Here is a 62,244-nt window from a genome sequence, read left to right as displayed (position 1 = left end):
CGAACGTTGCTATTGCTTGTGACAGAAGCGCAGCGTGCCAATGAACGGAATGCTCTTCGGCGATAGTCTGCGGTGTTGCACTTGAGATTTTTTGCTGTTTTAATTGAACGTATTTAGCTGGTGTACCGCCTACTACGCAGTGCTGTTGCGCGACTGAACTAATTACTGATTTACTTGCTTATCCGGCTACCGAACAGCGCTTCTTCCATAGCTTGTGTCCCGCCTACTACGCAGTTCTGTTGTGCGACTGAACTAAATACGCATTTATTTCTTTCTTACCTGGCAACCGAATAGCATTCTGTGCACTGTGTGCACGAATACGCACGAAGGTTTTTTGGGTTTTTCTTATTCAGCTCTCCGTGATATGTAGGACAGTTGATAAGAAATTTAGTCAGAAAAGCTACGTGGCTGACAGCGCTTTAGCGCTATGAAGCTCTTTCACATGTAAGCGCTTGATTTTATTCCAGTAACGGTGTAGAAAGGGAAACAGTTCAGCACAGAGCTTTCTTCAATTCATTATCTGCATGACCGTGATGCAACAAAGGAGTGGTTAATTTACGGGTCAAAAGTGAGTTGTTTCTTTTTTTCTTAAGCCAATGATGCTCACTGCTTTCATCAATCTATAGCAAGGCCGCACAAAAGCTCAAGATAACGTAAAAACAACAGAGATAAGGTTTTGCGTGAAATTCTCTCCTTTCTTTAAATCTTCTCCCACCTTCCCCAGGTACGTTGCGCCATGCTCCCTTGTGAGTTTAAGAATTAGGCATTTTTTTCCCATTCAATCACTACCCGTCCATGCTAATCGCAACTACATAACTTAAATTTTCTTGCTTGATTTTAGCAATTGATAGGTTGCGTAATATTTGCCGTTCTTCTAGATTAGTGGGGCGAAGCACTTGTCGCGAGAAATTTCAGAGAATTTTCTCTGTTAGCGTTTTATGCATATTAAAAACGATAGTCTTTCATGGGATACCTGAACGCAGAAATTTTTTTCTGTCTGTCTATCTGTCTGTCACACGATTCAGCCACCCGGCCAAAGTTTAAGCACTTACTGAACGCCCAGCCATCCGGTAGCTGCGTTCATACTTGTGAACATTTCGATCAAAAAGTAAATATCACGCATATCTGAGGCGCACCATCAATACGGAACTATTAGGTGGCGTGTTCTTTTACTAGAAAATACATAGATACGTAATTCTAAGGCCCTAGTGTTTCGTAGGCTGCGCTGAAAATGCGACGCTATGCACGAAAAAGCCCTCTTCATAGCCAGCCAGATACAGCCGATTCAACATAGAGGAGGCGCTGTCTGAGGCAAGGGAAAACATAAATGGTCGCTTGATGAAATAATGGAGTAAAACAAAATCTGTTCGAACCAACCTGCATTGGATTTATTATGCCAGGACGGAAATGGTAGGAGAATAGCATCACGGGGGCCCGCCAGGACGGAAATGGTAGGAGAATAGCATCACGGGGGCCCGCGGATGAGACCAGGACTCATGTACTAGGCGGGCAGAAGACTATCGTCTTTCGAAGACATTTGTAGCGAAGTACGCAGATACGCGGCCATTTTTTTTCTGAACATCTCATTAAATTGTATTTTGCATACGTGTTGATTATCTCCATTTTTTTTTCACCGAGCCCTGAGAGACAGTACTACGTTTAAGTAAATAATAAAATTAACAAAATGCTCCGGGTCGCGTCATCTTTTACAGGTGCAATCGTGGATTCAGAAAAACCCAGAAATGGCGTCCTCCGTACGCGTGGTCCACCTGGTGCGAGACCCCCGCGCCATGTACGCTTCTAGAAGGCGTCTTGATTGGTGCAAGAATGACGCACACTGTGGAAGTGCAGCCGCCCTTTGCGGCGAAATGAGATCTGACTTGGATGCATTCGGAGAACTGGGCCGCCACCTGCTGAGCAACAGAACATACCAGATTCGTTTTGAAGACCTCGCAGCTGACCCACTGAATGAGACGAGGCGCTTGTTCATGAGACTAGGTCTAGAATTTGTGCCGTCAGTATCCGCATACGTAGGAAATCACACGGCGGCGACCGGCGCGAAAACAAAGGACTCGTATTCGACGTGGAGAAACACGAAAGCAGTGGCAGACAGGTGGAGATACAGGTTGCCACGAGGAACGATACGCGCGATTCAAACCACGTGCAGTGATGTTCTTCTGAGGCTGGGCTACAAGCTGGTGCGAAAAGTACAAAAGAAGCACAGAAAATCTGCTTGCAGTATGAGAAAGATTGCGTATTCCGCCACCTTACTCTTCCTCGACACGTAAAGCTCACAATAACACTGAGCCAAATTTCCTGCTCCAGTAGCTCACACTACTCATGTGCGAATCACCGTTTATCTATCTCTTACATACAATGAACCCATAATACTAGTGTACAAACATCACAGACTTCACCGCACGACACCGAGCAGCCTCTCGACTTCAGCTGTACTTTATTCGACATAAAGGTCACATATACAGTTAATTGCGCCCAAGCAGGTGTGCGCAATCAAATACCGCCGCCTATATTTGCCACCCCCTCCCACGTGGTCCTTGCTTGCATAGATAACCCTTTTTTTACAACTCAATGGATGCAGTGAAGTGGTGGCAAGAATGCACGGTGGTAAATTGTGAGACATTTGTCAGCGACTTAGCACGTGTGTGTGCGCAGTCAGTTGTATATGTCTGTCCTTTACGTCCATCAATGCTCAATTGATGTCTAGCGGTTGTCCTCTGATGTTCTGCGTAATATGCGGTGTATGAATTGATCAAGACTGTACCAACTAGCCCAGCTAAATGCATTAACAAATTACAGACAATCTCAATGAAAGCGATATAGGGTAAGCCCGAAATGCCTATTCGAATAACGAAATCAATCCAACCTAACGTTATCTCTCATGTTTGTTGAGGGTCTAACGCTTCGTGGTCAAAAATTAGAGGACGCTTAAGCTTCGCATTTTAGAGTCCAGTGAGATCGCATTCTCAGAGCCCAGGCGCATTGCCGTTTCTTTCAGCTGTGCGCGTGACGTGGTTGCCAAGTACCCGCTACGTTCTAAAAAGACAGGATGTGCAAACACGGACAAAAGAAAGAAGTCACGACACCACAAACGCCGACTAACAACTGAAGAGATGCACAACGGCCGAAAAGAAAGAAGGCTCGAGACCTTATCTGCGCATGCCCATGCCGTAGGCAAACATGTCGATCCGGCACGCGTGCGGGTCTACTGAAAGATAACTGTTAAGGCATTTAATCTACGGTTGGTTCACGCATGGGCTACCACTATTCTCGATATGACATGCCTCAATCACCAGGCGCGCTTCTTCATTCCTGTGCCGGCACAATACTTAGCATGCATCGAATTTTGGCCTGCACTTGCACTCTCGATAATGTAAAGATAGATTAGAAGGTGAGCCTCTGGTTAGCGATCTTTTATGTTCCAGTAATCACTCGTTAAAGCAGCGGCCAGTGTGACCTACGTAGAAGCGGCAGCAGCTGAAAGGGACCTTATAACCACACTTGAACGGCAATCAGTGAATTTGTTGGTGTGTTTTACGAAGCAAATATAGGTCCGCTTTTTGTCTTTTACTCGCATTCTTCCTCTGCACAGCGGCACAAATCTTACCTAGCTTATGGGCAGGCGTGAAGACATGGCTAACGCCGTATCTGTTTCCTACTCCCTTTAGCCTGTGTGATACGCAATAAATGTACACGTTTCTTCTTATCGCTTTCTGCAACCATGCTCGGACTTAATATAGTGGACTTCTTCAAACGTTCAGCGACAGTGGCCACTGCATCACGAGGATAACCTACACGTATAAGACGCGTAACTTGTGCGTTAAAGACGCGTAAGCTGTGGGATATGGAAACATACTAAAAGCTGGTTGCTGAATTTGAAATATTTTTTTTTCTCTTTCGCCTGGGTAGTGAGCAGTGCCTTCGTCTTCAGCATGTTTATTTGTAGCCCTACTTAATTATCTTTTATGTTTAAGTCTTCAATCAGTTTTTGTATTTCGTTGCCATTTCTGCTAAACAGTGCAGTATCATATCGAAACCATAGGTTCATAACGTATTTTCTGTCACCCTTTGCACCTATTTGATCCAAGACCAGTCTTTCCAATATTTGTAAGCACGTAGGGCATAACAATGGCGATATTGTACCTCCCTGTCTGACCCTTTACTGATGACAATCATATCTATTTATGGGGTGGAGGGGGGTCGGGGGTCGCAAGATAGCTGTCGACCCTTTGTTGATATCGAGTAAGCCATTTGCATACAGAGTGTTTCAGTTAACTTGAGCCATGTATGCTTCCCAGTTTCCCTTACTCTAAAGAAATTCTGGAAAGAAATTGAAGAGGCAGCTATTTTAGCCTATATTAAATATTATGACGTTGCTGAAAAAAACGATGCAACTGCTCTGTTGAATAATTTTTTCGTTAAAGTTACCATTTTAGGAATTATTAAGCGATCTTTTTTAACTGCACAGCTTGAAGGAAGCACGAGCTGCTTTCTTCAATTAGACAGACTCTTGGTTTGCGCTTTCCCGCTCCTCAGATCTTCATTGCTCAATGTGAAAAGCTTTTGAAGCAGGTAAAGTTTGCACCAGAACAGAAGGTTAAAAAAAAGAAACATTGCTGTCATTCCCTATGCCCACAAGCTTTCCCATAGTCTAAGAAAAGTTGGTGCCTGCTACGGCAAACAGGTGGTGTTCAGTGCGCCTAACAAACTTGGAAAGATTTCAGCGGCTGCTCATAAGAAACTTGATATGAGACTTAAGTTAGAGAAAACGGGCTTGAGCACGAAACACAGAAGTCAGTTTGTGCCATACGCTCCCGGTGTTCTTATCAAATCCCTGTGACCTGCAGGCTCGTATACATTGCTCAGACAGTACGCCGCCTAAATACCCGCCTTAGAGAACATCAGAATATAATTTGAATGCTAATTGGGGTTCGCACTTAGGTGCCCACTGCACGAACTGTAAGTACACGTCCACTCTTCGAAAGACGACAGTTATGCATAGGCACAGGGATGACACGACACGCAAAATTATGGCAGCCCTCTTCATTAAGAGTGCTGGTGAAAGTTGCGTCAGCTCTCCTTCAGTGGCGTAATCGCGAAGCGGTATCAGTTTTTTGTACGAGGGGCAGACAAAGTTTTGTGGTTGATTGGGATTTTGAAGGTTTTTGAAGATATGTTGTCATTCCTAGGATAAGTATGTTTAGACATTTCTTTTTTAGCTTTTCTTGCCTTTTTGCAAGTTGGCAAGTTTTCTGCGAGGCGTGTGACCGCGCAGTTCGCTTGAATTTACTTCTATTTATATTTCTTTTTATGTTTCTTCAAAGAAACCTTTCAGTTGCGACTAAGCGCTCGTTGTGTGTCCTCTTTCGTCCGAGTTGTTTGCACTGCTTTAACAATGTCGCAGCTGCTGTTCTATTGCGACAGTAATTATATAGACAGTGTCGGCTGGTTTTTGCCGCCGCCGTCATGCACCGTATATGTATAAATATGTATATATACATATAAGTCCCAAAGAAAAATAATTCAGAAAAATGCTTCCGAAGCGCGGAATCGAACCAGCGACCTATCCGTACGCAACGCGTGGCGCTAACCACTACGCCACAAAATGCAGATCCTACAGGTAGAGAACGGCGAGCGTTATATGCACACCCTTTACCACTGGCAGGACTCAGAGACGGCAAGCGCTTGTAAGCGTTTTTCCCTTACCAGCGAGATGGCGCGAGGAGCGCAACGGGTTCACTTAAAAGTCGTCGGCCAGCTCGCTCGCTTCTTCCGCTGTCTGCTCGCGCGGTAGTTGCTGCCGGAGGGTAGACGTCCGTCACGGGCCGCTTTTCTTGCTATCGCACTCATTGCTTCGCCCTTGCGGGGAAACTGTGACTTTTATTGAAAACACACGCAAACACACACACAAGCGCACACACACACACACACACACACGCACGCACACACACATACACACACAAGTAAAAAAAGTTTCCAAATTCTTCTGGGATGTTTCCATTCGCACAAGATGAAAACACGGAACGTCTTTAAACAGCAGAACAAAACTGCGCAGGGGCACATGCGACAAGCAGAAACAAATGTTGCCATTAAAAAGACAAGAAACCAACCAAATAACAATAGAATATGGCTTAGAGGTTAAACTTGAACGCTGCAGACCTCGAAGACGCGGTTCGAACCCCACCGCGCAGCTCGCATTTCGAGGGAAGGCGAAATGCTAGAGGCCCATGTAGTGTGCCATTTGATTGCACGTTCAGGGATGCCAGTCGTCGAAATTTCCCGAAGCCCTTTACTATCGTGTCTCTCATAGCCTGAGTCGCTTTGGGGCGTTAAAGCCCGCAAGTCAACCAACTACTAAACTCAATTTAGCAAAGTAACATTAGGTTAACTTGGCTTTTCAAGGCTCGTTTTTCTTTGTTACACACAATAATAATCAGAACGAACAGACAATAATGCCAGGAAAGCATAGGGAATGTTATTTGTTGTAATTAACCTACAAATGTGAAGAAAGCAAAGTGGGTGAAAAGAAACTTGCCGCAGGCAGGGACCAAACCTGCGATCTTTGAATAACGCTTCTGATGCTCTACCACTGAGCTACGGCGGCGGTGATCGTACCGTCGAGTTTATGAGGTATATATGTATATATTTAAACCTAGGAGTGCTAGTAAGCGGCGATCGCCGCCATGTTCAGTAGGCTTGAGAGCTGGGCTAGTTGGTGAGATATCATTTTAACGTATGGTGTAATAGCGCAAATTCGACGGGGACAAAGAGGACAAGAAGCAAAAAACACGACACTCGCTACACTCGCAACTAATTTTATTTCAGAAGCAGCACTTCATATATAACCCAAATCCCTAGCGACACAGAAATGAACTACGAACACTGAATCATTGCCAAAAAAAAAACCTTTTTGCGCACACTCAAGCGATAGTACACAGCAGTTATGCTTAGACGCTTTAGGATGACATAACAAATGACAGCGCTGGGTAACATCAATATAAAATACATTGGCGGGAATTCACACGTGCTTGAAACAGATTTGAAAACAACATGAAGCAAAGTATGACACATGCAAACACTAACTTCAATTAAAGTCCTTCGAGGAAGCTGGCTTCTCGGTTACTTAACGAAACTGATGATTGACTAATGCAGCCATCTTTCTTTTGTTAATGTGAAAGGCTTCGTCAATTTCTCTGGTTAGTTGGTTCCCATGACGGAAGACTACGGTTGTGTCACTGAACAGTGTGCCACTGTTCAGTGACAGTGTGCCAATAAATGGATAATAATGACAATAAATGACAATATTAATGACAATAAATGAATAAACTTGCTTAAGTTATGTGCACCCGCGTATACTTCATGTAGAGTAGATAGAGTTCTTCCCTGAAGAGGCAGGCTAATTTCGGAACATTGCAGCCAAACAAGTAAGAAGAACGTTAAATGTTGCAGACGTTTTATTTATTTATTTTTTTGCAAAGCCGCGGACCACAATTATCAGTAGAGATGCCATAATACCGGCACAGCTTCAAGTAGGGTGAAATCTGCTTGAAGATGGACAGTTCAGCTTCACTCTAGTGTGGCTCACTTTTTTTTGTCAAGTTTACATGATAACATGAGCTGAGCATTAGCATTCGAAACTGGTGCGTAGCGTCATCATAGATAACAAGCAGGGTGAAATACGTGCTAGCCACGTGGGCACTTGTGGGCGTTGCCACGTGCTAGCCCTATGCCTATAGCTCGTGGGCATTGCGAATTAGTTGCTTCCATTGGTTTTATCCTCAGGCAGATGGCTGAAGGTCCCAGGACGCTGTCCGCGCTCAACGCACACAGTACTGAGGGCTTCTCTCCGAAGCTGTCTTCTCAGAATAAACATGTTTGCTTTATCTCTATTTAGGGCCTCCTCATTATTTCCTTCCTCTCAGCACGCCACCATTGTACCACGCTCTCAATGCCACTACGGCTGCGATGAACACAATTGTGTTTATTGTTGCAATAGCTTTACGGTCACAATAAAGTGCATACATCCCGCTAATCAGAACGCTTTTCTTATCTAATACTTACGTCCATGCATTGCAACATTTGGAAGCTACAGTGCTCTTCTTTCATCCTTAATTTGTCATCCGTTGCAACGTTCACAAGACACGCCTGCATGCAAAAGTTTATATAGTTACATGATCTGGAATTTGGTTTAGGTGATTGTTGATGAATCTGGAAGAAAAAGCAGGATACTACAAACACTTTCACAGCAGATCAAAAAGATTGTTTAATTTAGCTCTGCTTGTTTATTTACGTGCAGGAAGCTTACGTATTCACACAAAGAAAAAATCAGTGCCTGTTACTATTTTTGAGCCCCGATTTGCCGCTTATATAGCTCTTTTTAAAGAAGCATGCAAACACTTTTTTGAGAGTCACGCCTTCCGCGACTTTACGAATAGAGCTTAATGATAGCCAAAAGAGTGTTAACTTGTATATTTAAATCAGTTTTGTGTGCACCATGTCAAGGCTCAACAAAAAGAGTAAAATTACTCACCTTTTTCTTAGGTTGTTGGCTTAGTGGCATCCGTGTGCTGAGGGCGTTCGAAGCTGAGTGATGCTGGAACAGGCGTCCAGTGAAGGTAAAGTCGAATCCCTATGAAAGCTGTCTAAATTTTCACTCGTCGTCGCGATGACATTTATTGTCTTAATTTATGTTATTCTGCCAGAAAGAAGACGTAAGCACATGAGCAGTTTCCCTGATACCCCTTTCGCTGGCGCCCAATTCATGCTCAATCGCCCGTAGTGGGTTGAGCCATAACTCCAGGACCAAATCAACCAACCGAACAAATGAAAGAATGACAATCAGTCATAAAGGTAGAAATATTGTAGAAACAAATCCACTTTTTAAAAGTTGCTATGGAGAAGTTAACAGGAATAAGATGGTGAAGTGGCAGGCCGGTGTTTCAGAGGTGTAGCTGTCTTTGTCAAAGGCACATAGTTACCGTTGTTGTGTTAGTTTTAAGCGCGTCATTAATGGACGTCACCCCACGTGGCGTCGCTGTCGGTGTCTGCTACCTGCAAAAGAAGGAAAGAGGAAAGCTGATGGACACGACTTATTAATCGTTATTAGGGCAAGAATGTTCTAAAGACATTACATCAGAAGAAATAACTACCAAAAGGTGCTCGTGTTGATAGTTTAGTGGTAGTGAACGCGAATATAGGAAAGCAAGAGAGCTTCCCCGGTTGCCCGCAACCAAAGTTGGACCGCCACCCCCCACCCTCTGCCCTGCCATTTCCCTAGTCTCCTTTCCTCCTTTTCATTAAGTGTCGTTTGTTTTCTCTCATTTCTCACCATTTTTCTTTCTCCTGCGGCGTTTCTTAACTCTGAAGCGATTCACCTTTTTGTGTCATTCTTATTTTCTTTAAATATTAGCAATCGTTGCAAAATGGCCCGTCGATTTGTTTTTCAGTTTGTTCTTTCGCGAATAACAGGCACCAACTGCGTCACCACGTAACGTGATGTCAGAGACCAAACCTTTTTTAGATGTGAAGCATCTCATGGCGGAGTACAATCCGGAGGTGGGGTGGTGTGCGGCCTGACCACCCTTACTGCGCATGCGCAAGCCCTCTCCACTTCCCTCTCCATTCCTCCTCTCCCATTCCCCTCTCCACATCACCTCTTCCCCTTCCCTCTCCTCCTCTCCACTACCATCCCCCTCCCCTCCCTTTCCCCATCTCCCCCCCTTTTCCCCTCTCCCCTCCCTATATCCACATCACCTCTCCCCTTCCCTTCACCCTCTCCCTACCCCTTCCCCTCCCCCTCTCCTTTCCCCCTTCTCCTCCCCCTCTCCTTTCCCCCTCACCAGTCCACCCTAGAACGCGGGCTCTACATGCCGAAACAGTGCTTCGCATCGCCTCATGGTCCCCTTTAGCGGGAGATGGTGTAATTTTTTAATGACAGGCCGAGGATGACAAGGCGCCTTTTACAAAAATAAATCCACGTATCCATAAATCGCTCAAGCTGACTGAGGCTACTTACACGACTCCTACGTAGCATTGTGTTTCCATCCGTGGGCTTCCACCTTTAGTTCGGACTTACTAAAATGTAGAAGTTGCGAAGGTAGATCATAAAGCGAGAAAAATAACCTTTCCTCATATGTTATACTCTTGCATGGTCACACATAGGCCTGAGTGAAGCTGGAGGATTTTCTAGAAAGAAAATATTTTATATTGTACCTCCAGAATGCGCGTTTTCCTTGTTTAATTGCGTGTTAAGCTTTTTTTTTTTCTTTGGATGCCCCTTACAAGAATGGCCTGATAAATTGATCATAGGGCAGCGCTTCGCCTGCGCGCGCTTGTGTCAACCGAGGTCAGAAGAAAAAGAAGCGCCAGCCGAGATCCTTATGTGTTGACGTTTCCATCAACGATCCTGAGGTTCACCCGAGAACTGCCTCCCGGAACTCGCCCTCGTCGCCCCTTTACCGCCTTTCTCCCTGGACGCCGCATTTTCGCCGATTGTGCCTTCTCCGTTTAGCGCCGTGACTTCACCCGGAAAGCAGTCACTCCAGATGGTCCACGTATCCTCTCAAAAAGTCATGAAAAGTACCCGCATCCGATCCACGTGCCATGACACCTACAGGAAACGAGGGCTTCGCTGGTTCATTGCTGCTGCTGCAGCCTCTACGTGCCTCGCAGTCGGCATGACGCTGTTTCACTCAACACCCATGAAGCGTTCCGGTAAGGCTGGAGGAGATCTTTGTCATACTGTAAGATTATACATGCCCTACGATCCTGGGTGCTATAACGAAGCCAGCCCCTTGTAGCAGCCTGTCAATTTAGGGAATTTGCCGCGGGGAAATTTAGGGAATTTGCCGAGAACTAACGTTGCTTTCAATGGCGGCAACTATTGCCATTGGTGTTTATTTAAACGCCAACCACGCGGATGGGAACGCTGACTAGTGGCCTATAGAGATAAGCATAATATGTGGGACCTAATGCATGAAAGTAATTATGCTGTACTAATAAAGGAGTATTGCACGTACTGTATAACACCGTGAGTATATAGCAAAGCCGACAGGGAAAATTAAAAAAAAACGCCTCAAAAGTGAGTCAATGAATGTCGTAGAAACCAATCGGAATGTTATACGAAGTAAGTCTAGCAGCTAATTCTTTTCGACTCCCATCTCGCGTAACTCTACAAAACGCTGGTGTAAGCGAATGGGACTGGTCAAGAGGGCGAAGTGGTTGAGACGACAGACTGGCTGTCTGTCGTCTCAACGCGGAGTAAGCGGTGAGGGCACAGCACGTGCACGGGTATATGAGCCTTCTACTGACGTCTGTCGAGATAGCAAGCGGGTGTGTCCCTGCTCTTATCACGTAACTTCGACAAGTGGGTGAAGCGAGGGTGGAGGGGATGGCGTCACTCGGATTGTTTCATCTCCGCGGCAGCCGAGTTCGTCTCCAGCGCCCCCTCTCTTTAGCTCGAGCGTAGAACATATGATGCGTGGAGCGATTTTACCGATTTGGACTTGATACAGGCCCGCTGAGAATGTCCATTAGTTTGCTATCGCAATAAAATTTAAAAAAAACGTGTGAACTTATCGAATCATCGTAGCATGCATGAGTATATCGCACTGTGAAGCAGTCTACGGGTTTAAAAGTTCGGTTATGCACTTCAGAGAGCAGTAGTGGCGGCTAGCCAGGACAATGAGATGGTAGATATTCCGATTAGCTTTACGGCATATAATTTGTACTAGGATTGTACCATGCGGCAATGACAGTTATTTTGCGCTTGAGTTGAAAGGTTTTAGTGTGTGTGCAGATACGACGATTTGCTTTATCGTAGTACACTTTACCAGAACGAATACCATAACTTCAGAAAATTTACGCCTATGATGTTAATAAATAAACAGAATTCCCTCACGGGAAATGTTTCGATTTTAGTGGTCATCTTGTTTTAGATCTGTACACGGAAGGGAACACTGTAGCAGCACAGAGAAAGACAAGGGCTGGAGGAGGCACAATTATTCCCTCCTCTTACTGTTTCACTCTGCCTCTTCTTCAGTCTTTGTCACCGCCAGCGTCAGTGCAGGCGGCATCCATTAACACTGTCTCAAAGTCCCATCAGACGCTCCACATTTTTAGGAGAAAATCCCCTTTATTTTTCGGAGAACGAATAGCATCACCTGCACTTCAACGATTTACTCTCTACCCGGCTGGCATGACTTGATAAGCGTGACAAAATGAAAGCGGTGTAGTTGGGCTGTGCTCTCAGAGGTAAAGCGAGGAATGAGGGTTTCGACTGCGTCTGCAATAGCTTCGCTTTCCAATTCTTATTGTGCGCTAACTGAGAATGATCATTTGCAGCAAGGCGTTAAAAAACGCATCTCGAGCAACATAATCAATCAATCAATCAATCAATCAATCATTTATTTAACGTGCCCAGGAACAACCGTAAGGTCTTTGTGCAGGCGCACGAAAAAAAAACAATAAAAATAAACTATACAATACAGACAGTCTTCAGAAATAAAAAGAGCAAATACACGTAGACAAAGAGAAATGAACACAAAAGGGGAGGAGTAAAATAAGACAACACGAGAAATATTGAAGGGGAATGAAAAATTAGATTGCATATATACAACTATGCGGAAAGACGGAGAAGGGAAGACTTTGTACATTGTGCCATACTATGTCAAAACAGTACAAAGCTCGGATAAAAACAATGATTGTGGACTATGAAAAAAGTCAAGATCAAGAAAATTAACATTATAGAGACTTTGTATTCTGTGAACGGTAGAGTGTTGGAAGAAGCAGGCGGGTACATGAAAGGGTCTGTTCTCTCTGGTTAACTTACGCGGAATTCGAAAATTAACACAATTGAGAAGTACAGGGCAGGATATGATACCGTGGACTAGCTTGTAAAGAAACAAGAGGTCAGAACGATTTCGTCGGCAGTGAAGTGATGGCAATGATAATAATTCAGCAGTATTTGAACGAGATTTTTTAGCAAAGCGATGGTTATATATGCTAAGGAATTTTTTCTGGACTCGTTCAATGGTGTTACCGCTGGATTGAGCAATGCCATTCCATATCACGGACGCATACTCCAGTTGAGGAAGACATAGCGCGGTGTACAATTTTCGGAAGGGCATAGGAGAACGGAATTCTCTAGACAGTCTGCAAACACAGCCTAGCGTGCGAAGACCCCGCAAAGCAACACGCTTAGCGTGAGCAGAAAAGTTTAACGTGCTATCAACAACAACACCAAGATCACTGATCTCATAAACCTTGCATAACGACACAGAATTGACAGAGTATTGAAATGACACGCTAGATGTTTTGCGAGTGATAGACATGAATTTTGTCTTCGAGGCATTCAGAGAAAGGTTATTAGCGTTGCACCATTCGGAAAAAGAGCGCAAATCTGACTGCAGCAAGCGACAGTCGTTAACTGAATGAATTTCCTTAAAAATCTTGATGTCATCGGCATACAAGAGGAAAGAAGAATTACGAATGGCGAAAGAAACATAATTAACGTAAATTAAAAATAGGAGTGGGCCTAATACTGACCCTTGAGGGACCCCACTAGTCACTTTATACAAAGAAGACGTTTGGCCATTTACCGCTACATAACAATATCTATTGAGCAGATAGCTCTGCAGGAGATTCACAACCGACAAGTCAACATCAAATTGCGCAACTTTAACCATAATCAGTGTGTGGCTGACTACGTCAAAAGCCTTGCTCAGGTCACAGTAGAGTACGTCAACCTGTCCTCTCTGAGAAATAGGTGTGGAGATCTGCGTCATGAAACTAGCAAGATTTGTGGTAGTTGAGCGGCCAGCGAGAAAACCATGTTGATTAGGAATCAATGAGCTTTTAACACTAAAATACAATATTTTGTGAAGAGCCAGCTCGAAGATCTTTGATGTGGCACATAGTAGAAAAATCGGCCGATAATTAGAAACATCTGTTTTAGAGCCCGACTTAAATACTGGGAAAACACGAGCAGTTTTCCACATGCTAGGAAATGTGGAAGTGTCCAGGCAGTTATTAAATATCGTAGTCAGTACTGGGACAAATATACTACTATAAGCTTTTAGTATGGCGGAGGGGATGCCATCTGGGCCACATGATAAGGATGGTTTTAAGCACTTAATGCATTCGCAGATAAGATTTTCATCCAGCGACAAAGCACTGGGTGAGCGAACTGCCTTAGGCTGTCTGATATCAGTGCTAGAGTCTGAGGCCTTATAAACGGATGAGAAATGCGTGGCAATACAGTCAGCGACGGCATGCACTTATGCCCCATTTGAGTTCAGTAGTCTGAAGGACTTCTCCGCTTTTGCTAGACCGTTTACGTACACACTTCCAAAACTCAGCCGGCCTGTCAGAGGCGATTTTTTCTAAGAATTCAATATACGAACTATGATCCTGTTTATATAGGCGTTTAGAGAGAGTTCGAGAGAAGTTGAACTCTTCCTTCCACTCGCTGGATGGAGAACATTTAGATTTCCTGTGTGCGTGATCTTTGTGCTTCACTGCACTGATAAGTTCAGATGAGAACCAGTGGGGATATTTACGTTGTTTAGGTGTATATTGGGGAATAACATTACGCATGCTGCTCAGTACAAGCTCCGTAAACCGATCAACCTGGTCATCAACATTTGGTTTGTCAGTAACCTGTGACCACTCAACGGTGGACAAGTGATGATAGAGGCCCGTGTAATCACCTCGCTTGAAGGCAAATCTTGGAGATTTGTCTACGTAACTGCTGAAACTCGTTGTTTCGGCTGATGCGGATAATCTTACGTTAAGTGGTGGGTGGAATTTGTCAGGGCGTAGAAGAGAGATGTCGGAGCGGGAAACTTCAAGGGGTTGATCGTTTGACACACACAGGTCTAAGACGTTGCCACTGGAATTGACGACTGAGTTATGTTGCAGTAGGGAATTAAACGCCAGAAAGTCCAAGAGCAGGCTGCACTTTTTCTCCAAGAAGTGATTGTAATGAAAAAAGGTAAGCGTGCTCCCGTCAATTCCAGGTGCATTGAAATCCCCAAGAACAATAATTCTGTGCCCACTATGCGCAGATACCACAAGTTCAATGGAAGACATGACATCATGAAACGAGGCAGGGGACATGCTGGGCGGTAAATAGAAACATCCAATCAACAATTTTTCACTGCGCTCAAGGTTGGTTTCTAGCCAAATGGATTCTTCGATAGTTTGTAGGTCTTTCCGTCTAACAGATTTCAGTGCACGCCACCGCCTTTCTGTTTGGTTTCACTGAAATCTCGGTCACTGCGGAAGGTGGTGTAGGTCGGGGGAAAAAGTCAGATGAGGGAATTTCAGTGCCTAGCCATGTTTCAGAAATAGCAATAATAGGAAAAGAAGACGAAAGAACATTAGTGAAAAATTCGCGTGTCTTGGTACGTAGACCACGAGCATATTGGTAGAATATGTCTACGTTACACGGCACTTTCGATTCCAGTCACTAGCTCAGAGGGATGAAGCATGTCATCGCGCAGCTCCCCACGAAATGGCCTGAAGAGGTATCCGTGGGGCCACATCGAAGGGCCATTCAGGCGTTGTAGTGTTTCCTTGTCGACTTCGATGTAGAACGAAGAATAGGACTGAAATTTGGTTTGAAGTCGCCGGCAGGAGATGGGAGACAGATCCAATGAAGCAATATGTTTTTTGATGTCAGCAGCAGTGGTATCCGGGCTCAGCTTCGTAACAAAAATGGCCTTTGGCCGTTGTGGCCGTTGTGGCCGCTGAGCTACAGATATATTCGATGTTGTCATAGCTCCAAATGAGGCGGGTTTCTTCTTTCTATCACCCTCAGTTACCGCTGCAGAAGAGGCTGTCGCAGGCATCACACTGCCACGATCGGACGTGACTATGTCAGCTGGTGGCGAATTCGAAGATGAAAGAGTTTTGGAGAGAGGTTGTTCAGAGCAGGCAGGTTGCTCGGAAGTCACTAATCGGTCAACGATCACATGCGCTGGGGGGATCACAAGTGCCTTCACTGCCACTCCGGCCGTGCGGCGCGTCAGCTCCTCACACAGGAAGCGGACCTCTGCACGAAGGGAGGCGACCACACGGGCTTGTTGTTCAACACCGCGGGAATGATCCTTACGGAGGCGCTCGTTTTCTTCGCGTAGTTGGGATACCTCGTCGCTGAGGAACGAGATTCCCTCCAACGCGTCGAGGAGAAGGTGGCGCAGCCCGGCGAGATCGCCACCCGGAGGGGTGCACGTGGAGAGCGAACCGGTTTGAGAGCTGCAATGCTCATCACTGCACGCCGCCGAGTTGTCTTCGTTAGGCTTACCAGCAGCACGGCTCAGATCACATAAATTGCAGCAAAATGAGCGCGATCCAGACCTCAGAAGTTGCAGCTCTTCATCAGGCCAGGTTACACACTTCGCATGAACACGTTTAGAGCAAATTTCACAGCGGAGAAACTGCTGCTTACCCAAAAATGGACAGGAGCATAACAAGCATGCATCCCGACTGGGAGCGTATAATAATAATAATAATAATAATAATAATAATAATAATAATAATAATATTATTATTATTATTATATATTATTATTATTATTATTATTATTATTATTACCTTAGCAAAGCTTTTGACGTTGTCAGCCATTCGCTGCGTGTGGATAAACTTGCACACTTTGATGTTGATTCTTCAATTGTAAATCTCCTCCATCATGTTATGTTGCCGTTAATGGCCAAACGTCCTCTTTGTACAAAGCTACTAGTGGGGTTCCTCAAGGGTCGGTACTGGGCCCACTCCTCTTTTTAATTTGTGTTAATGATGTTTCTTCTGTCATTCGGAATTCTTCTTTCCTTTTGTATGCCGATGACTTAAACATATTTAAGGAAATTCACTCAGTTATCGATTGTCGCTTGCTGCAATCTGATTTGTGTTCTTTTTCTGAATGGTGCAGGAGCAATAACCTCTCCCTAAATATTTCAAAAACCAAGGTAATAAGTTTAACTCCAAAAACATCTAGTGTGCCATTCTTATATTCTTTCAATTCTGTGTTGTTGTGTAAGGTGTGTAAGATCAATGATCTAGGAGTTCTTTTTGATAGCACTTTACACTTTTCTGCTCTCGCTAAGCGTGTTGCTTTGCGGGGTCTTCGCACCCTAGGCTGTGTTTGCAGAATGTCTAGAGAATTCCGTTCTCCTATGCCCTTCCAAAATTGTACACCGCGCTATGTCTTCCTCAACTTGAGTATGCATCTGTGATCTGGAATGGCATTTCCAATTCCAGCAGCAACGCCATTGAGCGAGTCCAGAAAAAATTCCTAAGCATTTACAACCATCGTTTCGCTAGAAATAACTCTTAATCTCGTTCTAACGCTGCTGGATTATTATCATTGCCATCACTTTCCTGCCGACGAAATCGCGCTGATCTCTCATTTCTTTACAAGCTTGTGCATGGTATCATATCCTGCCCTGTACGGCTCAACTGTCTTAATTTCCGAATTCCCCGTAAGTTGACCAGAGAGAACCGACCTTTTTGTGTAACCGCCTGCCTCTGTGAACATTCGACCATTGGCAGAATACAACGTCTTTACAATGCTTACTTTTTACAGCTCGATGTTTTTCACAGCTCACAGTCGTTGCTCTGCTCCGAGCTTTGCACTGTACTTACATAGCCTCGTACACCGTTGACATTTTTTTTCTGCCTGCGCGTAGTTGTATATGTGCAATTTTATAACGTTTTTTATTCGTGATATTTTATTATGAATGTTGGCCCTTTTTTTCGTGCGCCAGTACAAACACCTTACGGTTGTTCCTGGGCACGTTAAATAAACGTTTGATTGATTGATTGATTGATTGATTGATTGATTAGTTGGATGATTGATTGATTGATTGATTGATTGATTGATTGATTGATTGATTGATATTTTTATCCGAGCGAGGTTTAAAAGGAAAAGACGATTTGATGGCGTCATACTGCCACTCGTAAAATTAGTGATACGCAAATAAATCCATTATTCCTAGCAGCTACCAGTAACCGCTGACAAAGTGATCAGCAAGAAGTGATCATCTATTCCGTTAAGAATAAGGTAATGCCCTGCTCTTTCATGAAGGTGTAGATTTCGTTCCCATTATAAATGCGCTATTTAGTGCATACACGCGTTATTGACGTCGTGAACTTTCACGGTACGGCGACGTTTCGCGACTGGCAGCCCACTTTATATGAGACAAGACATGTCTGACCAACAGGGAAGCCCTCATGCCGAAGAAGGTGTGGTTTCGCCATATTTATTTTTTTTGTTCCACCTATTCGTGCATAAGCAGTCATGCCTCGGGGCGTTTTCGAAGATTCTTCTCGCAAGCGCTGTACGACAGGACGATGCGGAAATGGGCTTTTCTGTAATCAGGGCACCTTCGCTCCGAAAGCAAACTACGGAAGACTAGCAACGTACGTGGTAGAAGAAGAGTATAGGGTAGTTTAGTGTACAAATACAGGAATATCTGGGACGTTGGGACAGTTCCCACCGAGGCTGAGAACAGAAAGCAGATACCCTTACGATAGCATCAAGATGTTTCGATAAACTGGATGAGGTCGTGGAGCAGGGCGATGACACGAATACGGTTAAGGCTTTGTTGTGGTGTTAAGAAAACACGCTTGTTCAAATTATAAAAAAAGTGTTTCGTAGAAGAGCGTAATGAGACGCATTAGGATCACTGTAAAGCACAAAATATGGCTTCACATCAAGTACAGCTTCTACCTAAAAAGAATGTGTACTGTTTAAAGCAGAGTTTGACAAATAAATCAATGCGACAAAAATACGCCTTAGTAATTCGCATGTGTGTTCACGTTCCGTGAAAAAAGAGAGAGTGCAAGGCACGCTAACGTTATCCTATATAACCTCGTGGCGACACCATAAGCACGTACATGGGGTTATAAAAAATCACTCACGTCTCTGTTTTTCGCAACCTCTGTCCTAACAGTTAGGATGCAAAGCAGCTTGTACCACTGCATATTTCCTAGGAAGCTTTTGGAAAGCGAAGCTTTGACCGACTAATTCTTCTGCAACCACGAAATCAAAGCAGGTGGCGTTGCACGTTTGATAAACGTGTCATACAAGGACCGAACAGCTCAACTATAATTAATAGAGGGATAGCCGGATTTGCTACGCTTTTATGTGTCAAATTTATCACATCTATCACGTAACAAGTCACAGACTAAAGCTGACTATTTAAATTTTGCGCGCTCATCAGACTGTTAAGGAATAGGGGACAAAAAGTCGTGCATACAAAAAAAAATGTATTTTCAGCATCTCGCTCTCATGATCTGACGCTCTACCGAATACTAATTCTGTGCAGCTTAAGTGATGAGGGGCTGTTGATGAAACACTCGGAGACACTGTTCAAGCGTGAAATGCAGAAGATGAAATCACGAAAAATATTAGCAAAGATAATATTGTATTGAAGCCTAATTTATAGAATAGGTCAACACGGTTTTATTGCGTTTTCTCAGGTCACGATGCTGTCGAAGGAGTGGGAAACATCACAAGCCTAAGCACTGAACCACAGCCCAAGGGCAACCTGCTGGTGAGCGTTGGTCATATGTTCAAATTTCAGCATAAAAAAACACTTGGCAATACCCAGACATCTGTAAAGGGTCACTACGAACAAACCTATCATCCTTGGTATCAGCGCCCCCACAGGAATCACCGGTCGCGTGTTTTACTTCTAGCGCACGTTTTTGTACATAGGCCTGCTTCGTTCCAACCGTGGCCGCAGGAAGTCGCCTAATAGCCATAGAGTCAAAGAACTTTCACTTAACTAATCGAAGGCAGTGCACCATATTGTTGCTGCTAACTCTGCAGGGATTGCGAGATGCATATGGGAGCCTTCGCTTGCCTGGTGTAGTATATACATTAGGAAATTAGTACCACAGTTTTTTACTGCCATGTTCTGGAATATCACACTAAACTTCTTAACACCCTTAAGGATGTAAATGACATTAACACCCCTTTTCGCATTGTACGTACAACCCGAAAAAGGGCGTTAATGTCATTAACACCCTTTTTCACCCTTAGGGGTGTAAAATGATTAGTGTGATAGGCACAAACAGCCATATGGCGTTATCACGAGAATAACGTGCGTTCTAAAAATCCGTGGTTATTAAGCAGTGAGTAAAATGAAAGATCATTCCAGAAGGTTCAAGCAGATTATAAGAGACAAACGTTCTGTGTTACATGCATTATGTACATATATTACATGTAAAAACTTGATATAACGAACCTCTATTTTGCGAAGTCACCGCTATAACGAATAAATATTTATTGCCCGATAAGTAGCTATAGGATTTAAAGTTGTCATCAAACGGAAAGCGAGCTAACACGGCCACCGAGCCAGAATAATTCAGTAAGAAAGCGGTCAAAAATCCTCGAGCATGGGGGTATCCTGGAGCTAACGTTCGGACAAACAGTCTTGTCATCTTCAAGGCACAAGCGACCTACCCTGGGGTGATTTCCTTCTAATTCTTGTAGAGACAACTTTTTGTTTGAGCGTTGCTTCAGGCTATTGCGTGTACCATTGTCATGGACCTAGCTTTTATTTCATACGAGGCTCCACGCCGTACGCATGCACGGAACAACGGACTCGGCACTTGGTAGCGCCCTTGCGCACGAAACGGTGTTAGGGACGGCAGTGGTTGCTTTCGTTACATCGAGGTTTATGCGACAGACTGCAGTGATCGTCCCCCGGCAACTTTCTCGGTCGACCTGCTCGCGCAATCACTAGATTCGTTCACTACTGCATTTTGCATATCAGTAGACTGTCATAGGTTCACGACACCGTCTGTCTGGCCTGCATTGGCCAGACATAAGGGGTTGCATGTCAACCCTTGGCCTTCCCTTGCGATTTTTGCACATGCGTAGGTGTACGTTGGGGGTAAAAACCAAGCCATGGTAGCTTTTCAGCGGCACTGCGTTACAATCTTGCATTTAGAAGGATCACAAATGCATTTCTTCCTCGTACGAGGTTCACGATTTCACGTAACAACTCGAGCTTGGTCATCGCTTCGTTACATCAAGTTTCAACTTATAGCTTTATTCCTTCAATGCGTTAGTTCGAACGTGAGTGTAAAAATCTAGGCATGCCCATTTCGGTCCAGATATGTCTCAAAAATGGAAGTTCTTCAATGGGAACGTTTTCAGCTTCGTAGTCGATGCTAAAATAAATAAATCAATCATAAATCAATCAATAAAATGTGTAAATAATGAAGGACCACGCACGTAGACCACAGTTTCGTGGTGGTCAAGAAAGACATCACAGCTAAAGAAATGTGAAACAAATGTCGCAATCCATGAATGAACGCGAAACGCAATTTCGAACAAGAGTTGTCCTTTACAGCCTAACCCCTGTATTCTAGAAAGTCCCTTTACCGAACGCTTGACCTTGACTTGAGAAACTCGGTGGGAGCCCCGTCTCTAGGCATATGAAGTCACTGCATATCAGATATAATCTGCAGCGATTCTTGAGAAGCGCGGTGCGATTTTCAGTCGAGCAGCGGCGCTGAGATCATCTCGGTCATAGAGTAACATAATTCGTATGTTACTATATGACTCGGTCAAGTGAAGGACGAACTTCGAGCCGAGGCTTGAGAACGAGGGAGTAAGTGAAAGGTGCTTTAAATGTTGAGTACGTCAAGCTTAATGGCTCAATTAGTGTTTCTTACAGGTCCAGATTATACATCCGGTGTTCCTCCATTTTGTTTATAAAATGCTGATACGGTCAAAGCGACTATTAACCTTCTTTCACTTTATAGGACGGCTAGTTGGTTCGGTTGCTCGCTGTTTTCAGATACCTGTTAAAGCAGACCAGTCCCCATGCTCTATGTTCCCTAACAATGCATTCCGGCGTTTCTATGTTCTGACGTAATTATCAATGATATCGGTCTTTCAGCGCACTGTGGCTGGTACAGGCTTTTTTGTTCCAATAAATAAGTTCTTTCAAGAACAAATGCACTGCTTCCCTCCACGAAACGTTCCCTAGCTGCAGGATTTGTCGTTTATTTTACAGCAACTCATCCACGATTCTCCGACCAACCCCGATGTCTTTCTCGATGAAATGAACAAAGTAATCAACAAATAAAAAGTGGAGCGGTACTTTAGGAAAATACTTCACGTTCAATTATGTGCAAAAAATAGTTTGTACAAACAAGTTGGGTATGGCACAAGCCTCTTGAACAGATTCGGAATGATTTACGTCTGAAAAAATTACTCAGTGCGCTAAAGTTGGTATATTTTGCCGTCGGAGAAGACAAACCTTTTTGTCTGAAGATGTAGAGAACATGTTATGCCATGGGATAAATGAATTCATATATATATATATATATATATGTATATACATTGTGATGACGACGAAGGACACCGGGGCTATGGCGCGCGGGCAGCTAGCGCGAAGTAGAGAAGAACGAAGTGAGAGAATAGAACAGCCAGCCAGCGAATAGGCTTTGTCTCTGTCCTCTCTTCCTTACAATATATATATAATATGAAAGTGTGGGCTAAGTAAATATTTTTCCTTGTGCTTGTTTTATACGCATTGGAGTTATCAGATGGACGTGCTTCACACTCGCATAGCTCATCCAGGGTTAACAGTTACAAGCGCTTTGTACGCATTTGTGTAAGCACCTTCTTTTTGCCGCTTGTGTCTACTATCGGCTAAGGAAGAGCAAGTTGCATTGAACTTTCAATGAAATGAACATTTTGTCTTCATTTAGCTTTGTTTTGGAGTGCACTGCTGCATATGATGTTTGTTATTAAAACCACTTTCATGTTCGACGAGTCGCTCAAAGTGCCGCTTCCTGCGATCCACGGGAAACGTATAATTTTGTTGGTTGAAAGTGATTGTAGCCGAAAACAAAATTGCACTGTATATCTAGTCTGAGGATTGATTCCTTTTATGCAAAACGAGAATATAAATGACTTCGGGATAAGTAGATATCTAATCACAATTTAATGAACTGCTGAAAATATAAGAGTCAGCAATTATTACATTACTTTCATTGGTATTATTCTCTTCATTGGTTTCATTGCATTCTTTTCATAAAACACCGACTACCTTAGGATATCATAGTGTAAATTTGACGCATTTAAAAACTGCCCTTATATGTGGCGCCTGAAGGGGTTAACTGAAGTGAACGCTGAAATGATCACTGAAATTTTATAGGTAACTATAGGGGAGGTTAGAAAGGCCATACGATGCATGCCCCTGGTAAAGCGCCCGGAGAAGATGGTATACCAGTCGATTTGATGAAACACGGAGAGGAATATACATGTATATGTAAGAAACTTCCGACACTCCACTTGCCTTGTCTGAGGCCCTCAACCGTCACAGTGAAGTGGTAAATCGGCAATATATTCTTAAAGGGGCCCTGCAACACCTTTCTTAGTTATATTGGAATAGTCTCATTATTGACGTATGACTCTTCACGAGTCATATGCCGCGAAAATGTTTCGAATCCGTCTAGTCTAAGTGGTGTTACCAAATTATAGAGATCACGTTCCGCAGCTTTCTCCCTCAACTCACCGCCGCGAGCGCGCGGAAAGCTGCGCGGGTCGTGACGGGAGGGAGGACGGAGGTGCGAGGAGGCGCCGAAGAGTTGTCAGCGCCGGCGGCATTTTTTTCTTCATGTTTTCCTCTCTGGCAGCTCGGCGCAACCACGTGGTCTGTGGCGCCACTTCCGGTCGGCCTGCGTGATCGTCGTCGAGCGAAGCCCAACGCACCGTGTATCGCGCGTGCTTGAAAACTGCGAGTCGGTTTGGTAATGTTGGCTGTGCACCTCGAACTGCCGTAGTGTTTTCATCGCTCTGCCAACCATAGGCGCAAACCTGCGTGCGCGTTTGGAACGAATGACAGCTGAGATGGGTTTCGACCCACACTCCGATACACCGCCTCGTCGCACTGCTCGCGCTTGAATCGTATGATACACGGCAAAGCTGCGAGCACCCTTCTCCCAGTGGCGGTACTTCGATGCTGTTTGCTCTTCGAATGCGGGCGCACAGCGAGTGCGGGCTGACAACAAAGAACTAAAGACTAGAAGAAAGGATCGTGGGGCATAGGGCCGGCGCGGACCCATCCCCCGGCTGTCTGCAGCTACCGTGAAAATGCGAGTCTGCTTGGTTGCTGTGTCGCGGTTTCTCGGGAACGTGAGGCTACGCGGAGGATACGCCGAGGTACGGCTCGATGACATACTGAACAGACAGCGAACGGCTCTCGCGGCTCGCCATACAGCGAACACAGGTATCGTAAACTAGCCGGCGCCAGCATTGTTATCGGAGAAATGCTGCACCGCTGTCACGGTCGGTCGTGAGAACGTGCCGACGGTGCAGTTTCCAGCTGACGAGGCAACACTCGAACGGCTGCCACTCTCAACGGCAACCGGCGATGGTCAAAAGCACAGAAATATTCACGATTTCGGCACTGCGCATGGTGAAGAAAACGCAACCAGGCAATTACGAGCAGACGAGCTGTCGGTGAGACCAGAAGTGCTAATATTAATGTTTGTTCGGTGTTTTAACGGCATAACACAATATAAACATACATATTATCTACTTATTGAACTCAATATTAACAACGAAGGTAATAATGAGGGTGTTATCGTGATTATAACATCAGCCAATGGTGGAACTGCCGACAATCGCGTCATATATTGCGGACTAATACATCATTTGTCGAGAGAAGAGGGAGCGATTTTTAGCTGACTTTGAGAATTTATTGTAACTTCCAGGCCGCTCGCTTCGCTATAATATTTCGCTCGCGTGTTCTCGGGAGCCTCGACTACCGATTGGCAGCGCTTTTTGACCCTGCTCAAAAAGTGTTGCAGGGCCCCATTAATGCACAAGAAACGAACCGCTAAATACATAAATAAATAATATACCTATCAAGCAACTTTAAGTGGAATGCAAATTATTCAGGAAGGTAATTTGAATATGATCATTTAGAAACACTTTCCGTCGCTGGCGTAGTCAGAGGCGCTGGGGGTTCGACCCCCCCCCCCCCCGACATTGTTCAGTTTTTCTTGTGTATCTATGGACGCGCACATACAAACAAATGCACGAACAAGAGTGGCCGAACCCCCCCCCCCGCACCCCCACCCCAAAAAATAATTTCTGGCTACGCTCCTGCTTGGTGCCCTGGCGAGCAAGCAGGTTAAGTGAGATGATAAAATACTATGAAATGTACCTCCGCGATCAAACGAGGAAATGAGAAATTTACTGGCTACCTGATAAACCTGCTGAGGGCCTTGTATACTGTTTTCATGGACTACGAAAAGCCCTTTGACTCAATAGTAACACCAGTAGTCTTGCAAGCATTGCGTCGCTAAAGTACTTTCCACGTATGTGAAAACTGTAACCAACTGCAGATTTCAGTTACCCTTCTTCTACGCAAGGAAAGAAACAAAAAGCGAACAAACTCCTACCCAAACCCTGTGCACCTCCACAGGAGCTACCCACACCTATACCCGTACAACAAATGCAAATTATGCACAACAGAAAGGGCTTCGTATAAACATATACTGTGGGAATGCCCCAACCTATCATGTTCTCCTGAGGCCCTCCGGGAGCGGTGGCGGCTAGTGCTGCTCAGCTCGGAGGTCGAAGAGCAAAGATGGGCTATCCAGCAGGCCAGGGAGGCTATAGGGAGGCAAGGTCTCCTGCTGTCTACCTGTACGGTCTAGCCCGGACCACAAACATGCCGGATCTTGTAATAAAGTTTATTCACTCACTCACCAGGAAAGCCAACGGTATACCAAGGGGCCGCAATGTTTCCAGTGTTGTTCACTGTACCTTTACAAGAAGTATTTAAACGACTACATTGGAAATATATAGGGATGCATATTAGCCAGTATAATAAAGAGCTGAGACACGGCGTGAACAAGAGAAACTGTAATATGACAGCGTATAGAACTGTAACCCGAGCCAGCGCAAACAGCAACAACGTTCAGCGCGAGCTGCTCCAGTGTAGCGCTGACGATACGACTGTGTAGCCCTTCAGGGTGCACTTCATCACATTTCCCCCTCGCTGAAGACGGCGCCCATTAGAAGTTCTAAGGTGTCGTAAGAACAAGGGGTTCGTGGTATGGTTTGAGGCGATCCACGTGAACAGTTTCGCGCCCTCGGCGACGCAGGTGCGTAGTGGGCGTGAGGGGTTCGATCAGATAGTTAATGGGAGAAGTTTGCTGTAGCACGCGGTAGGGTCCATGGTACCGGCTGACAAACTTCGAGCAGTTACCTGGCGCAGAAATGGGAGGCACCCAGAGCCAAACAAGAGAGTTGGGCGAAAACTGATTGTGGGACCGTCCGTCGTCGTGACGAAATTTCTGTAGCCCCTGTTCTTGAGGTGTAAGGAAGCGGGCTATAGTTGCCGACATTCTTCTGCTTATCGAGCAGCTTCGAAAACTGCCGTGCCCTCTGATGAGTCGGGTCGGTAGGGAATAGTGTCGATCGGAGACGATGGTTCTTGGCCGTAGAGTAAAAAGAAGGGAGAAAAGCCGGTCGTCGCCTGGGGTGCCATACTGTAGGCGTACGTTACGTAGGGAAGAATAAGGTCCCAGTTGGTGTGGTTAGAGGCGACATACATAGAAAGCATGTGGCCAAGAGTTCGGTTAAAGCACTCGGTCAAGCCGTTTGTTTGCGGGTGATATGCGGTAGTACAGCGGTGAATCACGTGACATTCAGCGAGAAGTTCTTGAATAACATCCGCGAGAAAGACGCGGCCTCGGTCGCTCAGGAGTTCACGAGGAGCGCCATGACGTAGAACAAAGCGTTGAAGCAGGAAAGACGCAACGTCACGTGCCGTCGCGGATGGCAGAGCGGCTGTTTCTGCATATCTCGTGAGGTGGTCTATCGCCACAATAACCCAGCGATTTCCGGCGGATGTGTATGGTAGAGGGCCGTAAAGGTCTATTCCAACCCGGTCAAATGGTCGCATTGGGCACGGCAACGGCTGCATTGGTCCAGAAGAGCGGCGAGGATCGGGCTTGCGGCGTGCAAGATCGAATGTACTTTTGTACGAATGTGTACATGACGCGCCAATAAAACCGAAGACGTAGTCTGGCGTAGGTTTTAAACACACCAGCGTGTGCGCACTGTGAATCGGCATGGAAAGCAGCACATATACTGGCGCGGAGTTGCATGGGTATGACAAGTAGCCATTTGCGGCCGTCAGATTGGTAGTTGCGGCGATAAAGGATTCCATCATGGATGGCGAAGTGAGAGGCTTGTCTGCGTAGTGCTCGAGATGGCGGGCGTTCGAGCGCATCAGAGAGGTAATCTATCAAAGACGCAATCCACAAATCTTTGCGTTGCTCCAAAGCCATATCGATGGATCCTAATGGCGAACATAACTTGTCCAGAATGGAGACACTCGCAACGTCAGCGGGAACGGGCGAACGCGAAAGAGCGTCGGCATCGGCATGCTTCTGGCCTGAGCGGTAGATAACCCAGATGTCGTACTCTTGGAGCCGCAAAGCCCATCTTGCCAAGCGGCCGGAGGGATCTTTGAGGGAGGACAACCAGCAAAGTGCGTGATGATCGGTAACGACATCGAAGGGTCGACCGTACAAGTAAGGCCGAAATTTTGTAATGGCCCAGATGATCGCTAGGCATTCTTTTTCAGTTACTGAATAATTTGCTTCAGCTCTTGCTTCAACTCGCGTACGCAACAACATAGTCTTGGTAACCGGGCTTTCGTTGGGCGAGGACTGCTCCAAGACCGACACCGCTAGCGTCAGTGTGGATTTCTGTGGGAGCACTTGGGTCGAAATGACGCAGTATGGGTGGTGTGGTGAGTAGCTGACGTAGCGTCGCAAACGCATGATCGCAAGCCGGGGACCACGCGGATAGATTGGGGTCTCCTCAAAGCAGGTTTGTCAAAGGTGCCATAATCGAGGCGAAATTGCGAATGAATCGGCGGAAGTATGAGGAAAGGCCGATGAAACTGCGCAAGTCTTTTAAAGACGCAGGCCTCGGGAACTCTTTAACGGCACGTAGCTTAGCGGGATCAGGGAGTACGCCATCTTTCGATACGACATGTCCGAGAATGGTCAGCTTGCGCGCCCCAAAGTGACATTTCTAAGTTTAGTTGGAGGCCAGCTTCAGTGACACATCGTAAAACCTGCTCCAAGCGACGAAGGTGCGTGGGGAAGTCAGGCGCAAATACCACCACATCGTTCAAGTAGCACAAGCATGCGCAAACAGCAACAACGCCTAGCCAGCGCAAACAGCAACAACGTTCAGCACGAGCTGCTCCAGTGTAGCGCTGACGACACGACTGTGTAGCCCTTCAGGGTGCACTTCTTTTTCATCACAGCCAGGAATATCTCAGTAACAAACGGTTTGGGGATGGCATCGTGCTCTTCAGTATTGATGGCAATCTAGTCAAAGAAAAATGATTCAGAGCCTTATGCGAGAAGTATAAAAGGAGGATGAAAATAAATATGCGCTATACAAAGTAAACGTTCAGCGATTAGGCGAGAGAGCTGGTAGTTTACGAACACGCCTTGGAATCTGCACAAGGGTGCGTATAATTTACGTCAATCAGTAGCAGGGTACCTTTTCATCTAAAGGTAATTTGCCGAAGAAAATCACAGGGTCCCTTGTGCATCCACCCAAGACGACTCGAAGCCGAAAGCCCCGTTCTTTTTCTTCTCAGTTCATATATTAGGGTGCCTACGTGAACGGCCGGTAATGTAGGCTCCCTAAATCTATTTTTCCTGCCCCGCCACACTCTGAAAGCTTTGTGGTTTCGCAATGCCTCCAGGTCCGGAAGCACCTCGCCTGGTTTTGCACTGCCTCCGTGATCAGCCCACCTTTCGCCAAGCTACGATGTCCATATGATGACGGTGTACGCTTATAACACAGGAGCGACAGGATTGAAGCGGCTGAACCAGAATCGAAGCCAGCAGGGAACACGAGCCGTGGCTTCACGTGCCACGTGAAGGTCGCGCGCTCTCCGGATTTTTTTTTTGATGACCAGAGGAGGGCGCTGCAACGGCATTGTGTGACGTTACGTCATATGACGCCACAGTAGGATGTGTGACGTGACAATGACTGTCACAAACTTCTGCGATCTGTGACGCCATGATGACGTCATATGTTGACGTGAACACGTGATGATTTCTTGCACCACTCGCCCCCGACGCGGCAGGACGCGAGACGCCGCCGACGACGTGGGACGCCGATGCCGACGGTCAAACGTAGTGTTTAGTGAGGCATATAAGCCGGAAATCGAAAGCATACGGGAAACAATTCGAAGCCATCACAGACTACGTATCGCTATCCATAAAGCGGAAAGAGTACAATCATTGCAATTTACCAGTGCTAACACAGAGCGCCAACACTTGCAGGACAATAAAGTAGCGCGAGCAGATGTTAAGGACCACTCATTGCGTGATGAAACAGAAATCGGAGGAATGAAAATAAGGGGTCCCTGCAACACTTTTTCACTATGGTCAGAGAACGCTGCCAATCGGTAGTCGAGACTTTTGAGGACACGTTAGCCAAATAATATAGCGCATCACGTGGCCTGGAATACACAGTTCTCAGTCAGCTATAAATCGTTCCCTCTTATCTCGGCAAATGATGCCGTAAACTCAAATAACCGCGCCAAAAGCCAACGGCGATTGGCTGATTTGAGCATCGTGAGCTGCGTAGTTTTCGCGACCGTCGCGGGCACGCTTGCGGTCATACTGACAGTAAGCCGCGTGTTAATAATAATATCTGGGGTTTAACGTCTCAAAACCACCATATGATTATGAGAGCCGCCGTAGTGGAGGGCTCCGGAAATTTCGACCACCTGGGGTTCTTTAACGTGCACCTAAATCTAAGTACACGGGCCTCAAACGTTTTCGCCTCCATCGAAAATGCAGCCGCCGCGGCCGGGATTCGATCCCGCGACCTTCGGGTCAGCAGTCGAGCGCCATAACCACTAGACCAGCGTGGCGGGGCAAGCCGCGTGTTCGAAGAACAAAAAAGAAAAAAAAGTGCTCAAGTTCATGAGGCGCGCTAAAGAATGAAACGAATCTTCTTGCCCCCTTGTCATCCCCTCTTCCCGCGCATGCGTAGCTTTGAGCGCGCTCGCTGGTACGAAGGGGGGGAGAAAGCGCTTGAAACGTGCGACAAATCCCTGTAAATTCACTCGTACTTGGCGGATTCAAATAATTTTTGCGGCGGTCAATTGGTGAGGCAATACGTTCTTTTATTGAAGCCATTCGAGGATTACTTAGAAAAGTGTTCCAGGGTGACCCTGATCCTTCAAGGTGATCGTGAACGAACCCTCGCGCTTGATAATTAAAACGCCTTGGAAAGCTTTCGACGCCTCCGGTTATTATACAACCGAAATAATTTCTTACAAAGGTGAAGTTGGAGGGCAGACATTAGAACGATATTCTTCTTTCGCATGCTGGATAACCACGTGACTTCAGTAGAAAGGTCACATATAACATCATGTCATCGCCGTAAAACCTGAGTACTGTTTTGCCAATGTCACTGGTTGGCCCGTGTCACCGGGGGTGCAGTAACTTGTGCCGTGCCGCTTGGCGGATCTCACTATTCCGCTAGCATCACTACTGCCATAGACAGAGTCGACAGCGACGTGATTCTCTATAGTTGTCGGCTTAGTGACGTTTCTGATCAGGTCGTTTGACTCTCGCGCGTAAGGGTGATACGAAGCTTCGCTATTACGCTATTTGGGATATCGAAGCGCGCTCCCCATGAAAATGTGCGACGAAAGATTCGCACGAAAGTGCGCGAAAGCGCTGAGCTCAGGAGACCACAGTTGTCACCTCCCACCGCAATTGCGCTAATCATATCAAAACTGAAAATAGAATTTTGGCTTACTTCAGCCCGTTCATTTAGCGAGTACAAACGTCATACAGAGGGATAATATCGATTGAAGAAGCGCCTTTGATGTAAACACGGCTCTTTATTTAGATATCGCCGAATAGCAGCCATCAGCCAAATGACAAAACCTTACGACTGGTGTCGGCTTTGGAGAGAGTGAGGACGCACCTCTGCTGAAGACAGGGCGCCCGAGAAAGCCATAACCTCGTGCTCCGCTTGTCAACAGAACGTGCCGTGCACGACTACAAAACGTTGCTGAGCTGTTTATATAACTGTTTGCTATCTACAGAGTATGTTTTTACCAAGTCAGAGGGGTGGTTCAAGGCCTCCTTAGGAGATGGGAAGAGAGCAGAGTGGATGAGAGAATAAAGAGGAGGAGCTGATATCTTTGGTGCCATTTAGGAAAACAAAAGGACCTGAACGGCTAACGCAAAGCATAGGACAGGTAAGTGATTGACAAGGAGAGCGGCGAAATGAATAGAAAATCCGCTCCACAGCCAAGGGTGGAAGGGATTTGCGTGGGGCAATGCAATTAGGAAGTTCATAGGCATAAAATGGAATCAACTGACGCAAGGCACGGTAAATTAGTGATCAATGAGGGAAGCACTCGTCCGGCAGTCTCCTATAACTGGCTGATGATCGTGATGATAGTGTGTTTCTCCGATTCATCGTTTGATTTCACCACAATAAAGCTCATAGTAATATAACCTACTGCTTGAGCGACACCTAATTGACTCATTAGCGGCTGTACACGAGCCAGTTAGTATCAATGCACGGTTTGTGTGAATACACAGAACAGTGTAAACAGGGACCATTCTTTACATAGTGAAGAGCGCGTCCCATGTCCCTACTCGTCTGCCTTTATATTGCGCGTTTTTGAAATATGAACTAAATGACCTAGACCAATAACAAGTTTGAAAACTGAAAATTACTGGCCAAGCTTTCGTTTTAGCTAGCAGTTCTCCCCCATTGTATACTGTTTTGTTTTGCGCAAACGGAAGATATAATAGCACAGCTTAGTAAACGCACTACAAGTGGACATAACATTCGTCGCAATGCTTGAATGCAGTTCGAATCCGTAAACGGGGGGTGGGTGCTCGAGCCGACGTTTCGACAAGTGTACTTGTCTTCTTCAAGGCTGAAACTGATTTCACAACAATGAGTTCCAGCCTTACAGAAAATAAGTCCACTTGTCGAAACGTCGGCTCGAGCACCCACCTCCGGTTTACGGATTTTTCCATCGCAAGCTTCCATCTTTCCCTTGCTGTCGTTTTTTTAATGCAGTTCAGTTGTTTATCTGTTCGTCGCTTTTTTTTGCAGGACATTGAGCACGCGTCCTCTCGTCGTTATGAAAGCAAACGGGAACTGCCTCATGGCCGGCTACCAATATCCGCTTTCCAGCGGTTGCTTCCAGGCAGACATGATACCCAGCAGGGCGAGAACAGCCATCGGAACACTGATAAGAACGGCACTCACGTTGGCACACTTATGAGGAACGGTACCATCGATGATGCCGCTTTGGAAGTAGTGGGGAAAGCGCGAGACGGCTCTACAATTTCGGACATTGCTGAGCGAGGTTCGGATAACAGGAACGGGAGCTTGTTCGAACACAAAGTTCGAGCAGTTGCGCTGCTGGATGCTTTCACAAGCAACGTCCCCACATTCCCTCCTGAAACGCTTCATACAGTAGCCACGTCTTTTGGGCTGAATGCGCATACGACTAGGCCGGCGCATCGCAGAATTGCTTACACTGTGAACTCTAGTGGCTATAAAATTACGACCCGGCGTCCAGAATATACACCAAACGCATCGGACGCGCTAACTGCAACCACCGCTGGACAAGTTGGTCTTTCACTTCTTGAAACAGTGCGTGAAAGTGCTATGTTAACAATACAGCCGGATGCGCAAAACGTGTCTCAACTCTTGACCGCAATGACCCTTCTGACGGTTGGTGCCAAGGCAGCGCGTACAGCGGCCATAATTGTTGACAGGGCCACAACACACCCTCTAGTCAACGCTTCCAACTTGCTGACGCCAATGCCACTACATCCAGCAGATCGCCCAGCCCTTGACACAGTGAACGCAAGGATTAGCACCATAACGTCACAAGGTCCATTCAACACATCTGTATTCATGGCCACAAAGACCTTTATTTCACGTCATGGCACAGCGGTGGACGCTGTGAGGACGAACTCTGACAGATTTGCGCCGGGTGTTCCACAGGCATCAATATTTCCAGACTATGGAGCAACCTTGGGTAATCTGAGGAGAACCGCTGAGCCTAGCGGACACTCATATATTCCCATGCGTAGCGTAGAAAGCTTTACATCGCTTAATTTTACAAATGCGGAATCGCTTGGGCCGGCCTTTGTCAACGTAGAAACAGTGTCTGGCACAGCAAGCACCCAATTTAGCGTAATTGGATATACTACACCTGGGCTAAAGGTTCACAATAGCGCCAATGAAGCAAAAGCCATTGCAGCTAAGGATGAAGTCGATGTATTTCCTACCCAAGCCACGCTCATCGCCATACCCGAACCCCGAGCCGATGTGGACGGCAATGATTTGCCAACGGACTCTGCTTCAATTGATATCACTGACATCAACACTAACGCAGCAACCGATATTATCGGTGATATGGACTCAGTCACAGACCTGATGCCTGAGAGCGATGCGGGGAAGATCACTGAAGCAATCACGGATGCAATTGATTCTGTCGCCATTCCAAACGCTGTATCCGACGTTTATGTGAGAACCAGCGAGATTGATTCCGCAGAAGCAATTACATCTCAGGTACGACAACTTCGGTTTTGCTCTGAACACACTATCTGTCCTTTAGTGCGCAGGTTGCGTGTTTATTTGTAAAAAAAAATTGAAGTTTAAGTACAGCTACAGTGGAAATTGCATAGCGCGGCTGCACGTGCGGATGCCGCGGCACATATGATTCTAACAGTTCTGTAGGTTGATAATCGGAAGCAAAAACGCGCCGTCATATTGCTGAGATTTCCAAAGCTACGGTTCGAGTTGTGAAGGCAAAACGCACAACATTTTGACGATTTGTTCTGACAGGCGAAGCAGCGTACAAGAGCACAAAATTTCCAGTTTGTCACCGATTCGTTCATTAAGGATTACGATACATCCCCTTTATACATAGAGTTCACCATGGTGGAGCATTGGGCTTCTTCCGGCAGCCTAATTCCATGTTTCTCAGAGCAAAGAACACGGGAAGCATAAAGACGACAGTGGCGTGTGTGTTGCCTATGTCGTCCGTGTTCCTTGAACTGGGCAACATCTAGTTATACCGCTATAAAGCTTGGTGGTGGTTCCTTTTTTCCCGCATGTGAACAACCGAGAGATGCGCCTCAGGTCTTAACACTCTACTAGTACCAAAAAATTCGTCGCCATGCTCTGGTGCCGCACAAAATCATCGATCTGTACGATTGAGCTTGTCAGATTAGGCTGTGTAGTGAGTATATATAAACTAACAAAGCCGAAAGCTACAGATTGTCGACTCTCTAGACCCCAATGGGCAGTGATATTGAGGAGGCACCAAAAACGTTTCTGCGCGAATTTGCAAAAAAAAAAAAAAAATTAAGAACAGACACGTATGACGCTTTTTGAATAAGATCAACTCCGTTCGCTTCCCCTCAAAAGCGGTTCAAAACTGATGTCATCTAAATCAAATATTTTCTATTTATTAAACACTGCTAACGTTTTCGAGAAATTTTAATTATCCATCCAGGGAAACACCACAGCTACTGACGTAGCCGTCTCGCGGTTCATTAGCTGCGAGATTTGCGAAGATCTGCGAACAATGTAAGGACCGAATTAGTCATTTCATTCATTCAATCATATGTGCCGTCAGCCCTGTTCTAGGGCTATTTCACTATTACAAGAGCAAAAAATACGCGTACAATGTCATGATACACGTACTCGATGTCCTCAATGAAAGCAAAAATAGTCAACAAAGCATCTATCTGTACCTGTTAAGCCGTGTCTTGGAAGAGTACGCCTGTAGAAAAAGTCACCGTATAAAACGTTTTTAGCCTATCCATCATTTTTTCCCAGTGTAGTAAAACAGAAATATAATGAAAATGAGCAAACTGCATAACAAACGTTTATTTTTGTGGTTAAACCTTGTGACATCGTTTTAGCACACTCTCACAGTATTTCATATGAAATGCTAGAATCTAGGCCAACGCAGAGGCGTCTGAAAGTTGCATGGCAGGTCTTCCTTTTCCGCTTTTTTTTTCGAGGCGGCAACTGGGGCGGAATTTCATGTGTAGAAATATATCAAGTATCCGTCCCATAGGTCACTGTTTACCTCAGGAAACATTCAGCATACGAGCATCCCACGAAGTGCTCCGAATTGTCCTTTTTTATTTTCTTTGAACTATGCGTTACGTCTTTCGGCTCGGATCTGCATTATAGAGGATGAAATGATTAAGTCAACTTTACTTCAAGGCCACGGCGTGTGTAGATTTTCAAAAATGGTCTAATATTGCAGACTTCGCTGAACTAAAGCACGCTAGGTTGCTCTCGCGTGATCGGCAAAACACAAAATATTTTATGCCTACTGCAATGTAACTACGTGATCTATTAGACAAAGCGTATCTCTCAAACGGAAAGGCACACAGAAACCGAAGTTCAGTAATATCTCAGAGGAATATCTGCAAAAACTAACGGTGTTCCTTTGCATTCGCCTAAGACGACTCGAAGGCGAAAATTATCATCTTTGTCTCAATCGATGTTTTAAATCGGCCCCGCCACCCTTCAAAAGCTTTCTGCACCTAACGTGATTTAGGACGTCATCGTGACGTCACACATTTTGACGTGACGACGCATGATGCCGTCATCACATGACATCGTAACTTGGTCAAAAGTGGGCGTATCACGGAGGCAGTGCAAAATCAGGTGAGGTGCGTCCGATCCTGGAGGCAATGCAAAACCACGCCGATGCAAGACCAGAAGAAGAAGAAGATGGCTTTCGCCTTCGAGTCGTCCTAAGTGCATGCATAAGAGGCCTTGTGAGTATTCTATTTCATTGTGGACCAGTGGGGGCGTTTATTTTTTCTTTATGAGCAGGCTTCACTCCAGAGCGTGATGCGATGGAGTTGAAGATGCTTGAGGCCCGTGTACTTAGATTTAGGTGCACGTTGAAGAACACCAGATGGCCAAATTTCCGCAGCCCTCCACTACGGGGTTTCTCATAATCATATCGTGGTTTTGGGACGTTTAACCCCACCAATCGATGCAACGCGTAATGAGGCAAAGCCCGATTATAAACACCCATCTCACACCAATGCCCTTCAAGTTGACTTCAATTTACAACACAAACGCACTGCCGGAAAGACATGGAGGCCCTTGGCCTTTTACTATTTTATTAATTGTTTGCCTCCAGGCGCGCGCGTGTCCTCGCAGAGCGCAGACAAGGCAACTGCTAGTTTTCATTTCAAGTAAGCCTTGTGGCTGGGTGAATTGGATGACATGGAAGGATACACGCTAGCGCAAAGGAAGACTCGACAAAGAAACAATAGCAACAAGAAACGCCGTGCGCTTAATTTCAACTGTTCAATTCAATAGTGAACAACAGAATACAAAATATTCTACATCCGCGCGGTGTTCCTGTATATAGTCCTCACGCCGCGACTCAAGTTGTCCGCCGAGAAGTCTACCGTGCGCGCGCGTCAACCGCGCTGTCCAAAAGCTCGGATGCCAGAAGAATCACGCCAGCTATTACCAAAACCTCCCGCTAAGGAAATCATCTGTGGATGCGAAGCAGTGGGGAGATGGTTAGCTTGAGTGGGAAATGGTGTAATTTTATTGAGAGGACGAATGAGAATGTATAAGAGAAGAGAGACAACGCCGCTCGACGTTGACGTTTTGATTCGGTTTCCCGAGCCCGGAGTTCGGGGTCCGCTCGCCGCTGTTCACGTTTCCTTTCGGCTTCGCGAGCCCGAATTTCGGTATCGCCACGTCACGGCTCCCGTTTCGCGGCAGCGGCCCCAGCGCTCATCGCGGCGCTGCACATGAGAGAGAATGAGGCGTGCGCGCTCCGTCGTTTTCATACCGAGGAACTACCGTGGCGCCCCCGGCGGAGTATGCAGCTGTCGCACCACCTGTCGTGCGTGCCGCTCCGTAGAGTAGAGGATTGCTAGAGGAGAGAGTGGGAGGATACGCGCGCGCCGCTGTCCGTATTCCTAAAGAAGAGAGAGAGAGGGTGAGCGTAGGAGAGGAGAGAGAGGGGGAGGGTACGCGCATGCGCTGTGGGGGTTGGACGCCGGGTGACGCGGGAGTGAGGGACAAAGCCCCCGCAATAAGCTGCTTCGCATCTAAAATACGCGACGGGCTTTCTCTACGAGTTACCGCTTTGGTGTGGGAAGACCGACATTGGCGAAACTGGATAATGTGTGAAAAACCGAGCGTGAGAGCATGTATTATCTTTAAAGGGGTCCTGCACGACCCCTCGTGCTCGATGAAAAAGAAAACAAATTCAGCGGAAAGCAGCCGTTGCTGTGAACAGCTTGACCATACCTTGCGGTCTTGTGCGGAAAGGAGAGTTCACATGCAGAGCGCGAAGTTGCCCCTTTTTAAACCACCCTGTCTACATGCAGAGATCCGTAATCAAGCTCTTCGGCGGCTCTCATACATCAGATATGTCGTCACACAACAGGATGCTGCTACTGATCGATCGATAGCTGATGCGCTGCTTGATGCGCATCAGCTATCAGATGCGTCAGATTCGCTTCTTGTCATGGGCTGTCGCCACCTGCGGGGCTTCGCGCTTTGTAGCCTGCTTATTTTACACCATTTCATCACTAGTGGGCTGCGGAATCACGCGTTGAGATAGCGATCGTGTTCCATCACGTGCTCAAGGTCATAGCGCGAGCGTGACGCAGCTTCTTGCGTTACTCGCAGTGCTCAATTTATTCATTTACACTTTCGCAGTTTCGACTCTTCGCACGACGCCTACTGAGTCGTGCTAGGTTCATTGTGGCGTTTTCTTATGCTGCCGGCGTACTCTTTGCACCTGTTGTTGTTTAAACCTTTCTGGAAAAAGTAAGCTAACCAGAAAGCTCTGTCTGACGTGTGAATAATTGTTTACATTCTCGTGATTACTAAGGTCCAGCTGGAGGAGAGAGGTCAGTATGCAGGTACCCTCGCAGAGTTAAGCCCCTTTCTAAACACCTTGCAATTCGCGCTAGGCGGGCCTAGCTCAAGCAACGCTGGTCATGTTAGGGCTGCATTTCTTTAGGAAACAAGTTTCCTTTCAGGTTCAGGTTCGCCACATTTTGCGTGTGTATACTAAAGCTTTCTTTCTTGGTTCCGATGCCTGTCTCTCTCCACTGAACGGAACTTAAAGGTTGAGAAATGAGGCGAAACGGCATTGAGGTTACATATATATAAATAAATAAATAAATAAATATATTGCTGCGAGTCTCTATTTTCTATGTATTCGGGTTTGACCCGCACAGACCATTAGCAACGCTTGACGCAGACCGCGCCGCAGCGTTTGAGAAGCTTCACGGTCTTAATAAATCATTTTGCTGAGAATGCGCGCAGGACGCGAATAGTCCAGATTATTGCAGAGCGTGCGTGACGACCAGTGATAAGGCTGGAGATTCGATGCGTGGTGTATAAAAGACGGCGCGTTCCAGCGATGATCAGTTTATCGACGTCACTGTCAGCCTACAGCGTGTATTGCTTGGAGTGATATTTTTGTTTTCCGTCCACAGGTTCGCCCAAATGATAAGTTTAGTCTAACACGCCGACGGAGCCGTCCAGAGACCTAAACTAGCAGCTCGTGACTATGAGTGGATCATAGCTGAGCTTGAGGCGCTCGATGTTGACAATGTTGCGTCCGCGACAGTTCATATCCGAAGAACTTTCATATGTTTCAATCACATAGTTGACGGGTGATGCGCGTTCGACGACTCGATAGGGACTTTCATATTTGGGTCTGTCTGTACCGTGCATCGCTCGTGCTCCCTGCTCGCGCACAGAGTCCGTGATTTAAGCCGTTGTTTTAGTTACTGGTCGACACCCACGCCAACGTTCAATAAACGTCGTTGTAAGTAGTAATGTCCCCTTGTGCGCGTGCCAAGAGTTTCTTGTCAACGAAGGCGGGAGTACGAAGCCAAAGCGCTCGTCTATGAGGCGGCGAGGTCCGCAGAAGCCCCAAACTCGAGGAAGGCTCTCAGGGCTTGTAGGTTTGACCGTGCGGGAAAAAGGAAGTCCTCCAGCGTTGTCGGAGGGAGACGGAGCAGGCGATAGCGACGCGCCATCTAGCATCGTTCAGCGGCCAGGTCAGGGCAGGCGCAAATTACATGCTCCAATGTTTTGTCGTCGCCACAGCTGCGCCACGCAGGCGATGAGCAGCGACCCTTGGAAAACATGCGTGCCGCAGGCGAAGCAGCAGCCACCGCTCACGTCTCTTGCCACGCTATTCACTCATTTCTATGTTCTTTTTCATCTATCATCTTTACTTCCCCTTCCCCACTCCTAAGGGCGCTGAGCCGTGCCCCCACGACGGGAGGCAGAAATTAGCGCCCCTTTTCATTTCTTCTTTCACGAACAACTCTTTACCTCTGTCTGCCCTTGTGCGCATCCGCTATGCGTTATGTTCAATGAAGTTGGAGAAAGGGGGGTCAGACTCAATCGCTCTGACGGCTGCTACGGCAGGGATTCGGCGTCGGTCTGCAACAGAGTACGAAGAGTGCCGGTCATTGGTGTTCAATCGCGAATGTTAATACAGTTTTACTACCCTTGGAAGCTTAACCGTCGTTTTCAATATATTTATAAGCTCAATATTAGGTCAACTCTTAGCTTCAGTGACTAATATTAATGCATAATTCTGTTTCTCGCAGATACCTGTCACCGGTGAGGGTGGTGGGGACCTCACGGAGGTTATTAGCACCGAAGAAAAGGCCTCGGCCTCCATTCCAGTAATTAGCCAGGACACCGAAGTGTTTACGGACGTCATTGACAATGAGCCCCCAAAAGAGGCCTCGTCCACCATTCCGGTAATTAGCCAGGACACTGAAGTGTTTACGGACGTCATTGACAATGAGCCCCCAAAAGAGGCCTCGTCCACCATTCCGGTAATTAGCCGGGACACCGAAGTGTTTACGGACGTCATTGACAATGAGCCCACAAAAGAGGCCTCGTCATCCATTCCGGTAATTAGCCAGGACACCGAAGTGTTTACTGACGTCATTGACAATGAGCCCACAAAAGAGGCCTCGTCATCCATTCCAGTAATTAGCCAGGACACCGAAGTTTTTACGGAAGTCATTGACAATGAGCCCCCAAAAGATGCCTCGTCCACCATTCCGGTAATTAGCCAGGACACCGAAGTTTTTACGGAAGTCATTGACAATGAGCCCCCAAAAGAGGCCTCGTCCACCATTCCGGTAATTAGCCAGGACACCGAAGTTTTTACGGAAGTCATTGACAATGAGCCCCCAAAAGAGGCCTCGTCCACCATTCCGGTAATTAGCCAGGACACTGAAGTGTTTACGGACGTCATTGACAATGAACCCACAAAAGAGGCCTCGTCCTCCATTCCGGAAACTGGCGGTGACAGTGAGGTGTTCACAGACGTCATTACCAGCGAGCAGAGCCCCGTGGAAACAGCGGCGTCCTCGATGCTGGTAACGCACACGAGCAGCGCTACATACACGGAAGTAATAAGTAGCGAGCAGAGCCCCGCAGAGCTGCACTCATCATCAATGCCAGTCACCAGTGCGGGAAGCGAGATGTTCACTGAAGTAATTACTAGCGAGCAGTACCCTCCGCAAGTGGCGTTGGTATCAATACCAATTACAAGCGAGGATGATGAGGAATTCACGGACGTGTTTAGCAGCGAGCAGACATCTACGGAAATTGCGTTTGCATTGGTTAACATCACCAGTATGAATAGTGAGGCATTTACGGAAGTGATTAGTAGCGAGCAGCACACCGTGGAAACAGTCTCGGCGTCGATACCACTCACGAGCGGGGATGGCGAGACATCCACGGAAGCGATTAGCACCGAGCAAAACCCAGCGCAGATGATCTCGAGCGAGATGCTAGTCACGGCCTCTGATTTGATGAACGTCACGGAGGAGATCACGGCTGCATCTAAACCGAGCTCAACGGAAACGACGGTAAGCGTATGCGAGCTGCTATTGGCTTTGTTGTCACCGCTAATGTAGTCAGTCTTCATCCTAATCATTGCAAATAGCATCCACCCATAGCCAGCGACAATCTAAGACTACAGTCCTGGTGAAACTCGCGCTTGTTTTCCCTGAAGCAAGATAGCACGCCTAAGTCAATAGCACAGCGCAATCTGTGGAAGAGAGATTTCGGTGGCGGACTGCTTCGGACTGCTTTGTCAGCAGGGTAATTTTGGTGAACCGGTTCGTGAATTGTTGGATTATTCATTGCCAGAACCTTCACTGAAGCGCAGTTAAATGAGACACGTTGAACCTTCAAATCGAAGCCGAACCAAACACGTACGTTTTTTACTTGGACGTGCTGTCTTGAACAGTGTGAGGTGTTTTATCTCAGCTGTTTCACTTTTGAGTAAGAAGCTGGTCTCTCTTAGCCACCAAAATTTATGTCAACTGTAAGTATTCGATAATTTTTTCATCCGCCCCATCTCTTGTCCACAGTTTCACTGATACCGAAGGTCTGCCTTTCTTTCAATCGAGATTTACGCGCAGCTATATATTTAGTGTAATGCCCTAAAGTTCATATGGCGATACTGAATTAAGAAGTGCCTCGCTCATGTGCTCATATTATGGCGACATTCATTAGTTCAGTCGAAAATTCATATATTTTCATATTTTTCGTACTCTGATGTCTACGTCAGAATAGCGCCATGGACAATAATAAAATAAAACGCTTGACATCAAGATACAACCGAAGCGTTCCGATAACTGCGGCATATGCACATACAGTCACCATAATGCACCTATATCGTCATCCTCATCAGCAGTACCCGCATAATGTAAGATATCAAGCTGATGCTCGCAATTCTTCACGTACTATAATATACTTCCGCGTTCCCCCAGACTACGTTCGCTCTATGAAAAATATTCTCTGATAGTGTCTGGGAATACTTATGGACCTCTAACATCCACTGTTGCTATGCCTTAGAGCTTCCACAAGTCACGGTAAGCTGTCTTTCTTCGGTGAAGTTGAATTGAGGACGCAAATGCTCGGACAGGGACAAAGAACACAGGACGCGCTTGTTACGCTTCTCCGTGTCCTGTGTTATTTGTCCCTGTCCGAGCATTTGCACCATCAATTCAATTTCAACCATGTACCAACTGGCCCGACAGCAAACGCTACTGAGCTTTCTGTCTCCTCCCGGGGTCAACCACGCTGCCAAAAACAGTTTGCATTCATGATTACAAGGGCAGGTAGAAAGGTAGTTACGATAACGCCTCACTCCTTGACACCATGGTTTTGCTGACACACCCTCCTAAGGACGCGGTTTAACGTCATCTTTTCTTATATTCAGCGTATAGGGGCGAAGGAAAGCACTTATTTGCATATTAGGTGACACCGTGTTGTGCAACAATTGTCTAAAGTAAACAAACCAAGCTGAACTTCGGAAAAAAAAAAGCTATAAGACGGGACATAGAAAGAAGCGAAAGTTCAGCATGCACCAAGAAGCCCGCATTAACACTCTAAACCATGCTGACTACACATTTTGTGAGGTTGCGCTGGTGGCACTCACTGCCGTGTTTTATTTTCTTGCGGTATACGACTAATACTTTCTACCACAAAACGCATCTTTTGTACTCCAGTCAACAGCGATTTTGGTCACAAGTGGCGACACCGATAACTTCACGGATACCATAAGAGGCATGGATTCGCCTGCTGCCACAGCTTCTGAACGGATCACTGCTGCTGAGCTGATCACATTTACAGAGGAGTTCAACACCACAAAAAAGGTCGGTCACGTCGTTCACGTAGAAAGTGATTGCGTCTCTGTGGCGAAGTATGTTGATGCACATTGATGTTCAACATCATAACGTTTGCAGCAATACAAAGTAGCTATCTCCGCATGCTTCACTGGTAAATATAGCTCATAACAGCAAAATGATCACAAATAGCCACATGCTTCTCTGGAAACTATAGCAGATAATGGCCAAAGCATTACAAATAGGCTCCACTCATAGCGACGGACAATCTAAGACAACAGTGTGCTTGTGGACCTTACGCGCACGTTCCCTGAAGCAGCCCCGCCCGGAGTCTATCAGCATTGTAAGTCTAAGCCAACAACAATATGCACTGTGTGGAAGATAAAGTTTACCCTTCCACCACCACCACCAACACGATACGTTAGAACTTACAGGACTCCGTGCTTGCACATATCCCCCCCCCCTCCCTAAGGGACAGCGGGAAATCACCTGTCATGATCTGGAAACGTCGGCATATGCGCTGCCGTATGGTGGTCGCATATCGTTGGAGGCGAAATATTTGAGTTACGAGTACTTTGCGATGTGAGTTCCTGTTAGTGGACACCAGTCGCTCGAAATTTCCGAGCCCTCCACTATGGCACAATAGTCATATCGTGGTTTTGGCTCGGAAAGCCTCAGACATTAAGAGACACTAAAGAGCAAAACAATTTTTCTCGTATTAATAAACTACTCTTTAACGATACCAAAAGCACCACGCTTGCTACGAGAAGACGCTTAGTAAGCAAGAAATCGCGAAAATAGAAAACGTGGGTGGCGATGCCGCCTTGAAGTTTCCGCACCATTCGCCGTGACGTCAGATGTTTTGACGGCGCCTACTAGGGACAACGTAGTTCCTAAACGGTACAAATTAAGTACACTGTCCTCTGAAGGGACCATAGAGTTAACATACCAAGCTTGAGGAAATTCTGTTGAGCCCATGGCGCCAAAATACCATAAATACACTTTGAAATCCGTGACGTCACGCGTGTAGATTCTGGCGCGAAATTTAAAAATGAAACTTTGAACTTCACTTTATTCTTTTATAATGCACCCATGATGGTGAAATTAACGACATTATAGTTTTAAAAGTACAATTTATCGATCTAAACCGATTCACTGTTTCCCTTTACTGTCCCTTTAAAAGAGTTCTCGTGTTTCAAGAGCGTAACAACCGCCAAATTTTTATTTCTTACCAATGTATTCCTTAAATACTTCTTAGAATACGGTGAAGATTATGAGGGAGATGGGATCTCCGTGCCTGGTCCCACTGTTGATCGCGTTTTTTTGTTTAGTTTTTTTTTGTGGAGAAGGTTGGTTACTGTGGAATGCTTGTTGATGTTGGCTATAATGTTTTAGTTGTGTCTCAAGTTATCTTTCGTAACAAAATGCCTCTAAAACTGCAGGTATCATTCTTGAGTCTAATGCCTTTTGGTAGTCTGTGAAGGACTTCCTTTTGCTCAGCAGACTATTCAATTACCTGACTCACTGCATGCCAATGATCCATTGACAAGTATTCTTTTGCGAGAATACGAGAATGAGCAGGTTGATTGAAGTCGCGTGTTTCGCTTGACTATTCGAAATTAGCCTAATAATTAATTGGTATAATACTGAGAGTAACCTGATAGCTCTATAACTGTTAGTCTATTATGCCTCTTTTTTATGTAACAGTGTTCTATATGCGTTTTAAGGTATATCTGAGCTTTCAAACATTCTGTGAAGAGTTTCGCGATTTTCGTAAATATCGAGTGCCCTCTGCCTCTGATCAATTCGATTGTGATACAGCCTTTTCCGGCGGCATTTCTGCGGGACAATCGTATCGTATTGCCTTTCTAGCATCATCGATTGTTAGTTACCCACGGAATAATAGCGTCCTGTTCGGCTTTGCTGCCACGGCTTAAGTTTGGATAGCCTATCTACAAGCACTTCAGTTCATAAATGTTTCGCTAGCTATACTATGCCACCAGAATTGCAAAGAATACTTCCTTGGATATATTTTAATGCGTGCGTTTTGGTTCTTCGCATGCACAGTCTTTTCAACGAACCTTTTGTTCACTGAGCTGTGTAGCTGGTGATACTGCTAACAGGAAGCCTTAGAACGGCCCTACTACATGGTGGGCGCCCCTAGTCCGGGCAACCGTAGAGTCACTGGAAAATTTCAGAGTACCGCAAAGGTAGGCTGCACGCGGGCAACATTGGGCGGCGGCGGCCATATCCCTTCCGGACCGTCCGGCGCGTTGGTAGCGTGTGTTGAGAAGTAACCGATCTTTTCGCCTCGATGCCGTGTTACGCTCGGCGTAACTGCAATATGTGTGTGTGTGTGTTTCTTCAAAAGGATATCAGAAGTGATTTCGAGTCATCGACAGTCATGAATCGCCTGCGCGGTAAGCGGTGTAGCTAATGAAACGTGCGGCGAATGTTGCCATGTGCTCGCGAACACTCTTCGTGGCTTCATCGGTCTCTTTTCGTTTCACGGCCGGGTGTGTTCGCAAGGTCCGGAGCTGTATAGTTGCATTAGCGTAATGACCGTACGAGATGCCCTTTATTTCGACACTTGGTGAACGTTGACTGTTTGCGCTAGCTTTGCAGTCGGTGTTCAGGTTCACTTCATAGCGCATTCGAGAACATTATCGAACATCGAGAACATTCAGCATTGCGTCCTTCGACTGGTCGCTGACGCTTACCTTACTTGCGCACCATGCTTGCTGTTCAGCTGAGTGTTATCTGTAATAGAAGTGGTGTGTGTACGGTAAGTGGAAGTTCGGAACGCCAGCAGCCGAACGCACGGGCGAATCGGCGTGCGGTAGGTAAGGTACATTTTATTTTGCGAATATATTGTCGTTTCCTAACAGATACGTAGAAAATAGGCCATGAAAAATGATTGACGTCACTACTCAGTTGTTTCATTTCCTATTTTTTGTCTCCTTAATATTTCCAACGTTCCATTGCATTTGCAAATATTTTGCTGTGTTCCGACAAAGTTTTTTTTTTTTTTTTGGCGTTGCACCGCGTAAACAGCTAGGGTTCGGTTTCTGCACTGCTTTTAATTTCAGCTTTTTTTTTTCGTAATGCACTCTTGTTAAAATTTCATCGGCGCAGTGCTTTATGTTATTTTGATCAGAAATAGCACATCCCGAAAATTTTTAACGCGCATGCTACTGCAGCACAGTATGTGTATACGAGCTAGGGCTCGCATGAAATCGATTCCCTCAGTGCGTGGGAGGATAAGCCGCTTTTTTTTCTTTTTTGCTGTGACCATTTCTCACCCACTAAACAGTATTGTAAGGGTGCGCTCGGCGCAATGTAGCATTAGCAACATATTTTTTTTTAATAAAATACGCTTAATAACATTGTCTTATATCAAGTTTATCAACAGAGTCACCACGCTTCAGTTTTGCGCAGTGGCAAATGATCACGCGACAATTGCCTTCAAGGTATACAGGAAAGTTATTATTTTAATAAGTCTTCGATTTCGCTCTCGTGCGTGACACACTTATAACTCGAAATGCATGCACAATCTGTTCAACAGATCGAGATATAAACAGCCAAGCAAATAGAAAGGTATGTAGTATGTAGTTTTCAATATCGCTGAACATAGCGAACCGTAAAGGTGAAGTATCCTGTTGCATGACATCTTTTCTAGCAGAGTTTGTGTAGTTCACTGCAGAAAGGAGTGTTCTTCGATGGGGGCGAATTCATTCCGCGGCCAACTATGCAGCCACGTACAACGACGCTCTTTGACGTTAATGCTTCCCACACGGAATTCAAAAATATACGAAATTCCCGGAGTAGCTCAGCAGCAACTTTCGGTTACTGGTGAGCTACTCTCTGGCATCTGCATGACGCGTTTAAAAAAGCGACGAAGTACTTCTAGGGACCGTGGTACTGCTAAATGTCCGGCCGCGCTCTGCATTCAACGCGCCTGCACCCAAAGCGCTTGGAAGGGATATGGTGGCGAGAGGTCTCGTGATGCGAGTAAGCCAATCGCGTCGGCGGCGGCGCGCGGAAAACAGATGCGATACTCTGAAATTTTTCTAGTGACTCTAGGCAACCGCATGACGAGGTGCCATCTCGCGCCTGCCTCACAAGAGCCCGTTGAGACTCCAGCGAGGAGGGCAGGAGGGCAGTCTCCGATGCCTTTCGGGAAGGGGTAGAAGGAATAGGAGGGGATTTTTTGTACATGCCGTCCCTATGAGGGAGATATCACACGTCTCCCCACGTCTCCCACGCGTGTTGGGATGTAAATGTTTCACAGTGGCGGGACAGAGTAGAGTATCTGTGTGCAGGCGCCCTAAAGTTCGCTCCTCAGCCTTACTCGGCGCCTTTGCAGGAGCCGGTAAAAGTCGATGAGAATCGCGACAATATACTGTGTATTTCGGGCTGAATCGGCATGGAGCCTCTTATGTTCTTTCCTACGTTGGTCAGCCTGTAGAACAGCCCAACCAAAGGACCATCACGCGATCACGGAAACGCGGTTTACGAATTCAATTTTTTCGAAGTCGGAATTTTCCTGAAACGGGCCGTTCACGATATGGACCTTACGCGTTGTCCAGCAGATTGCTTTTAGTCCGCCAACACGACATATTACAATGAAGCGCCTGCAGCAAGTGTACTGCTTCCCAGTCTTTTTTTTTTTTTTTGCATCCGATCGGTAGTTCATATGCTGCAGTTGAGTTCACGTTGGACAGCATGGCCACGTGTTCAAGGCACTCGCTTTCGGACCACGGCGACCTGAGTTCAAACCCCAGCCCTGAAATAAACTTTATTTAGTTTTATGTATAATTTCTAGGAGGGCCTTTTTAGAAGAACACCCTCACCAGTTACACAGGACAGTCAATAGAAGCTTCGCTTGAGAAAGCCTCCTCACCCACAGCTGGTGCGCACCAAAGAAATACTAATCATGATGTAAATGTGAAGAGAGTAAAGCGGATGCAAAGACAACTGGCCGCCGGCAGGTACCGAACGTGCAACGATAGGATAACGCGCCCGATGCTCTACTAATTGAGCTACGGCAGCGGTCGTCTTCCCGTACACTTATCCGATATATCTCCGCGCTTGAGCTTGGAAGTGTTAGCGCCGCTCGTAGCCGTGACAGCGAGTGTGCAATGCTCTCTTTTTTTGCCGGCTGGTGTCGCGTAGCATGTGATCTTTTTACGAGCTGGCAACTGACCAATATTTCCTAGCATACTTACTCAAGTCATCAGGTCTGCCAGTACATTGACAATGCTATGAATGAAAGCAAGAAGGGAATTCAAGGGATCGTTCCTTTCTTTGACACAACCTCAATGAAAACCGATATAAAATGAAGCCAAGGATTTATGCATGCAAGATCACGCTAAGAGGTAATTGCGACCACATCGCACTCTATGGTGCACCGGTTTGACTAACACGCCCTGTTAAAGACGGCGATTACCGTCTTCTAATATATTGAGGGTATAGAGGGAAAAAAGGACCACTCGCTCGCATATTAGGTGAGGCCGTATTGTGCAATAATTTTGTCAATTTAAGGGTACAAAGCTGACGCACGCATTTTTCACGCTGCGCTCGTGGTATTATGTGGCGTTTATTTTAGTGACATGTGATACCCGAATAACTCCATCTACCGCAGGACAATTCTTCCGCACTCGAGTCAACAGCCATATTGGTCACAAGCGGCGAAACCGATCAGCTCACGAATACCATAGAAGATCTGGATTCGCCTGCCGCCACATCTTCTGAGATAATCACTGCTGCAGATCTGGTCACGTTTACGGAGGAGGTGAGCACATCGGATAAGATGGAGCGTTCACGTTACGTTAACGCTACTGGCTTACCTCTGGTGAAAGGCTCAATGGCATTCGTCGCAATGTGACTACGGTTACGTGCTGATAATCAGTCTCTCGAGTGCAATGCTGGCCATGGCGGCAATATTCCAAGTTAACGGAATAATTGTAAAATCAATTCTCCTCCGTATCCTATAACCTTGGTAACGAGGCTAGTTAGTTTCTGGAGCTTCACATCCCGCAAAAGTATTATGATTACGAGGCACGCAGTAATCGAAGGCTCCAGATTAATCTAGATCACCTGCGGCTCTTTACAACGCACGTACATTTACGCACATTGGCCTTATAGCATTTGTGGTAACCAGAAGCCTAGCAGCACAGATGCTAGACCCAGTTTATTGAGAGCTGTAAACTGTAAACCACGGACTGCGTCCTGGTCAGGATACGATTTCCGTACAAAAGAAAAAAATTGTTCAGCTTGTAAAACCGCAGCAAATATTAAGGTTCCTATATTCAAAACGTTTCGACCATATTGCAGTTTAGCTTGTTCAAGATTGTTGTTTTTGAAGCTCCTTCAGGTATTAGCAAGTCCGGAGGGCGGCATTGCTGATGTCCTTTTTTTTACCATTACCTTCAGGTGCGGAAGTGAGTGCGGAGCTGTAGCAGAGTAAAATGACAATATGAATAGCTCAGCTAACCCAAATAATTTTTAGAACTCTCCATTCTCTGCTTGCAGTTCGAATTGGCCGCCAAATTTGTTGCAAAGTATTTACGCTGTTTATTTCTGGAAAAATGCTAGGCTGCACTGCATGTCTCATATAGCGCTAAAAGTTGTAAATTGTAAGTCCATATGCGAAACACAGCTCAGGAAAAAAATAACAAAGCAAAGTAAAGTAATTGCACTGCTTGCACGTGGAAAAATTCCACAGAAGGATGCGAACATTGCCGCTTAACTTTGTTGCAGGGTTTAATATAATACTAAGGGAATATTGCGTACGTCTTTCAACGATTATGAAGCATTTTGCTTTAAACTTAACTGGAAAAAAAAGATGCAAATTGCTGCTCCCATTGCATGCATTTTCATGTGGTTGTGTACATTCTTGAGTACATTTGCTGAAGAAATCATGCAGGCTTTTTGTCGCTTTCTGTATCGCCATGTCTGCGAAGGCACTCGTTAGCGACCGTCCTTTAATAATGCCTACTATTCTAGTGAGTGCGACCTTCAGTGGCATTCAGATGATCACCATCCTAGACAGGGCCCTCAGACACTGTAGCTGTTCGAATGGCGTCTGCTCAATACACACATTTATGTAATTTGACTCTCAGCTTGCAACATGTGCGCCTAAATGAGTATTCCATATCATATAAATTATGGGTGACTTTTGCTTTCTACATAATCGGCGCGGGGTTGCGCTTGCGACTTGAAACATGAGCTTATGAGATGAAGGTAAGTGTAAGAATAGCTAACACAGGGAAACGAGGAGTCCATATTTTCAAATGGCTTGTTTGCCAATTACATTGCTGCGCGTTTTGTATCTGGCACTGCATTAGTGTCACTACATCAACCGCTATATTATAAGCTACGTGTGCAATCTATCATCGTGATCATAATAATATTTGAAGTACGCAGATCATTCAATGTGCAGTCTACACACAAAATGTTAATCCCGGCCGCGGCGGCTGCGTTTTCGATGGAGGCGAAAATGTTTGAGGCCCGTGTACTTAGATTTAGGTGCACGTTAAATAACCCCAGGTGGTCGAAATTTCCGGAGCCCTCCACTACGGCGTCTCTCATAATGATATCGTGGATTTGGGACGTTAAACCCCAGATATTATTATTATACACAAAATGTTACGGACAACGCCAGCGCGTGCCCAAATTGCCTTTACGCGCTACCTAGCGACGCGCCACGTACCGTCGACCGCAGCGCTGGGCGGTCGACGGTGGGTGGCGCAAAGCGCATATCTGCGTCATGAGCGCCCCACTTATATTTTGTTAGCATGCTTCGAACGTCGTGCCGTTGGGCAGATATCACTCTTTGAGAAAGATTGCTGCTGATAACAGTTGTGCTGATAGACTGCGCTCGATACAAAATCATGTAAGCGCGGCTGCGCGTCGCGTTAAAATGTAAAATCTGTCAAATGTTTGCGCACTGTGGGAAAATAGTCAGACCATCGATTTAGGGATTTCATTTCATTTTTCATTTCAGTTTATTATACCCCTTAGGGCCAGAGGCATTACAGAGGGGGAGTGGTAACAACACTTTGACACAAAAAAACAAAGGAACGAAAAAAAAACAAAAAAGTAAGAGAAAACGCACATGAAACAATAGAGCAAAATGTGAATTTACAGTGAGTTTAGAAGGAGCCTGAGTATACAATGTTAGCTATGGAATTAAGGAACTGTTCATGATGAATAATGTTCACAACGTCCGCGGGAAGGCTATTCCAATCGCGAGAGGTTCGCGGTAGAAATGAATGATAAAAGTGCGCAGTATTACATGAAGCGAGTCCGACTTTATGACGATGATCTGTGCGATGGGATACATAAGATGGCTCAGGGATGAGGCGATCGCGTAGTGCAGGATGATGATACGTCTTATGAAACAAGGCAATGCGTGACACTTTTCTGCGCGATGATAATGATGGGAGGGAAAGGCTTGATTTCATGGAAGTTATACTGGCGGTGCGGCTGTAATTAGAGTGAATGAAACGTGCGGAGTTATTCTGAACCATTTCTAGAGCATAAATTAAGTTTGCTTGGGTGGGATCCCAGACCGGTGTAGCATATTCCAATTTAGATCGAATTAGTGTTTTATAAAGGAGGAGTTTCAAGGAAGGAGGAACATGATAAAAATTTCGACGAAGATAACCTAACATGCGATTAGCTTTGTTAATTAAGTGCTCGATATGAGTAGACCAGTTCAAGTTTGCTGTAATGTACACGCCGAGGTACTTATATGAAGTGAGTGATTCTAAATTAATGTTATCAATATAGTATGGTGGTGGGCAGGAAGATTTTCTAGAAACGTGCATGACTTTACATTTATTAATATTTAACTTCATTAACCATTTGTTACACCAATTAGCAACTGCACCAAGATCAGATTGGAGTAAGGAAGAATCGTTAGTATTCGTTACCCTCTGAAAATGACACAGTCGCCCGCGAATAGAAGAATGTTAGAGTTTACAACGGAAGGAAGATCATTAACATAGATTAGAAATAATAAAGGGCCAAGAACTGAGCCTTGAGGAGCGCCTGAATACACATCTGTAAATTCAGAGTTAGACCCATTAAAGGAAACAAATTGTGAGCGGTCTAAAAGAAAACACTCAATCCATTTCAGTAAATTATTATCAATATTAAGCTTGTTTAGTTTAAGCAGTAGTAATTTATGACATTCCTTGTCAAATGCCTTACAAAAATCTAAAAATATGCAGTCGATGATTGATGATCGGTCTAGAACTTGACGTAGTGCGTGAGTAAATGATATGAGCTGAGTTTCACATGAATAATGTTTTCTAAAACCATGTTGTGCTGAAGAGAAGAAAGAGTTCGATTCAAGGAAACTGACAAGGTTGGTGAATATAATGTGCTCAAACATTTTACAACATGTGCTGGTTAAAGAAATGGGGCGATAGTTAAGATGAGATGTTTTGCTGCCAGACTTGTGAATTGGAATAACCTTCCCAATTTACCACACTTTTGGAAGAAAGGAATGATCAAGTGATTGCTGAAAAAGTTTACACAGGATTAACGCAGTATAGGTAGAAGTGTTTTTCAAAAACTTCGCACCAATAATATCACATACGGGTGCTGAATGAAGGCCAAGTTTATTAATGAGCTTAAGATGACCGAATGTACTAATTAGTATAGGCGGCATAGCTTCAGATGTATGGCCGACAGTTGTCGGAGTATGAATAACCGAGATAGCTGAGAAGTTTTCAGCAAATGTACGATTAAAAACTGTGGCACAAACATCCGATGAAATGGGGTCACCAGAGGAATCGGTCAGCGTGATAACGTCATTGGTTGAGGGACTAGTAGTTCGCCAGAAGTTTTTAACATTAGTGGTCAACATAGAGGGCAGTACATGGGAATGAAAATGTTATTTTGCATGTCGAAGGGCATGAATGTACAACGCAGACGCTGTTGTGTACAAAGCCCAGCGATCACTAGTAGGCGAAAGCTTTGCGGCGCGAAAGAAACGTTTTTTTTCTGTTTGATAAACGCCTGATATGGCTATTGTATCAGGGAGCACTTGAGCTGTTGGTTACGATACGGTGTGGAATGTATTGATCAGTGAGCTGCGTGATTTTATCTGGAAACATGTTCCAGTTAGTTTCGACACTCCGATCGTCGAAACCGTCAAGAAAAAGATCGGTGAAGTTAGAAAGTTCACTGTTGACCGCCTCAAAGTTACCCCTGTTATGGTCACGTCTCCTTGTTTTCTTTTCTCGAGCGGGCTAATTTACTGTCCAAATATAGGAGTAAATGATCGCTAAGGCCTGGAAGGTACGTTATGGGCGAAATTATATCCGAACTGTTTGTTAGTATTAAGTCTAATGTGTTTGAAGCGTGCGCTGCTATTCTTGTTGCTTGAGTACACATTTGCTGTAATGAAAATACCGAGCAAACACTTAAGAAGAAGAAACATAAAAACCATTTAAGAACCCCCGTTTGGGATGGATGTCTCTTGTGCGTAGCGCCGCTGTCGTTCGCCGCTGACGCAGCGGAAATGTCGAGAAGCGGCTTTTGGCCACGCGCTCGCGTGCTCCGTAAACTTTTGTGGTTGACTGTACATGCCATAACTGTGGAATTCAAGCCACAAGATTTTACACAACTCACACAAATTATGCAAAATTTATGGATTTAGCTTTAGTTTCCTTTCAAACATAACATGGAGGACTCAATGTCGCGTGTCTGTGCCTGTGAGGATTGGGTAGTCGAAGAATATAGCGGGCAAAAATTCCAGCGTATTGAACGCGCTGTGACATTCGACGTTATGCAAAACAGTCAGGGAAAAGCTGCTTCTGACTTTTTCTACGGCGAGTTTGTTCGTACACGGAGAAATGCAGCGCGACTCGGACGAAGACAGGAGACACAGATAGACACAGGCGAGCGCTGACTTGCAACACGGCACTCGGCATTGTCAGTCGGCGCTGGTCTTTGTCTATCCTTGTAACCTGTCTTCGTGTGAGTCGCGCTGCATATCTCCGAGACTGGCTCGGCGTTCACGTTTTGGTTTCGAGCACTTAGCAGTTGTGTGCATCACGCACGCTTACCATACACGTTGACTACACTGCCATGCGAAAAGGATTGTTTACGGTCCTGTCTAATGTCGGCGCTCGTGTTCGAGCTGAGATTTGCGCTTCGTGATGTACGCTACCGCGTGCTAACCAGCATATCATAAGCAGTGTGCATTGGCAAACTTACTCAGGGCCCAGCGACGGTAGAATAAATTACAGTCACATTAGTGCATATATGATATTTCATACAAAATAAGTGACATGCTTGCCAGAACAATGTGAATCGGGTAGCGAATAAGCGCAAATATAGAATACAGAACCTGACAGGCAAGTAACGATATCCAGCGCTAGCCAGGATTAGCTTGCAGTCAGCCAACATTGTCCAGTGATAGCTAACAATAAGCAGCACTACCCAACAAGTGATGATGGTGATGACACTGCGCGAGCCGGTAGTGAGCCTCCATTTGAAAAAGTCACAGTTTCGCCGCAGCGGCGAAGCAATGAATGCGATAGCAATAAATTGAAATGTAACGCGAAGAAGGGAAAGCAGCTCAAAATTGCCAGCGCGTCGCTTGAGCCGAAAGGACGCACCAAAAGAACGCACACAGGATGAGCGCGAACTATCATGCGTCACAGCTCGAAACTTGAAGCGCACTGCTCAAACATAAAGCAGGACGCACGAAACGAATGTACAGGTACACACAGGACGAGCGCGAACTAACTGTCCCAGTTGTTACTTAATTCTGTTTGAACAGCGCGCTCATCTTGCAAACGCGGCCGCTGCAGCGAGTGAAGTGACCTTCGTACGCTCTGTGGCTTCAGCGCGGACATCGCGGGGAAAGCACAAGACATACAGCCCCACGCTCCACCCCCCCCCCCCCCAGGCCGCCCCCTTCTTTCCTCGAGATAAGCGCACGAAGGCGACCACGCCCTGTAGGGCGAAGAGCAACGGCGTTCGCCGGAGCGGGCCACGCTAGAGTCACTGTATATGCTACCTTTAGGTAGCAGAGTAGCGCATAGGTCCGGCTAGCAACCACAACTATGCGGTGAAGTCGCACTTCGCTTTTGCAGGGGACATGCCTACTGTGTCGCCGATTAACCTGCCTGGCGTGTCGAAGATTGGCGATAAACGTTGGCTGCCGATGGCTAGTCTTAATTCAGTTCGCTGCAGCGGTGGCGTCGGGAAATTAAAAAAATGGCCCAAGCGACAGTTTCTCCGCAATGCATGGTTGCTAGCGGCGTTGGAAGACAGATGCGCAACTCTGCTACCTGAAGGTAGCATATACAGGCCACGCGCGTACATCGCTCCATCTATGTGGTGACTAAGAAAGCATGCTGAAGTAAATGGTGTATATAAATAGTTCGCCGTTAGCAGGCTGAAAGACGTTGCTGTTCGTGGTTTAACGTCTAACGCCGCGCGCTGGGATACGAGAGGTCGCCCGTTCGATTCCGCGCGTCGGAAAGCTTTTGTGAATTATTTTTCTTTGTGACTTTTATATATATATATATATATATATATATATATATATATATATATATATATATATATATATGGTACATGACGGCGGCGACAAGGACGGCAACAATCAGCCGCGACTGTCCATATATTTGCTAACGCAATAAAAGGATGCATCAGGAAACACTAGCTGACAGGAGGACTCGTGAGTGTATAGTTAGCTATGACTAATAAGGAACAGGAATAACACGTGTACATCACCCCACATTCTCCGACAGATATTCAATAGTAACCACTCCAAGGTAGCTATATACAGCAATAGCCAACGTTCACTAACCGTTACCCAACATTATGCATTGTTAGTGAACACAACGTGCACAATTTACCATCACTAGTTAATATTAGCAAGTACCGTAACCTCGTCATCACGCCGTCATCTAAGGCACCTTCCTGAAAATCCCCGCCGCAGTCATGGAACATTGCTGTCCTTAGCAGATAAAAGCCTCAAAAAATTGCACTCACGTGGCTCTTATTCCTGCAGAGTATATTCTCTCTAATAAATAATCGTATTTGCTTCTTCTTCTAAAGCCTTTAGTGTCACCGAGTTGCTGATCCGCGGTCTCTTTATGCTTCCGTTGATTACTTTAAGGCGCCGTTCATGCGTTCAGGTCAAGCAGGCTGCTAAAGGTACACACCAAACAAACAGAGCTTAGTGCATCATACTCACAAAAGGGGGTGAAGAGGGTTTTACGGCTTTGTCGCATTGCTTGTCTCTTTTGTTTCACTGAAGCCATGCTGTGGATGCTGATCTATGGCATCTTCTCTTATATTTAAGCTGTAGGAGAGGGAAGCGCTACTTCGCTTATAAGATCAGGCCCTGTTGTGCAATATAGGAATATCAAGCTAACGCGTAAAGTTCATTACTTTATATTAGGCGCTTCTTTCGCTACCTTGCGTGTGTGATTGCTCTATGCAACGTCCGATTGATACCTTCCTCACACAGGTCGCACGTGTATCAACAACCATGCTGGTCACAAGCGGCGAGACCAATCAGGTCACGAATACAATAGGTCTCAGTTCGCCTACGGCCACAGCTTCTGAGCTCATCACTCCTGTTGAACTGATCACATTTACGGAGGAACTGAGGAGCACAAAAAAGGTAAGTCACATTGATTGTGCTATCTTCGCAGTGCCGAAGTATTCCCGTATACAGGCACCGTCACTGATATGGTTACACTTGTTGCAGTAGAAAATGGCTACTGGATATGTTCAGATAAAAACGCCGGTGCATGTCTGGCGACCCCCTTTAATTTTATTAAAAAAATATATATTCTTGCCCGAGTCCACAGACCCACGAAACGAATCTTAGTTTCGCGAAAAAAAATATTCCCTCTGTCAAATAAATTCGAAAGTCTACACAGTGCCAGAACCGCTTTTTGCGAACTGCGCGATAATGAAAATTTGACGACATCCGAAAAAAGAAATATTGTAGCAATGATAGTTAAGCATTTTCGTCATTAGTGCTGAATAACGCGCGTTTACAAAATATTGTTATCTCGCACTTCTGTTCCTCATATTTTAGGACAAAGAAATTACATATACGGCACATTGCTCAATAACGCTCTCGTTTCAGATACTTTGCTGCGCGTCTATAATAGGCAGAATTTCCAAAATTTCCCAGAGTGTTTCCAAATATTAGGTTAGCAAATGCGCCGAATTCGATTGCCGAGTAGGCGTCAAACGCAAACCAATAATGCGTAAGGGGAGGCATGTCTCTGAAAATGCAGTTATAAAATTCAATTAAAAAAGAGCCACTTCTGATTTTATTTAAACTGCCCAGAGTTAAAGCCACGCAAGTGGTCAAAGTTAATCTGTAAAAACATGTTGCTATATTTTCATGATATCGGATTTGCAAAGCCACCAAAGAGGCCGAATTGACGTTCACGCGCAACCACTTAAATGTGCGAGCAGGCCCAAATTGTTGCTTCCTCAAATAGGAGTTTTACTCAAAAGAGGTCCTGTAATATAGTTAAGGCGTTCAGCAAGTACTCCCCCCCCCCTTCCTCCCACCACCGGTATACCCATACATACTCAAAATGCGTAAAGTCTTTCCAGCTCGCAACGCTTGACTCAAAGCAATAGAAAAAAGTTCAGTATAGGCCGATACTCGCCTCCTGCTTCGCGTGACACCGACTCTAAGAGTGAGTGGGATCTGCCGAATTCCTTATATGCCGTAAACCCCCCGTTTTATGCATCTTACGTCTACGTTGTGTTTTTTAATCGCAATTCAATCAAGCTGAGGACCGATACCAACATTGCCCTATAGTGCAGTGAAACAACTTATTTCCCGGATATTCATACCGCTGGCATGAAACTGGCGAGTACAATACGCTTCTTGCACTTACACCTGAGGTTTCTAGTCGTGGCCCGAGCCGTACACGCAAAATCGCTGATAAAATTAGTCGTTAATTTGTCCCATGTAGATGTAGTTCGGAGGGATGTCCTTAACTCTTGAATATTTCACAATTTAGGCAGCACTGCGTCACACTGGTTTCGGATTATCGTTCTTGGCTTGAACGTCGTAGACGTGAAATACAGCTCTTCCCGGACAGACAGAAAATTTGGAAATGTTGCACACGTCAAGTATTAGAATGAAGAAAAAAGAAGACGAACTCAACGACACCAATGTCGCTGTACCGGCATGATTGACAAAAAACCGGTCATTGCGGTGATACCATCATAACGTATAATCTCCGGTAGCACCACAGAACGTGTCACTAGACCAGCCATGATGTAATAAATCTAAAGGTAGTATCTTCCATTCCGTGCAGCAAGGTGTCATTCTCCCAAAGTAGTCATCTAATTAATCATGGTGTAATGTTTGTCTTATAATGGCATAACACCGTACCAACATAAAAAAATCTCTGAAATGAGTTCGAATAGACATGCCACCATTCTTTTTGCAATTTATCTAAGTGCATATTAAGCCCTTTACCAAAAATACACGCAGAAAAATTTGAGGAGAAACGGATTACTTCGCCAGCTTGATTTCGCGAAGTAATCTAAACGCCCAAAACCTCATGGCTGTAAAATAACACTTCCAGACGCGCCCACCGATCACCCCTGCGCCCCTGGTGACAGTGACCGATGGATCATCTGAGCTCTCCAACGTTACCTCAACTTCTGAAGCAACCTCGGTGAATTCCACTAACAGCACGGTCTCTGTGGTACCCAGCTCACCAACGACGTCGATGGACACTACAGCTTCCACAGCGGCGAGCTCGGTAAAACTTAACCTACGCGTTTATGTGCAGCTACAAGTTATTCGCATTGTGACATAATAAGGGTGAACGGCTCAGTGATTAAAGCGAGAGCAAAATGGCTAGCCATATTTACCGATATATTAGGCTATTCCAGCCAAAAGTAGCCAGTATTAGCCGATACTACACAAAATTCGCCAACATCGGCGAACATGTGCTAGTGCAACGGAGCAAGAAACATTTAGGAGGTGCAACTCAACTACTTGAGGCGACTAGGGGCACGATTCTCGATGTATCCACCTTGTTGACTGTCCACTTGGCCCTCCACTGATTGGCTGGACCTCGACGAGCAGAGCGCCCCCCATTTCCGGTCCTTCTTCCGCAACGTCATTTTAACATCACGAAGCTTTCACAACTCTCCACACCAATGAGAGGGGCGGAATGCGTTTCACCCCAACGAATGCTGCCCCCAGATCACGAAGGAAGGGCTCCATGCCCCAGATATCCGCTTTTGGACGCACATCTCGGAGGCCGTGCATGAACTCTAATAACATTAGCTCTCGAATTAGGTTTATCGCGACCATTAGCTCTTGAATTAGGTTTATCGCGACCGCCCACCTGGCGCACCTGGACGGTCTGTATGCATTTCCGGTTTCGTTTTCAAACATCTGAACATGTTCATACGCAAGTTCAGACTTGTCAAGTTTGTTTAAGTGTACTGTTACTGTACATTTCGTCCACTTTCTTTCTCTTTACGCTGGTAATGTAATGTGCTGGCTGGTTCGGTGCGCCGACGTGATCGAGAGCGGTATGATGTCACGGCTCGCCGCTTTTTCGAGTGACTGAATGCGCTCCGCGGAAATGGATATCTCCACTACGTGGATACATCGAGAATAGCTTCTCTGATAACGTCACGCTGCCGCAGAGCCACTTCATGCTGGCGGAACGCAGGGGAATTGCCGCAGTTTCGGTTTCCGAGGGAACCGACCACGCGCGTTGCTCCCGCTCCGTCGTAATAACAGAGCATGGAGGAGGAGCGCGTTCGTTTCTTACTCCACCTTTGCCTTGTAAGTATTCGCCCGCTTTTGCAGGTTTCAACAAAATACCTGCGTCCCATCTTTGGTTCATAAATGGCGAAGATGAGTACACTGTAAAAAACAAAATCTCGCAGGTGGTAATAAAATGCTTGTCCTCTAGCGACTCCTCCACCGGGAGTTTCTTATACTCCGGACTGCCGGAGTAAAGTTTTTACTCCGGCTGGCCGGAGTGATTGTGTGGCACCTCCGAAGTATTTTTTGCTGTTCTTTCACTCCGGTGGGCCGGAGTTCTTGCGTGGCATCTTCGGAGTATTTTTCGCTGTTCTTTCACTCCGGCTGGCCGGAGTTTTCTCGCGGCACCGCCGGAGTATTTTTTGCTGTTCTTGCACTCCGGCTGGATTGTTTACAGTCCTAGGTAAAGTCGGCGCTCGTGTTCGAGCTGAGATTTGCGCTTCGTTGAGGAGTGATGTACGCTACCACGTACTAACGTGCATATCATAAACAGCGTTCATTGTCAAATTTATTCAGGAACCAGCAACGTTAGAATAAATTAGTCACATTATTGCATATGTAATATTTCATACAATATTAGTGACATGCTTGCCAGAACAATGTGAATCGGGTAGCGAATAAGCGTGTAGTGAGAGACGCGAAGGCGGCCGACGTGGCCGTGCCGAAGTCTCACTACTTTATTCGAAGGCCCTAGTACAAGCAGAGCGGCAGCGGCTGCCGGCGTCCAGCCCCCAGGAGCGTGAGCACGTTCTACTGCTCGCGCCTCGAGTTCTGAGCATACCCTGCGCGATAGGCGCGGCGCGTTAGTGGTAAAAAGGATGATGATGATCGTGAGGGATGACGATGCCGCTACAGATTACTGCCCCCCCCCCCCCGTAGAAATGAAGCCTAAGTGAAAAAAAAAACAATTGGGGCGTATATACAAGGCTTGTGACGCGAGAAAAATGTTTGTGGGCAGTCTAGGTCGTCAACGGTAAAGGACTATCGGGAACCATTGGGTCTCTGGCGGCGGCTCTGGGAGAAGCGCAGCGGGCGGAGGACTGGGCGTAAGTACGGTGGGGTCATGGCCAGGCGGGTCCCGCGACGACTTGATGGTGCCTTTCGGTAGCGCACCCGGTGGCGCGAGTCAGCGCGGCTGGCAGAGGTGCCTGCAGATGGAGTTGAGGGCGGGTGCACAAGGGCCGGTGCGGGCGATGTGGGCGAAACAATGCGAAATGACACAGTGAAGCCACGACGAGCAACCATCGACGAGTAGCTGCGGCGATGGGTCTTTCCTGTGCGGGCACAGCGCTGACGCGGATGTCGGTACGTGGACATTGTGACCTGAGCGGTGTCCAAATGGTCGACTTGGCCGCTCACGTGGGTACTGGGGGGGTTGTGATGAAGACGTCGGTGGCGGCGCAACGCCGACATCAGCTTTGCATCGCCTCGGACGTGCTGGCACGGGTATACAAGTCGACGGACACGGGGACGTCATGGTTGCAGAACCATGCCACGCGCAATGCGAGTAGTGATTAGGTGTATGGCACGTGGTAGGTAAGCGTTCGGACAGCGGTAGAAGACGCTTTCGCCGTGTCGAAGGGCATGCCTGCATTCATGGTACTCCGCTGCTGGTTCGCGACCTCCGTTAAGAACTCCGGAGGAGGGATGTCATGGAACACCGCAGGCGGAGGCTCTGCCACAGGTTCCGACAGCGCGCCTGTGCCCGCGCCTGTGCCCGGCACACGAGGGCTGGTGCGTAGGTCGGCGTGTTGGATGCCTGCCTTTGCGGCAGGCGTGGCATGTGCGGGCTGCTCTGCCATCGGCGAACCAGGCAATTCATCCTCAGACGCTTCCGTCATCGTAGCAGCGTCTCGCAAGTTCGGCCGGTGTTGGTTCGGTGCTCCAACTTCAGCTGCGGTGGACTGCGAGGTCAATGCTGGTCGCTGCTGGGAAGACGCACATAGTGTCGAGGTTGTTGAAACGTGGTGATGGTCGATGGACGAGGACGGCGAATCCGCCACAATTGGGGAGCGAATAGCGGACGGTGCGATGTCCGTGTCCGAATCCAGGGCGTGCTGCAAGGTAACGGTCGTGGAGTCTGATGGCTCCGAGCTGTCGCGATCCGTCGAGGTTGGAGAAGACGTGCGGATGGCGGGCATGCCTGATGGACCGTCGGCCGAGGGTGGCGAAGGAATGCACCTCGTGGCAGACTGGTCGAAGGCAGCAGCAACGTTCAGAACCTCGTCGGGTGGGTGCTCGGGCGCAGGAACTGCTGCGCTAGTGGCCGGACGAGAGCGAGAAAGAGACATGGCCGGGGAAGGTAGCTCGCCGTCATGGGAGGGCTGTGGGCCGGGTGGTACCGCTCGCGTTGGAGGGGAAACCTGGAACTCACGGGTCCCCGGTAGCGGGCGGAACATCTCGCCGTAGCGGGCCAGCACAGCAGCGCAGAGGTCGTCGTATGGCTGCGGGCTGGATGACGGCGCGGCGGACAGATGACGCCGCTCAGCCGGGAGGGCGTCAAGCAGGATGTCGTGCATTAGTGGCTGCGCGGTGACGCCATTCACCGCGAGGGTAGCGTCGAGCTGTAAGAACCACGCTCGTGGGTAGGCAGGGTGGAACGGCTTCACTGGCGGGCAGAGTGACGGAAGCATTGCAGC

At 46.3% G+C, this 62,244-nt stretch overlaps 3 protein-coding genes across 3 annotated transcripts in view; 2 read left to right on the top strand and 1 right to left on the bottom strand.

Annotated features, from left to right (window-relative positions):
* LOC119386772 (carbohydrate sulfotransferase 5-like) overlaps positions 1 to 5,363 on the top strand; it is a 6,895-nt gene extending 1,532 nt beyond the window's left edge. The window contains exon 3 of the mRNA XM_037654046.1: positions 1,713 to 5,363. Within this exon, the coding sequence (XP_037509974.1) occupies positions 1,713 to 2,288 (576 nt within the window). The 3' untranslated portion in view covers positions 2,289 to 5,363. The remainder of the gene's footprint in view (positions 1 to 1,712) is intronic.
* A 12,861-nt stretch (positions 5,364 to 18,224) lies between these two features.
* Positions 18,225 to 49,239, top strand: LOC119385597 (uncharacterized). The gene is made up of 5 exons (XM_037653006.1): positions 18,225 to 18,261; positions 19,501 to 19,574; positions 39,745 to 41,025; positions 48,437 to 48,586; positions 49,228 to 49,239. The coding sequence occupies exons 1-5, from the start codon at positions 18,225 to 18,227 to the stop codon at positions 49,237 to 49,239; spliced, it is 1,554 nt and encodes a 517-aa protein (XP_037508934.1).
* An 11,880-nt stretch (positions 49,240 to 61,119) lies between these two features.
* LOC119385596 (uncharacterized) lies at positions 61,120 to 61,896 on the bottom strand. The gene has a single exon (XM_037653005.1). The coding sequence runs from the start codon at positions 61,894 to 61,896 to the stop codon at positions 61,120 to 61,122; it is 777 nt and encodes a 258-aa protein (XP_037508933.1).
* Between the last annotated feature and the right edge of the window lie 348 nt (positions 61,897 to 62,244).

Source organism: Rhipicephalus sanguineus, chromosome 3 (genome assembly GCF_013339695.2).
Source record: "Rhipicephalus sanguineus isolate Rsan-2018 chromosome 3, BIME_Rsan_1.4, whole genome shotgun sequence".
NCBI classification, from domain to species: domain Eukaryota; kingdom Metazoa; phylum Arthropoda; class Arachnida; order Ixodida; family Ixodidae; genus Rhipicephalus; species Rhipicephalus sanguineus.
Note: the sequence above shows the minus strand (reverse complement) of the source record. Positions and strands in the feature narration are given on the sequence as shown.

What these genes read in the sequence shown, in the direction of transcription:
- LOC119385597 (XM_037653006.1), top strand. Translation starts at nt 18,225, where the DNA reads ATGTCTGACCAACAGGGAAGCCCTCATGCCGAAGAAG. An exon ending in AAGCCCTCATGCCGAAGAAG is followed by an intron (nt 18,262 to 19,500) that starts GTGTGGTTTCGC and finishes GCGTTTTCTCAG; the next exon opens with GTCACGATGCTGTCGAAGGA. An exon ending in CGAGCTCAACGGAAACGACG is followed by an intron (nt 41,026 to 48,436) that starts GTAAGCGTATGC and finishes CATCTACCGCAG; the next exon opens with GACAATTCTTCCGCACTCGA.
- LOC119385596 (XM_037653005.1), bottom strand. Translation starts at nt 61,896, where the DNA reads ATGTCTCTTTCTCGCTCTCGTCCGGCCACTAGCGCAGCAGTTCCTGCG.